The following is a 72,089-nucleotide window of genomic DNA, read 5'->3' on the forward strand; positions in this document are numbered from 1 at the left end:
AATTACCAGGGCAGAGGGAATAAAAGAGAAAAGTGAAGAAAAAAGAGTGAAATCCGCAAGGGCACAATCATCAAATCAGGAACACCGTTGCCCTAGGGATTTGAGCCACGCATATAAATACCAGGAAGCTTACGAAGAGAAGAGAGATTTTTGTAGTTAGAGAATTTCCTTGGTATTTTCGGCTCATTTTTCACTTACTCACTCACGCACTTGGTTCAATGGAGATCTGGGGTAGTTAGTTGACGGTTTTGTTTTGTTCAGTTGAAGGTGTAACACCACTCCGAGAAGGAGTGGAGAAACAATTTTAATTTCTCGCACGTACTTTTGTCTCGCCGATTTCCTTGCCGAAAATTCGACGATTGCTTTGTGACTCGTTTCAGCTTATGCTTAATCTAGTTCCAATTTCTGTTTTAGTTTGATCTTAATGTTTACTGCTCTGTTTACTGAGTTGGATGCTTTTCGCAATTGATTTATTGATCGGAGTTGGTTTTCTTAATTGATATTGAATCGGAGTTGAAATGATGTTGGAAATGGTGGATCTAGTTTGTTTGGTGATGATTCTGGTAGATCTAGCTTAGATTTATGTTAATCGTTTGAATCTAGAACACGTGTGTTCGGATCTGCATGGAAAACCCTGTTACTGCTTGTTTACTTAGCTCAATAGTTTAGATCTGATAGATGTTAGTTTAATTGTAGTGTTCATCGTTCGATCTGAAGTATGCTCTGTTTTCATGCTCTGTTTTGTTCATTTCGTGCTTGTTTGTTGGAGAAGATGAAATCATTCGGTAGTTGTAGTCGCGTTACTTTAGTTTGTTAGTTGCAGCTTTTGTCAGTAGCTAATTAGAGTAATCTGTTTTGCTGTTTACTTTTGCTTACCTTGTGTTTGGTTAATTTAGGAAACTCTTTTACTTGACCCATGAAGTTTGTGGATGCTCTCAAGTTACTTTCGGATACGAATCATGCATGCAATTATGCTTTACGTACTTTCAATTCTCCATATCTGGTAGTTCGAATAGACTAGATTTTATTTCCCAGGCCTAGTAGTTAAAACTCGACCCTCATGTTGCGGGCAGCAGCCAAACCCCTCCAAAAGTTTGCTCGATGCATTCCGACCTTTCCATCCTCGTGGATTCGATCCCGACTTCCCTATACTAACCAATAGTGTAGATGGTTGAGGTTTTGAGACGAGATTGTTGCAACAACGACTGCATTCGGAAAGTTCACGATCTCCTAGACCCTGTTCTCTAGCGAATCCTCTGGACCTAAGAATTAAGCATAAACACAAAACAACAACACATAAGCTCACTCCCTCAATGTGTCTCATAGATGGAATTCGACATATGATTGTCTGAATTCTACATAATTTTTGGCGTACATAGTTTGCATCTAGAGATTTTTGGCGCCGTTGCCGGGGATGGATGGCGTTATTTATGTTTGCATCTAGAGATTTTTGGCGTACATAGTTTTCGTTCGTTGTTTTTTTTTTCATTTTCTTTTCAGTTTATGAGTGAGAGCTCAAGGTCAGGACACTGGAGTAACTCATATGGTTGGAGGGAAGCTCAAGCTAGTTGGTAGATTAAGAAGACAGTCTCCCCTGTTACTATCCGATCTGGGTTGACAACAGGAGATCCAGTCCAGCTGAGTTCGGAAAGTGATGACTATCTAGTCTCACCCGTTAAAGAGGAAGTTGAGTCAACTGCAGACTCAGACGAAGGAACCGTCAGAATGGCGGCTGAACCAGACAACGATCCAGAGATCGGCTCGCTTAATGCTCATTTGAACGGCGAGCCGGCACAAGCAATAGTGATCACCCAAGCTCAGAGATTAATAGACATCAAGACCAACGTACTGGCGGTCATGTCACACCTCTATGGCCGTAAGATAGAATGTCCCTACGAGTTTCTACACGAGTTTTGCAAGCTCTGTAGCATTCAGAAGAGGCCACCTAGCTCGGCCGAGGAGGATTATAGGTTACGTGCTCTACCTTTCGCACTGAAGAGAGAGGTGAACACATGATTACTGAGGTTTCCGGCAAATTCTATAAGCTCGTGGGCGGATTTCAGGCTATTGTTCTTAGATTACTTCTTTCCATCGAACAAGACGAATGCAACCAAGAAAGAGATTCTGGTATGCCGACAAGATTATGATGAGGCGTTGAGTCAGTATTGGTCGCGTTTCAAGGGATTGCTCGATTCATGCCCTAACAACTGAATGTGTTAAGCAGAGGTATACAACATCTTCTATGAAGGGGCGAATCCGGAGTCCAAGGATTTACTAAACTCTTCGAGCGGGGAAATTTTTACCAAGAAACGAATAAGTGAGGCCCGAGAGATTTTGGGCAGGCTAATCGATGCTAAGAAGGCTTACGACTCTCCTCGCACATTCCTTAAGAGGGGGAGTGTAGAGGCGGTGAACGTGCAAGGTGAAGACCGAATAGATGCAAGGATAGATAAGCTGGAGAAAGCAATTCTGATTGCCTTAGGGAAGAACAATTCCCCACAACCAGAAGAGAAGGTTAAACAGCTGCCAGGTCCAGAGGAAGTGTACCAATGCTATGGTCAGCAGAACGAGGGCGATGGCCAAGCTCAAGCAAACGCCATGGGAAGTTGGAATCCAGGCAGACAAAGGGATGCTCCCTGGAGGGATCACCCAAACTTCAGATGGTCTGACAATGATCCGAATCTGCCACCCCAACAACAGAGCAACATCTATTCAAACCATCAGGAGCGACAACCGAATTGGGTAAACAGAAATCAGGAGGGAAACAATTGGAGCAATTGGCAACAAAATGACCATCCCAACTGGGCAAACAGGAATCAGAACAATCCAGCAAGTTCCTATGTGCCACTACACCAGAGGAATTACCAAGGTAACACTCAGAACTCTCAGCCCAACCATCAAGGTCAACAGGGGCAAAATCAATATCACAACACGGGAGGTCCAGGGAACTTCCGGCCGAATCAGGGACAAGGCTCAAACCACCCTCAAGGGACAAACACCAGCTAATAGAATTCCAGGCAGCCGAAAAGCATTGACGAGATGGTGAGCGATTTGGTGAACTCACAACAACACATTCAGAACAACATGCAGTCCAACAATGACGTGGTGCATAAGCTTCAAGATGCGCAGACTGAGCAGAAGGCAGCCATGGACATGTTAGCGAAACAACTCTCTCAGATCGCGACATGTTTAAGCGAGATGCGTGGGAACGAAGGATGAATTCCTGCCTCGGTTAAACCACCAGAAAGGGAGAACATCAGCTAATAGAATTCCAGGCAGCCGAAAAGCATTGACGAGATGGTGAGCGATTTGGTGAACTCACAACAACACATTCAGAACAACATGCAGTCCAACAATGACGTGGTGCATAAGCTTCAAGATGTGCAGACTGAGCAGAAGGCAGCCATGGACATGTTAGCGAAACAACTCTCTCAGATCGCGACATGTTTAAGCGAGATGCGTGGGAACGAAGGATGAATTCCTGCCTCGGTTAAACCACCAGAAAGGGAGAACATCAGCTAGATAACCCTGAGATCGGGGCGAGAGTATGATGGTCCAAGTGTGAAGAAAGATGGGAAGTCCACTCTAACTCCATTGGAAAAGGAAACCGGAACAGAGGAGACCAGAACATGGGAAGCTGAAACAGGGGAGGTCAGAACAGAGGACGATGACCAGAGTACGAACAGTGAGAAAGCAATACCCCGAGCAGCTGATCAACATTTCCCAGGTCTAAGAGTAGAGACGGCAGTGGAAGAAATCAGGAGAGACATGGGAGAATCTTCCAAGGGAAACGTTGGCAATAGTGAGAGGCAAGTGAAACCCTTTCCCCACAGAGGTGAACCTAGGAAGAAAATGGAAGACCCAGCGGACTTCATAGAATTTTCGGGAAGCTGGAAATTAACCTACCGTTTCTTCAAGCTCTAAAGTTGCCCATCTTTAGTAAGTTTATCAAGGAGTTCATCGCTGGGAAGACCAAACCCAGCGGTAAGATTGTGATCGGAAAACTGTGTCGGCAATGATTCAGAAGAGGAGAATGCCTTCTAAGCGTACTGACCCAGGTATGTTCACTCTCCTCATCTCAATTGGGAACATTAATGTTGAGCATGCCATGTGTGACCTAGGTGCTTCAATAAATGTTTTTTCGCTTTTACTTTATAAGAAACTGGAGGGAGTCAGAATGGTTGATACGAAGGTGGTGATTCATTTAGCTGATAGGTCATGCATCAGTCCTGAAGGTGTTTTAGAAAATGTGATAGTTAAGGTGCATGATTTTCTGTATCCTACTGATTTCCATGTTATTAAGATGAGTGAGTACCAGTCTGCTGAGTCTAGCGGAGTGCTTTTAGGAAGCCATTTCTACGCACCGCCAAGACAATCATTGATGTGTTTGATGGAACCATTTGTCTAGATTACCATGGGGAGAAGTTTACCTTTAACATTGATGAGGCTATGAAAAAGCCATTGGATATAGAGAATATGCATGTTGTGGGTGTGATTAACCCCCTGTTCCTAGAATATCTTGAGACAGAATTGATGCAGGAACAGGTGGAAAATTCAGAATTGAGTCACTCCATTGACAAGGAAGAGGCTAGCTGGTGTGAGGCAGTCAACACACTGGGAATGATGGATGAAGAGTTAGCAGAAGCAATTATGGGGTTTTGCAAAAGTCCTGAAGTTACCAGGTCTAAGGAATTAGTCTGTGTCGCTAATGGGGAACATTTACAAGCACCTGAAGGATTAATTACCAATGTGCCAAAGAAGAATTCATTACCCCAGGAGACAAGTGCGACAAAGAAGGATTTGAAGACATTACCCCCAGGCCTCAGATATGCTTATTTGGAAGAGAACGAGATGTTCCTGGTCATCGTCAACAGCAAAATCTGACTCGGAGGCAGGAAGAAGAGTTACTGGAAGTGCTCAGGAGGAATAAGACAACCATAGGATGGACTCTATCAGACCTAGTGGGGATCAGTCCCGATATCTGCATGCACCATATTCACCTGGAGGATAGAGCCAAACCTCACAGAGACCCACAGAGGAAGCTGAACCCGAATATGAGAGAGGAAGTTTTAAAGGAAGTACTCAAGCTACTTTCACTGGGTATCATATATTCTATTCCAGACAGCAAGTGGGTAAGCCCGGTCCATATGGTACCTAAGAAGTTAGGCATCCAAGTGGTTACAAATGAGAAGAACGAGTTGGTACCCACAAGATTAGTGACCGAGTGGCGGATGTGCATAGACTACCGGAAACTAAATTAGGCTACACGGAAGGACCATTTTCCATTACCATTCATAGATCAAATGCTGGAAAGATTGGCAGGCAAGAAGTTTTTCTGCTTTCTGGACGAATATAATGGATACCTTCAAATTTACGTTGATCCAGAAGACCAGGAAAAAACAACATTCACATGCCCGTTTGGGACGTACACATATAGAAGGATGCCCTTTGGATTGTGCAATGCGCCAGGAACTTTTCAGAGTTGCATGATGAGTATTTTCTCAGACCTGTTGGAGGAGTGTATCGAGATTTTGATGGATGACTTCACGGTCTACGGGAATTCTTTCGAAGCTTGCCTAGCCAATTTGGATCTAGTATTACAGAGATTCAGAGAGAAAAATCTGGTGTTGAATTTCGAAAAGTGCAACTTCATGGTACAAGAGGGAATTTTTCTGGGACACGTGGTCTCGGAAAAGGGGATTCAGGTGGATAAGGCAAAGGTGGATGTGATCTCAAAACTTCCGTACCCTACGAATCAGAAGGAAATAAGGGGATTTTTGGGTCATGCTGGATTCTACCGGAGGTTCATCAAGGACTTTGCAAAAATTGCACAACCACTTACCCGCCTCCTGCAGAATGACTTAGACTTCAACTTTGACGAGACATGTCAAAGGGCCTTCCAACTTCTGAAGGAAAGACTTGTATCAGCCCCTATCATTAGAGCTCTAGATTGGAATTACCCTTTCGAGGTAATGTGTGACGACAACGATTTCACGGTCGGAGCAGTCTTTGGTCAAAGAATTGAAGGGAAGAGCTAACTGATTTTCTATGCATCCAAGACCTTGAATCAGGCCCAGAAGAACTACGACACTACGGAAAAATAGATGCTAGTTATCGTGTATTCCTTTGAGAAATTTCGACCATACTTCCTGGGTTCGAAGGTAATCGTGTTTACCGATCATGCAGCGTTAAAGTATCTACTGGCAAAGAAAGAGTCTAAGCCACGATTGATCCGATGGGCGTTGCTACTCCAAGAGTTTGATTGGGAAGTTAAGGACAAGAAAGACACTGAGAACAAGGTAGTTGATCATCTTAGCAGAATTTTTCAAGGAGAAACTGAAGAGGCTATACCAGACGCGTTCCCAGAGGAACATCTATACTTCACAGGGGAAACCTCAAGCCTCATTTGTTGGGATAAGGTAATGGCCGCTGGGGTTTCTGACAAAGGAAAGTACCCGCTGAATGTGGAACCATGGTTCGCTGACCTAGCAAACTACTTAGTCACGGGGGAACTGCCCAGTACTTCAAGTATTATTTCTCGGGCCTAGAAGATGAAAATCAGAAGTGAGGCCAAGTATTATTTATGGGACGATCTGTATCTATGGAGAATGGGGTCTGACCAAGTAATCAAGAGATGCATCCCGGAATGGGAGCAGAGAGACGTACTAGACCACTGCCATGCATTGGCGTGCGGTGGGAATTTTGGTCCAAGGAAGACTGCTCGGAAGGTTTTAGACAGTGGATTCTATTGGCCGACATTGAACAAGGACGCTTACTACTACTGCCAGAATTATAATCAGTGTCAGCAGACCGGGGGAATTTCCACCCAAGATGAGATGCCCCAGATAACAGTGATCGTCTGTGAGGTTTTTGATGTCTGGGGGATGGACTTCATGGGTCCATTCCCATCCTCCTATGGTAACTCTTACATTCTGGTGGCAGTAGATTACGTATCGAAGTGGATAGAGGCCAAGACCACCACCACTATGCTAGCGAGAAAGGAGATCTCGAGGCCAAGCCAGCCCAAGGCCAGGAAGGATGCAGCCACACCGACACCACCGAGAGGAGCACCCCAGAAACTTGGACCCCGCAGGGGCGAGGGACAGAATTAATCAGACCCCCCCAAGTAACCAAGTAATTCATAGTTTCTGTTTTTAGTTTTAGTCTTTTTCAGCTTTAGTTTTTTTTAGTTTGCATGCTAGGTTGTTCATTTTTTTTAGTTTTTCAGCTCTCTCCCACCTAGGCCACGTCTTTGCCTAAGTGTGAGAAGTCTATATGCCTAGTATGTTTTGTTTTTTTGTGTTTTCTTGCGTATCTGCTCACACTTAGCCCATTGCTTGGCCTAAGTGTGAGAAGATTGTTTTGTACATGTTTTGTTTTGTTTTTTGCCTTCCTACACTTAGCCCAACGCTTGGTCTAAGTGTGAGAAGTTTGTGCCTTGTTGATTTCTGTTTTCTGTTTGTGTCGCCATTAACTGCCCTGCTTTCCACTTTATGAGGATTGCTTGGGGACAAGCATAAATGAAGTGGGAGGGGGGAAACAGTTAGTGCAGTTAGTGTCTTTTACATATTCTGTTAGGTCTAAGAGTTGTTAGTTTTTTTTAGATTCTGTGTTTTGCATAACTGGTATAATAAATAGCGAAGCCCCTTAGGGAGAGTAATTAAAGAGGAAATACAGGCTGATTTGCGAATCTTTCTTCCTTAATAAATCTAAGTCAATTGGAAGAAGTAAGGACGATAGAAAATGCCTGAATTTAAGCTTACTGTAAAGTCCTCTTAAAAGTGAGTTATAAGCCTAGAGTAGAACACTTTCTACTAAACACTAAAAAAAAAGAGAAAGAGGCTGCCAATGATGCTAGAGGAGAAATGACATAGATAGTAAGGGCTGAAGGCAATAGTAATAACCATTTTGAGCTTTATTCTTTCGAACCTGCTGAACCTGCCTCACTGGAAAGGCACCCTTTAGTGAACTCTTTGGGCCTGCACGAAAATTAATCCATTCGTTGGAACCTTTAGCCTTCATGCCATGTGAACAAAGGGGCAGGGATGAAGTAGCTAGATGGTAGGGGTATAAGACAGATTGAGAAACAAAGGAGAAAAGGAAAAAATATGTTAGAAATAATAAACGGGCAAGGAAAGTTGTAACTTGACCCGAGAAAAAATAGTTAGGATATGGGCAGAAAAAAAAGATATACATGTTACCAGGCCCAAGAAAACAAAAAGAAGTTGGAAAAATGGGCACGAACAGTTCTACTTGACCCAAGAAAAAAAAGAAAAAAACGGGCAAGAAATTTGTCCCTGAAGTTCACGTGTCCGCATTATGTTTTACTTATACTGTTGAACATAGATCCTTAGGATTCTCACCAATAAACACTGTAAACCCCTAGCCCCATTACAACCTAGTGAAAGACCTTAAGGAACTATTCTGTGGCATCAATCTTAAGGCATCAATGGTAAGGCAGAATGAAGAGCGAATGATCATTACGTCCCTGGTAAGGAATAAGTGACTGTGTGAACCTAACAGAGGCAAAAATTTAGGCTATCTTGACGAACTGACAGCTGGACTAGATAGAAGAAGGGAGGGGAAAGAATCTGAGGCTGTAATTGCTTGGATTGACCTAAACTTGTGGGGATGGCTGCTAAAGAAAAATACCAGTTTATGCGCTTCTGTGTTTTTTCTTTTGTTTTGTTTTCTGTGCGTTTTCTTTATCTGTGTCTAGGTCTAGGAGATTTTTTTTAGGATGGTTAATAGGGGAGGATGCATTGAAACTTGCCTTATTTCTTTTTTTCTTGTCTTTCATACTTGAAGAGGACAAGTATGGTTTAAGTGTGAGCAGTTTGATAAGGCTCGTTTCATGCATCTATTTTATATATAAATTCTGTGATTTCTACGGTGCTTACATGCATTTATAAGTCCAAGTGCGTGAAAAATCTGCCAGACCCAGGAATGAAAGACAATTACCAGGGCAGAGGGAATAAAGGAGAAAAGTGAAGAAAAAAGAGTGAAATCCGCAAGGGCACAATCGTCAAATCAGGAACACCGTTGCTCGAGGGATTTGAGCCACGCCTATAAATACCAGGAAGCTTAAGAAGAGAAGAGAGATTTTTTTAGTTAGAGACTTTCCTTGGTATTTTCGGCTCATTTTTTACTTACTCACTCACGCACTTGGTTCAATGGAGATATGGGGAAGTTAGTTGATGGTTTTGTTTTGTTCAGTTGAAGGTGTAACACCACTCCGAGAAGGAGTGGAGAAACAATTTTAATTTCTCGCACGTACTTTTGTCTCGCCGATTTCCTTGCCGAAAATTCGGTGATTGCTTTGTGACTCATTTCAGCTTATGCTTAATCTAGTTCCGATTTCTTAATGTTAATGTTTATTGCTCTGTTTACTGAGTTGGACACTTTTCGCAATTGATTTGTCGATCGGAGTTGAGATCGGTGTTGATCGGAGTTAGTTTTCTTAATTGATATTGAATCGGAGTTGAAATGATGTTGGAAATGGTGGATCTAGTTTGTTTGGTGATGATTCTGGTAGATCTAGCTTAGATTTATGTTAATCGTTTGAATCTAGAACACGTGTGTTCGGATCTGCATGGAAAACCCTGTTACTGCTTGTTTACTTAGCTCAATAGTTTAGATCTGATAGCTGTTAGGTTAATTGAAGTGTTCATAGTTCGATCTGAAGTACGCTCTATTTTCATGCTCTGTTTTGTTCATTTCGTGCTTGTTTGTTGGAGAAGATGAAATCATTCGGTAGTTGTAGTCGCGTTACTTTAGTTTGTTAGTTGCAGCTTTTGTCAGTAGCTATTTAGAGTAATCTGTTTTGCTGTTTACTTTTGCTTACCTTGTGTTTGGTTAATTTAGGAAACTCTTTTACTTGACCCAAGAAGTTTTTGAATGCTCTCAAGTTACTTTCGGATACGAATCATGCATGCAATTATGTTTTACGTACTTTCAATTCTCCAGATCTGGTAGTTAGAATAGACTAGATTTTATTTCCCAGGCCTAGTAGTTAAAACTCGACCCTCATGTTGCGTGGCAGCAGCCAAACCCCTCCAAAAGTTCTCTCGATGCATTCCGACCCTTCCATCCTCGTGGATTCGATCCCGACTTCCCTATACTAACCAATAGTGTAGAGGGTTGAGGTTTTGAGACGAGATTGTTGCAACAACGACTGCATTCGAAAAGTTCACGATCTCCTAGATCCTGTGCTCTAGCGAATCCTCTGGACCTAAGAATTAAGCACAAACACAAAACAACAGCACATAAGCTCGCTCCCTCAATGTGTCTAATAGATGGAATTCGACATATGATTGTCTGAATTCTACTTTGACACATAAAGATTCTTTATGTCATTTTTTTAGAACCTATCCCGTTCATGATTTATATCTTTCGCATAGTTGTTGGGAACATAGTGTGGCTTTACTTAAATTGTTTAAATATTTTAAAAATGCTACTGTTGAATTGTCGGGTATTTATTATTGCACTGTTGTTCGTGTTTTAGAGCATTGCATGTATATATCACTTGGTTTTAAAACTGCAATGAAAAATGCTTCCTCTTGACCTGAATTAATGTGTGTTTTATATTATATGATTGAAAAATGGCTTAAGTATTTCAGTGAGATTCCAACCGTGTTTTTGATTGCAAAGGTATTGGATCCAAAATAGAAATTAGTCGGTACCTCTAGCATTTTAGATTTTTATTATAACAATTTGAGTTCAATTGATCTTGGCCCCCTTCAAGCAATCCAATCTGATACCAGTGACGAATTTGGAGTAGACATCTCAGAAACCTTTCAAATAACCCTCCCGGACCAGTCCATTATCCAATAAACCTTCGAGTTTAACTTGCGCGCTCTCTACACCGAATATGAAACCAAGTATAACAATACCCACCAAGTCAGAAGACTCCCCCTCCTCCACAACATAACTATAGCTTTGCATTTCAAGCCGATTATGATGACCCCGACGCGCAATCCCAACTAGCCGACCTATACAGCTACAGCACCGGCGGAAGGTCCTCAGGTATGGTAAGTCAGAAGACTCCCCCTCCTCCACAACATAACTATAGCTTTGCATTTCAAGCCGATTATGATGACCCCGACGCGCAATCCCAACTAGCCGACCTATACAGCTACAGCACCGGCGGAAGGTCCTCAGGTATGGTAAGTGAATTAGATTTATATTTCGATTCACTGTTTTCCTTTGGTGATGAAGGTCCTACTCCTCCCGCCCAAATCGACGTCCTCGATTGGTGGGGAACCCACAAGAATGGCCAAGGAGATTTTTTCTATTCCGGCTTCCACTGTCGCCGTCGAGTCCGCTTTTAGTTTTGGCTTGCGTGTGTTTGATGAATCAAGAAGTAAGCTCTCGGTGAAAAATATGGAAGCCGTGATGTTTCTTGATGATTGGGCCAAAGCTGGCGTCCGAGAACAAGAAAATGATTGGGATGATCGTCAAGAGGGATCACAAGATGAATTCACCAGGGATGAATCGTAGGCCAACTGTCAACCACCGTCGGTCAAGCCAAATCGGTAAGTAAGGTAAGAGAACTACGCGGGCTTTGATTCCCTAATGCAAATGAGCATTGGAGATACGTAGGCACCTCAACTTAAATTTTAAATTTAAGTTGAGCTCAAGTCCTTTTTCCTTTATTTCTTTTTTTCCCATTTGTTCCTACTTTAAAAATATGCAAATACAATTACATAATTGTATTTGTATATACTCTAGTCGATGAAGTAGATTTCTCAATACTGCTAAATCCGAGAAACTTTTGACAATTCTACTATAATTGTTGATTGTTAGACTAAACTCAACATTTAAAGTTGAATTGCTAAATGTGTCCTTAATTTAGTTATGTAGAAAGATCTCCTTTGCCGATTAAGAGTATATATACTTATAAGTTTTTTTATAAGAACTTCTACGTCGTTTTTGTCATTTGTATTTAGCTTCGTTGTTGACTAGTAGTCTCGTTTGTATTTAAATTTTGTTTAAGACTTCAAGACCTCAAGGTTTTTTCGATTTGTAATTGTTGTAAACGTGTAATTTCAATAAAATTGCAACTTTAATCGTATTTTTTTGAATTTTATTTACGCACATTTCATACATAAACAAATAAAAATAATGCAAAAAAAATCAATCGAACTATTGAAAGGTGCTGAGCTGAAGCTACAGTAGTTAAATTAGAAATGTTTACAGTAAAATCAATCGACACAAATAAACGAATAAACGAAGAAATGTTTACAGTAAAATCAATCGACACAAATAAATGAAGAAATGTTTACAGTAAAATCAATTGACACAAAGCAAGGAACACTCAAAAATCATAAATTAGAAACAATACCACTCAATTCTGCAACATATACAAAATATCATAACCCTACGCGGCTACGCCAAGCAATCAAACTATTGAAAGGTGCTGAAACTACAGTAGCTATAGCTATAATAACCGCTGATTATTGGAGCCGTACAACTTTGAAAAGTGAAATGTAATTTAATCTTAAATTGAATAAATATTATACGATGGAGTAGTAATTTAATTGAAAAATGCAAAAAAAAAATATTGGACGAACCGCCGAACCTGCCGGGAACCACCACATTTTTGAACCAGAACCGGAACTGGAACCGCCGGGACCCTTGGCGGGCCGGTTCCGGTTCATGCATATGATGAACCGTGAACCGCCAATTCATGAACCGGAACCGGCGGTTCCGAACCGTTGTGCATGCCTAACGGTCGCTGGCACGCCGTCGCCGCCTCCGGCGGCGTCTCCTTCTTCCTCGTCTCTCCCTCTCTCCTCTCTCTTTCTCCCTTTTTCTCTCCCGCTCTCTGCGCCACCGTCGCCTCCTTCTCCCTCCATCACCTTTCCCCCCTCTCTCTCTCTCGGTTTTCCGCCGTCACTGCCGGCATGCACTCCCTCCACCGCCTCGCCTTTCTCCAACAGATAAGGTGGGTGAAATGTATTTATTCATTTATTTTGTTTTTCTCCTTTTGTTTTATTCATAAAGATTTCATCTTTGATTTCACAGTTTTGTTATTTCAAACTTGCAGTTTGTAAAGGGGTGAAAATCAATGACCGACTTTTAAGTGTGGGTTGTCATCGTCGGCAACGGGTGCCGAGCTCGCTGCCGGAAGTCTCTCCGACAGATTCATATCCTAATCTAAGATAAGTTCCTATTAACTTTTGAGAAATTGTCATTTCTATGCTCTTGGGTTGCTATAGATACTGTCTTACTATTTGGGTAGAGGCTAAATGTTCTTGCATATATCCAATATGTGGAAAAAGGAGGTGGTGTTGGTACTTCCCTTTGTGATGTGAAAAAGACTTTGCTGAATTGTCCTCTTTAGATCATTAGCAATGACGCCTGTCCCGGTGGAATTCCGACCTGCGTACCGAAAGTCCGCGCGGAACGTTCGCCATTGTGCAAGGGAGGTACGGATACGGACATCCACTGCGGACACCGGAGTTCCACGGCGTTCTGCGGATATCCGTCGCGACGTCCGCCATTGCATTGACTCACACGGACGTCCGCGCGGACGTCCTGGTTATTGCATTAATTTCTTTTTTAACAATTCTATAAATTCGTATCGTTGAACTTCATTTCATTCACACCACTTATATTAACGAGTATCTCTCTCTCTCTAAAATACTTTTCTTTCGAAGAACAATGGAGCACCACGATAGCGATTCCCCCGCCACGAGCGAGTCACAGACGCCTTATTTTCCCGTTGGCGGTAGTACGCCGATGTCCTCCGCGATGCCCCAAATGCCGGGGATGATGCCCCAATCTCAAACGGCGGCTGGGAAAATGCCCGGGTACTACAACATGTACCCGCAGTGGTATGGGATGATGCCCCAAATGTCCCAGATGCCCGGGGTGAGTCCCGGAATGGCCCAAATGCCGGGGATGATGCCCGAAATGCCGGGGATGATGCCCCAAATGCCTAGAATGATGCCCCAGATGCCCGAGATGATGATGTCGGGGATGATGCAGGGATCGCCTGGCAGGGCGGGGGGAGTAGGCAGGGGACGATGTAATCGCCGGTGGACGTCTATCGGCCTTATATAGGCGCCAGATAACCCGCCGAGTACTTCTCTCGAGACTCAGTTCACTGGCATCGAGACGTTCTCGCTTGAGGACTTGGGGCTATCTCCGATCCGGGATTCTCCCACCGACGCACCAACGACGACCGGGAGGAGTGGGAGGGCAGGGAGAGGGAGGGACAGGGAAGAGGGAGGGGCGGAGCCCGCTGAGGTGGGGGAGGGGTCCAGCGGGAAGAACAGGACCGTCTGGAGCATGGAGGAGTGCATCGCGATGGCGAAGGCATGGATCCGTACGTCGGGGCTAACCAGCACATCGACAGGATGTGCTGGCGCATTAGCCAAAGCTACCTCCAGTTCAAACCGCCAGGGGGGAAGCCTCACAACGGAGAGCAATGCCGGAAACAGTTGGAGTGGCTGAAAAGGCAGCTCAACTGATTTGCCGGCATTTACATAAACAACCTCCGCTCGGCAACCAGCGGCATGTCTGCCGAGGATGTGAAGCTCTTGTCTCACCATCAGTTCATCGACACTGCACATGGGTTCGGGGAATTCAAATATTGGGAGGTCTATCTTGTGGTGCATACTTCGGCTAAGTTCATGCGGGTGTTGAATCTGGCTGGCCGAAGCGGACGAAGATCAGTGCCTCCGGGGAGTACAGTAGCAGTGCTGGTTCCCACGAACTCGCCCCCGCCGAGGCAGAGTTCCCGACGCCCACATCGTCGGGCCGCCGCCGTAGCCCGGTTGGGCAAAAGTTCGGGCGCGGATGGCAAGGGGAAGCGCCAGCGGATTCGGCGAGGCCAAATCGGCAGCACCCACCCAAAAAGATCCCGAGAACCCCTCATTCACCTGCATCGCGGCACATGAAACCTTGTTACGTGCAATGGTTGAATGACGCCAATCGACCGACCGCCATTACAAGCGGTCGCTTAAGGATATCATCAACAGTATGCGACACGATTTGGGGTTCGGAGACATGTCGGAGAGTGACGACGAGGGGGGTGGCGGCGGCAAGGACGACGAGGGGACTGGCGGCGGGAATCCGAGGAGTGAGAAGATAGTTTTTTTTAACAATGTAAATTTTTTTAATAATTATGTATTTTTTTAATTAAGTAGGTTTATTTTTAAATAAAGTGGTTTCATTTTCCCCGTATTTGTGTCGAAATTTTAATTCCGTAAATTGTTTAATTTATGAATTTTTATTGTGGGAAGTCCGTCGGGATGTCCTTGGGGATGTCCGCCACTGTGCAAAGGGATGTCCGTATGATGGGGCATCCGCAGTGGGATGTCCGTATGATGTGGCAGGAGATGTTTTTGGGATGTCCGTAGGGATGTCCGCCGGGACATCCGCACCACTGCTAATGCTTTTATAATGTGAAAAATGAGCCTTGTTGGGAGAATTTTGTGGGGAATATTGTTGGTATGAGGTGGGGGTGAAAGTGATTGTTGGTATATATGTGTAAAGATAGCAAGTGGGCTAAGAGTATCCACAATAGGGAGGACACTTCCTAGGACAAGCCACTTTTTTTTTGTCCTCAGCCACTTCTGATTTGTCCACAGCTAAAAAAAAAGGTTTCCACAGCAATAGTGGACATTTTTATGCCACAGTTCACTTTATTTTATTTTTTGTATATTTTAATTCAATGAAGATTAAAATTACCAGACTATACATAATTAGAATAAACTTCTAATTAAATAAATTAAAATTGAAAACTAAATTTTCGTCGTATTAAAGTAAGGGAAAAATTATACAACGAAACTTTCATCTATGGAAAATCACACATGTTCTTCACACTGCGCCCCCTCTCATACGTGCCCAGACCTCTTCAATCAAATCGACCTGGAGTTGGGTATGTACTGTGCTCCTGCTCATATTAGTGAAACGTTGGAGCAGATATTCATTACTACGTGGTACACCCATCTGTATCGGTGCGGAGGCAACACCGTGACTTGTACTTACACCATCTTCTGGTGCCCAGCGCTCTGCAGCAAATCCTTCATCTTCTATTATCACATTGTGCAATATGATACATGCTAACATAATATTCGCGACATCATCTTCGTGCCAAACTCGTACCGGGCACCGTATGATGGCTCATCGCTCTTGGAGAACACCAAAAGATCGCTCAACATCCTTCCTAGTAGCCTCTTGTTTTCGCGCAAAATATTGTTTCTTCGCTCGAACCGGTTGGCGAACTCTCTTGACGAATACGGGCTAACGAGGGTATATCCCATCTGCCAAATAGTATCCCCTGCGGTGCTGCGTGCCGTTGGCTAAGAATCTGATTTCTGGACCCTCCCCCAGGCACTCCTCATTGAAGAGAGGCGATGTTTGCAGAACGTTGATGTCGTTGTTCGAACTTGCAACACCGAAATACGCATGCCAAATCCACAAACGGTAGTCAGCAACGGCTTCCAGAATCATCGAGGGATGTTTGCTTTTGAAACAAGTAGTGAACTAGCCTTTCCACACCACCGGGCAATTTTTCCACTCCCAATGCATGCAATCGATGCTGCCTATCATCCCTGGGAAACCGTGCACTGAACCGTGCATATCTAGCAGTCTCTGTCACTCATCAGAGGTTGGCTTTCGTAGGAACTCCGGACCAAAGATTTCTCGGATGTCCTTATAAAACTGTCGGACCACCTCTAGGCTAGTCGTCTCACCCATCTGTAGGTATTCGTCGAACATATCAGCTAGTCCAGCATAGGCAAGCTGCCTAATTGTAGCGGTGCATTTCTGAAAAATAGGCAACCCGATCCGGCCAGTGCAATCACTCCGGAGGGTGAAGCACTTGTACCGCGCTGCCAATGTCATCGCTATATGCGTGAAGAGCTGTTGCGACATTCTGAAATGTCGACGGAAAATCTCAGGTTGGTAACGGGGGTTATCGCCAAAGTAGTCTGCCATCAGCCGCTGGTGCGCTCTGGTATGTCTCGTGGGATTGTCCGACGATGATGAATCGCAAGAGGGAGCGCCGCCGCCGCCAATTCCGCTGCCTCTGCCGCATCCTCCTCGTCGGCTTCCCTCTGCACCTCTTAAATAATAGAATCCCACATGTCATTCCACAAATCATCCATTTTTAATAGCAATGGAATCCACAAATTTTAGAGAGACAAAGTAGGAATAAAGAGTTAGAATGGTGTGAAAATAATGAGGGGAATGAGATGTATTTATAGGCAATTAAAATAAATTTTAAAAGAAGAAAAAAATAAAAATAAATTCTCCACCGTCGCGGCGCATTCGCCACGCAGTAGACCGCAGCGCCTATCGCCGCGCCGCTCCCCACCCGCCGCGTCCTCGCCGAATACTCGGCGATGTCCTTTCCGCCCCCTCCCATTCGTCCACGCCGGGGCGGACGTTTCACTCACTATAGATCGCCGAAGCTGCGACGACTTCGGGGCAGCTGGCGCGCCGCCCCTATTATGGATACCCTAACATTTATCATTCCAAATATTCTCTTGTCAGAGAAAGGTGATTTTTCTGTGATTCATTAATTGCAGCATTAAATGCTGCTGCTGACATTTGATCCTTTCAGGATCTGCCCATTTTTTTTATGTATTTTACTTATTGTATTAATTTAATTATTTGGGTATTTATTTACTTATTTGTTTGATTTGGTGTAGGAAAAACCGATTCATGTTTGTGGCTCCCCTCATTGATGTACCTGCTTTCTTAGAACGCACGATGTATAAATTAAATTTTGGTGGACTTTTGTTGGATGTATCAGACAGTATAATTTTGGTTATGGGATCTTATTCATTTATTTAAATTTAGTATACACATATATGTATGTATATTTATGTGTTTTATTCACTTGCCTAACGTCTAAAAATAAACAATGACAATCTATCGTAGTCCGAATTTAATCACTCAAAAAGTCACTTTATATATATATATATATATATAGAGAGAGAGAGAGAGAGTTGTGATCAATGTCGAACCAATTTTAAAGACCGAACTAGAGACCAAATCTGGGCCATTAGATCTAGCTTTTTTGATGAGAAGTGCTGCTGTGTAAATTTTTCGGTCTTCATTACAAGCCCATTTTACTTCATTGTATATGTTTATTACTTCATTCCGTACGTAATACCTTGAAACTACAACATGTTTTTACTTTCTTCCAGTAGGTTTTGAAATGATTCAATATATGTTTCATTTGAATTCATTGACCTGAGTTTTTACTTTATTTACAATAAAAAATGTAATTTATTCAAGTGCGTTTATTACTTCATTCAGAAACGTTATTACTTCATTGGATAAGGTTTTTACTTCATTCCAGTAGGACTTTAAATGCTTCTACACATACTTCATTCCAATATTTTATTACATCATTCCATATTTTTATTACACCATATCAGCGTTGTGGCAGTGGTGATAGATATTGTATAGAGAAAGAACGGCACGCGACGGCAAAACCGCATTTACGTACTGGAATGAAGTAATAATCCTACTGGAATGAAGTAAAAACCTACTGGAATGAAGTAAAAACCTACTGGAATGAAGTTAAATCTTCGTAACATGTTAGTATGACTTATTTACCTTCGGATGAATTAAAATAGGCTCGTGATGAAGGCGAAAATAATTGATAAAGTTATATCTCTCATCCATAAAAAACTAGATCTAAAAACCCTAATTTGGTATGGTTCGGTGGTTCGGTCTTTAAGAGTGGATTTGTGAATAATGGGACTCTATATAGATATATATATATATATATATATATGTAATCAAGCCAATATCATTATTTCTAATAATAGCGTCTTAGCGGGTAGTTACAGCGGAGCAACAACAACTATCTAATTTACATATTTTTCACTTTATTAAATTTTTTGTAATTTTTTATTTCTTTTAATATTCTAATATCATCAACAGATACATACATTTCCTCGTCATTTTTACACACATCACTAGCATGAAAATCTTTAAAATGGTAATCGAGAGGCAAATCACCCTGATATTTATAGAGTGATTTGAGACACTTCAACTACACAAAAGTGATTGGAACTCTACAATACTTGGGAACTTTATAATACATGGGAACATTACATGTATTTAATGTGTTCTAGGAACTCCACCAAATAAATGTATTATGTTTATTTATTATTTACTTTGACACTCCTCCTCAAGTTGAGCAACAGTATCTCCAATACTCAACTTGCCAAGCATTTCTTTGAAGATCTTAGGACTAACGGCCTTGGTCAATATGCCCGCGAGTTGTTCCTCAGATCGAACGAACGGAAACTTAATAATGCCACTTTCGAGTTTTTCTTTGATGAGGTAACGATCGAATTCGATATGTTTGGTTTTGACATGTTGTACTGGGTTTTCTGAAATCCTGATTGCTGCTTTATTGTCATAGAAGAGTTTACTTTTCCGTGTAGGTGGAAAGCCAATTTCTGTTAACAATATTTTTAGCCACAAGATCTCCATTAAACCACTTCTAATTTCTCAAAATTCGGCTTCAGTACTTGATAGAGCCACAAATTTTTGTTTTTTACTTCTTCATGTAACTGAATTACATCCGACAAAGGTAAAGTACCCTCCAGTGGATTTCCTATCGACTGGATTACTCACCCGATCAGCATCGGTGTATCTATCAATTTCCAATTCTACTCTTTTCTCCAAAAATACCCCATAACCAACTGTTTCTTTTAAATATCTCACAATTCTAATGGCTACGTCCATATGATCTTCTTGGGGTTGGTGCATGAAATGACTGACCACTCCTACTGCATAAGTGATGTCGGGTCTAGTGTGAGATAGATAGATGAGCTTTCCTACTAATTGTTGATATCTTTCCCGGTCTGCGGGTTTAGCTCCTTCTACAATATTCAATCCATGGTTGGGTATCATTGTAGTCTCGGCGGGCTTGTAGTCCAACAGGCTTGTTTCTGCTAGTATATCAATCACATATTTCTTTTGTCTTAGAAAATATTAGTGCTTAGATCTTAACACCTCAATTCCAAGAAAGTACTTCAGTGCTCCCAAGTCCTTCATCTCAAATTCCTTAAACAGATTCTCTTTCAGATTCTGGATTTCCTCAATATCATCTCCAGTGATGATAATGTCATCAACTTGTCGTCTCTCCTTTTTGTGAAGAGTGTGTGGTCGGAATGACTTTGTTCGAATCCATGCTTGAACATTGCTTGACAAAATCTTCCAAACCAAATACGTGGAGACTGTTTCAGTGCATACAAGGTTTTCCTTAGTCGACAGACTTATCCTTTGCCAAACTCTTCAGAGAATCCTGGGGGAACTTCCATGTAAACCTCTTTATTTTCCTCTAATTCTCCATGGAGAAAAACATTAGTGACATCGAACTGGTGCAGAGGCCAATCTTTGCACGCAACTACAGAGAGAAGGGCTCGCACGACAGCTTAGCTACTGGGGAGAAGGTCTCTTCATAATCTACTTCATACACTTGTGTGTATCCCTTTGCCACAAGTCTTGCCTTGTAACTCTCGATTGAACCATCTGCTTTTCTTTTTATGGTGAATATCCAACAACATCCAACCGACCTCTTTCCTTTAGGCATCGTACATTTCTTCCATGTGCATTTTTAATGAGGGCATCTATCTCCTTCTTTGTAGCTTCCCTCCAGTGTTTATGCTTTCTAGCCTCTTCAAATGACTGTGGAATTTCCTCTTCCTCATATAGGGAAGCTTCGAAGGCTCGGGCCATTTCTGATAGGTGTCCTTGTGCAATATTAGTTACTGCATATCTGGCCTTTCTTCCCTTCCATTCTGGTGAATACCTTCGAGGAGGGATTCCTCTTGTACTCCGATGAGGTAGGACATATGTCTGTCTTGTATCCATATCTTCCCCTTCTTTGTTCCTATTAATGTTAGTGTTTACTGCAAGTATATCATCAAAAGTCGAACTATTTACCTCAGGAATCGAAGAAGGGGTTGATGATTGGGCAATGTCACTTTGTTCTTCATTCTGTACTACGGGATTTGATGGCCCGGTGGTGTTGCTAGCCTCTTCTGTTTGACCAACATCTGTGACAGGACTTGGTTGTGGTTCTTTCCCTGATTGGTTTTTCCCTTAGATCAGTGTCTGTTGGGGGCATGGGTAGCCAATTAAGTAGGCCATTGTATGGATTATTATCCGAAGTTTGAGTCTCCCCCTGACTACTAGATTAGCTATAAAAATATTTGCCTTCCACAAAATCACAATTTACGGTGGTGTGCATGCGACCAGTAGTTGGATCATAACATCGATATCCTTTCTGGTTTTTTCCATAGCCAAGAAAAACACATTTGAGGGCACAGGGGTCAAACACTCTAGGTTCAAGAGACAGAGATGAGGGAAGCTCAAAATGGGTGGAAAAAATGTCAACTAGAGTCTTAAAGTTCAGGATTCCTATGGGTAAGCGGTTCATAAGGTAAACTACAGTAGCTACAGCTTCGGGACAAAAAGACCTAGGGATTTTGGACTCAATTAAAAAAGCAAGGGTAATTTGAAGAATATATGGGTTTTTTTGCTTTGCTACCCCATTTTGTTCTGGTGTATAAGCACATGAAGTTTGATGAACCAAACCCTTTTCCCTAAAAAACTCTTGCATTTTGGTATTGAGAAATTCCCTCTGTTATTAGTCCTAAGGATTTGGATATTCTGCTTGTACTGAGTTTGGATAAGACTATAATATTAAGTGAATTTATCAAAGACTTCTGACTTATTTTTCAAAAAATATATTCAAGTCATGCGAGAGAAATCATCAATGAATAATATAAAGTAAAGAAAACCTTGTCCCTCGGTAAGCGGAGTAGGACCCCAAACATCAGAGTGTATCAATGAAAACGGTGATTTCATACGAGTATTGTTCAACTTGAACGAGTGTCTATGTGTTTTGGCCAACCGACAAGTTTCACAATGAACCAGGTGTTAACCTCCCCTTTTAGAACGAACGGGAAAGCCTTCAATCTGTAGTCATCCTCTGTCGCGCGTGCTGGTCTTCTCTGTGCCCTACAAATCTTATTAAACTCATGAAGGAATTCGTAATGGCCTTCATAGCTCTTTCCACAGTACGTGGGCAGGATTGCAATAACATGGGGCTTCACATCACAAGCTGTCTGCCCCGGGGTGACAACTATAGCTTGCGGCGGTTCTCCTTCGGTATGCGCATTCAGCGTCCCTATATCCGGATCATCCTCTCCTTGGGCAGCCATTCTCCTCGGGTTACCCTCCAACTGTAGTACCTGTTCTGGTATTCCTCCCTCTATGGTGTCTTGCTCTTCGTCGCTACTCGTACCTAGGTCAGACAGGGCTGTCGACAGGCCAGAACGAGTGGTCACAAGTATAGTTCCTCGCTGGAGGAACTTCGGTCTCCAATGGTCAGGAGCCGAACGGCTTCTCATAAACTAAAAGAAAAAGAAAGAGAAAAAATTATGAACAATATATATGCCAAAGTATCACACACAATACCAGCTAATAACGCAATTCATCCCCGGCAACGGCGCCATTTGAAAGACAGGTTTGTGTTAGGTGTCGTTTCGAGCAAAGGATGTATCCTACTGATCAGGATGGAAGTCCCAGCTAAGCCTGAACCTGGTATCAAAAATTCCTCAACCCACTTCTACTGACTAGTATAGTGGACGTAAGGGTCGAATCCCACAGAGATGATGCGTTTGGGTATCGTGGTGATATTCTGGAAGGTTTGGTTAGCTACCACGCTTTGGGTTGAGACTTAATCTAGGCTGGAATTTAAGATGGTACTCTACTGACTAAGAGGTGGGAGAGATGTTTGACATGCGGCTATGTACATGAGAGTGGGAAACATGATGTTTCATAAACATATGGAAAGTACGAGTTTACTATAAAAGGCTAAAGGGAATATCAGAGGAAAAAGAGGTAGTTAGGTGACTAGGCCTACAGATCTAAAAAGTAACCGCTGAAAAGTAAAGGACAAAAGTAAAAGTGGTTAAAAAGCAAAAGTGGTCCCAAAGTGGATGGAGATGTATTCTTCTTCAACATGAATCAATTCAGATCAGCAAATCCAGACTTATCACCATAGAAACACAGATTAACAACTTCATGAACACAGATCTACAATTAAAACTTCAAATCAAAAGATTGAACACCGAAACTACAACTAAACTTACTGGGTGACATGCAAGGTGACAGAAACTAAGTAAACTAGGCCTTCACAGTTAACCATTTCAGATCTAAAATCTAACAGCAAATTGAACTCATAAACTCAGATCTATCAATTCGAAAATGAAAACATGCTCGCAACAACTGGAAATTACCATAACAACTGGGTCTAAGCTATCTAGGCAGAAAAGAACGAAATCAAACAAGAACCGATGCACAGAAACAACTTCATAGCATAAAATCGTTTGGATCGCAACTAAGACTTCAAAGTAAGCAAGTATGAAAATGCAACAGATCCAACGTAAGAAAACAAAGTGCGATTAACTAAGAAAACAAGTAAGATTGTTTTGCCACTCCGAGCGATGAAACTGTTAACACTACGAAACACGTTCACTGGAATGAGAGGATGGGGAACTCCGGTGAACTAATGAGCTTCAGGTGACCATGGATAATGCTGAAGGATTGATCTACCGAAGAGAGATTTCTAACTAAGCGTAGGAGTTGATGAACTAATTGATGATGATTTTCTCTCCAAGTGACTTCCTTTTATAGGGAGGCCTCCCTTGACTTTAGGGTAGACTCTCTTCATTAAATGACTCTTTTGCCCCTTGCTTGCGGCTGATTTTCCCAGCTATCCTTCTTCTCCATCTCGAGCCTTTTTGGCATGCATCCTGGTCAGTATTGCACCCTATTGACGCCCTTTTCACCTGAATTATCCAAACATTCCCATACTGGCTAGAACACTTTCCCTACACACTTTAGCAACTGTTTTGCAGATATATTCCAATTATGCAAATTATACTGACCAGTAACCAAGGCCTAGAATACAACTTATCAAACTGCTCACACTTACACCCCTGAACGACTCTATCCTAACCTAGACCCTAAACTATGACGCAAAGAAAAACACTAAAACAAAGACAAACACACATAAAGAAAAACAAAAGAAAAAAACACTTAAACACATTAACGCATCAATCGGGCTATATTTTCAACCATCCCTCCCCTTGGGATCAGGTGCAATCCAGCCTTAGATAGCCTTGAACTTCCGCCGCCCCCCCTTTTCCTTCCCAGTCAGTATATCTGCTATTCAAGATCACCCATACTCGCGGCCAAACACCAGATTCGCTCAGTCACTCATTCCTCACTAGGAAATGTTAGGACTGTTTTCTCTCAATATGCTAAACCACGGATGCTTTGGACTCGGATTTCACGTGCAGCTCCTGAAGGTCTTAAAGGCTTGTAATGGGGCTATTGGTTTATAGTGTTTGGGGTGGTTGTCCCTAAGGCTAAGGTTCAAAAACTACTACTTTATTTCGATGTGGGGGAACTGTGTGCACTTGGGGCTCTTGGTTGTTGCTTCCTTCGGCCGGCGTTTCTGACCTTGACTTACAACTGGTTAGTAGCTCCTTGTGGCTTTTCCACCCTTATTCCTTCTCTTCTTTTGTGATCAAATATTTTCTTCGCATTTTCTTCGCATTTTCTCATTTTCTTGTGTGGCTTCGCCACCCTTATTCCTTCTTATCTTTTGTGGTCAAATATTTTCGACCATTTCTCCCTGTCTCTCTCTTTCTTGCTCCAGTTTGTTTCTTTCTTGTATGTCCTTCTGGCCAGTAGCCTCCTTGCCTCATGCCTTGCACACAATAGTCTAGTGGCTAGGGGTTATATCTGGGTATATACGGCGAGAAAGTGGGGTTCTACAGGGTGTTTTTTTGGGGGGGGGGCTCCTACTGCCTTCAGTGTTTGCTACACGCGGTCACTTCACCCTAGGCAACTTGTGGCAGCCACTCTTTTCTTTTCTGAATTAGTGGAATGTGGTTCCACTTTAGGCTTTTAACTCACATTTTAAGAGGGCTTTTGTGTTTGGCTCTGAGGATGGGCTTTTTTCTCATACTCGCATCATCTATACTGACTAGGAGATACTAAGGGGGGTGGTTTCCATTTTCCAACATGTCTTATCTCCTTCGATTCCCCTCACCGTCAGTTCGAGGCAGTTGAGTTTTAAGCCCAATCAACACGTATAACAGACCTAAAAACTGGACCTAGAAAGAAACTAACACAAACACTAAACACAGAAGACACATATGTACACATGTCATACTGGCCATTGCATCCCCCCTCCCACTTCACAAGTGTCTGCCCTCAGATAGAGCTGCGAAGTGGAAAAGGTAATGGCTAGTATGACTGACACACAGACATACCAAACAAGAAAACACATGCTTCTATTAAAAACTTATCACACTTAGACTATATAATAGGCTAAGTGGGAGAATTTAAAACCTAAACAGAACCCAACAAATACAAACACATATATACAAAAACTCCTCACACTTAGGCTACGTAGTAGGCTAAGTGTGAGCTAACATGCACTCAAAAACAAAACAAAGAAAACACGAACATATGCGTCAAAAAAATAGCAAACCCGTTACTTCTCACACTTAGACTATTGTATAGGCTAAGTGTTATGAAAGAGGTTTGCTCACATACTACGCAGATTATACTACCTAAAAAACACATAAAATACGAAATACGAAAAACTAAAACTTAAAAAGAAAAAATAACTTCTCAAGGGGGGGTGGTCACGCATTTCTCCTGCTTCTCCTCGGTGCAGGGATTGGTGCAGGTGGTTCTTCCAAATCCTCTTCCTCATTTCCGGATGGTTCCTCCTCTGATTCCTCTTGTTCCGCTTCTTCTTTCTGCTCTGCTTCTTCCGTCTCGGGTACTACCTCCTCTGATACTCGTGGTTCATTAGTTCGGCCTCCGTGGCCACTCGGTCCGGCTTCTCTCACCAGCTTTCCTTCCGCTAATTCCTTCAGAATTCCTTCCATCACGTTAGTTAGGCGAGCCAATTCCGCCCTAGCTTGTCGATTCTCTTCCGTCAATTCTTCCACTGCCTTCTCTAGCCTCTCCTGTCTCTGCTCTTGATCTTGTGTCCCCGGATGTGCTGCAGATCTCCCAGTCGGTATAGCTTCCTCACCCATCGCATAAAACCGTGGTACTCCTTGTCTCATGTACACAACATTCGTCCGAACAAAAAATGGGGTGTCAAACAACCCAGGGGGGTCTACCATGATCTGGGGAGATAAGCCTTCAGCCTCTGTGATGATGATGTTGTTTCTGACGAACACTCTCAAGATATGGCAGAGAGTGAGGTTTCTCGCTGGGTGAGTGGCAATTAGATGGCATTGGTACGCTGTCCAGAATCCTAGATGTAATTTCCTTCCGCGCTTCACGCACTACAGAAGGTATAACTCTGTCATTGATGTTCTTACCGCGGAGTTCGACTGCCCCAACAAATTGAAGTCCAAGTGAAGCTGGACTAGACGTAGGATTGGGTTATTGAAATGGATTGAGCGAGAGAGAGTGGATGCAAATTCCCCAGAGGCTGGGTAAGTTAACTCCTCCCATGCCTCCTGGGGCTCGAAGTCTACGTGTCTACGGGGAATTCCCCATTCCCTGCTCCACCACTCCGATCCTATCGCCTCCTCCAGACTGCACATCCCCAACCTTACTGTCCACTCAATCAGATTCATACTTATTTCCCCTCCAAACAAACGGAAACTTATAGAAACCTCATCCAAATATGTTTTGACCCTAAATCGGAATGTGGTAAAGAACTCCTTTGCTAACCTAACACTGATGTTCGGATTCCCATTCTCCAACAACCATTTGAATCCTAACGCATGCAAATAAGAGAGAAATTGCTCGCGGGCTCCCAACTCATCTAAAGAAGGAATATGAAGTACCTTCCCGCTCTTCACTTGCTTACTCCCTTCATCCTTGCCATCGAAGACCTTTTGTAGCTTCTTAGAGTCGAAGAACTTCATTTCCTCCACCAGATCGTCAGTAAGGTCTACTGACCAGCGCCGGTACCGCAGTCTCTCTACCGGGGGCTGCACTAGCTCCCGATGATCGCGAGGGAGTTGTTTCTCACTGTACTCCTCATTCTCCAAGAATATGTCGCTATCTGAGTCCGACTCTTTACCGATAGCGTATTCGCTATCACTCTGTTCCCTGCGGCTTGGTGGGGTTCTCTGAACGGCTTCAGTTATGACTACGCCTGTATTTGCTGTGCGCTGCCTCTTGACACTGGATTTCTTCTTCATAAGAGCTTTCCCTTTTCGCTTCCTTTCTTCCTGATATCTAGCTTCCTCTCCATCATCCTCGTCTTTCTCTTCTTCGGGTTCCTTCTCAGCTTGTGTTGAAATTTGATCCTGGGCAGTAGAACTGGTCTCCTTGTGGCCTACTGACCTGGATGCGAGGTCCAGACCCTCAGCCATCCCGTCAGCCTCTTCACCTTGACCACTCAGTGTTGGAGAGACCGTTTCGTTTTCCCTTGTAGTATCCTCTAAGTCAGTAGTAGGTAAAAACTTCTCCCCAGATTTTGTGGGAGTAGCCCTTTCCTCATCACTCAAGATCTCCACCGGATCTGCCTCTGTGTTTACCTTTGCTTTACTGGATGCCTACTTTCCGAGACATCTTTGTAATACCCTCTCTGGCTTCGGCCTCTCTGCCTTCGGATCGCGCTTCAACACCAACTTCCTCTTAACTGCCTTTGGTTTCGTCACCGGAGGTGCTACTGGTTCTGGTACCTCCGCTCTTGGTACTGACTCTTCCTCAATATGCTCATCACTCTCCCCTACCTCTGTCTAGGGAGTTTCCAACTCTGGCTCTTTCTCTCCTACTGCCCTAGATGTGAGGTCCAAATCCTCAACCATCGTGGCATTATCATCTTCCCTCTGATTTACTCCATCCAAAATTTCCTGAAATTCGTCATCAGTCATTAGGCCTTGTTTATTGGCCATCTCATTCAAATCTATCTCTTCCCTTGCTGCTTCTTGAGGAATGGGTTCCGCTGTTGGCGTTTTCTCTGGTTCATCACCTCCCTTCTGGCTCTTTTCCTCCTTTCTTCTTCTCGCTTCCCTTTCCTCTAAGTCAGAATCGTAGTAGGCGGAGATGGGGTCAACATCCATTGAGTGGCTTCGTTGGGGAGTTTAGGCTGATTCCGAGGGTTTGGTTGCCGAGGGAGGTTCCCCTTCTGGTGCAAATGTTGATGAAGTCGGAATGGAAGTGGGTGGTTGTACGGTGGGCTGTACGATCGGTTCTGCTGCAGTTTCTACCGAGGCTTCTCCAGTTGTGCTCGATTTTCCCCCGATTTGACTGAAACCGACCAGCGCCGCCGCCCAATCTCTATTAGGGTCCTGCTGTCGAAGGAATTCCGCCATTGCATCCAAGGAGACCATTGTTGGCGCCTGAGGAGTCGGCTCCGGTAGTTGCGGTTCTGGTTGTGGGCTCGGTGGCCGTTCTTCCCGCGGCGGTGGTGATTCTGGAGTTTCTTCCCTGCGGGTTGAAGTGGGTTTGATTTTCTTTGCCCATGCTTTCTTTCCCATGGCTTAGATCTGTGATTTTCTGTGTGTAAGGTAGGGGTTTGGTGTTTGTGGATGACGGTGGGAAATTTTGCAGAGAGAAATTGCAGGTGAGGGTTTTAAAATGAAATGGGAGAGACGGTATGGTTATGAGAGTAGAATGGGTAGTTGAGGGTTTGTAACCGGCTATAAGCGGTTTCCCGGTTGGCGTCGATTTGTGTGGGAGGCGGTTGAGCGCGCTGCTTCCTGATTGGACGTCGTCTGTCCTTTTCTGCACACGCGCCCTGCCAGCCACTGTCACCCTGCAAAAGCTGCAACAAAGTCCCAATTCAAATTTGGCCTTTTAATGATTTCCCCCTATATTTTCCTAGATTAGAAACAAAGTAAAAAGGACACTTAAATAAAATAGAAGTTTCACCAAAATGGGATTCTGATGGTCAATATATACTCCAAATTAATAGTTAAGGTCCGAAAATATTTTTGGGTTTTCTTAAAATTAACTAACAGTCAAAGATTAAATTAACTATTACGTATTTACACTATTTACATCTCCCTTAGGAAAATTGGAATTCTACTTTGCCAGCATATGTAAATTACGCTAAAGGAGCTAGTCTAGTGGAATTCCAATCCCTATCCTACCGGTCAGTATGAAACTTGAGTATGTGGTTGCAGTGGAATCTCATCCACCACAGCCATATCACTATTGTCCCTAAATACCTTTAGACTAAGCCCATTCACAATAAAAGGTTCAAAGTTAGGAAGACTCCTTGAAATCTCCACTGCTCCATTAGAACGGAGTGCAGTGATGACATAAGGCCCTGTCCACTTCGACTTGAGCTTTCCAGGCATGAGCTTCAGTCTCGACTGGAAAAGTAGTACTTTCTGCCCAACATGGAGATCCTTGGTCCTCAGATTCCTGTCGTGCCACAACTTGTTTCTCTCTTTGTACCACATAGCTGAGTCGAACGACTCCAATCTAAGTTCCTCCAGCTCCTGCAACTGCAGCTTCCTTTCCTCTTCACAGGCTGTAGTATACACATTTACTTGTTGTACTGCCCAGTATGCTCGGTGCTCAATCCCGACGGGTAAGTGGCATATCTTTCCGAAAACAATTCTATATGGGGACATTCCTATGGGAGTTTTATAGGCTGTCCGATATGCCCATAGAGCATCCTCTAACCTCACGGTCCAGTCTTTCCTAGAAGGATTGACGGTTTTTTCCAGAATCTTCTTTAACTCTCGGTTAGAGATCACGGCTTGACCGTTTGCTTGCGGATGGTAGGGGCTGGATAATCTGTGGTTCACACCGTACTTCTTCATCAAGGCTTCGATGGTGCGGTTACAGAAGTGGGTGCCTTAATCGGATACTATGGCCCTTGGTACTCCGAACCGACTAAAAATGTTACTTTTGAGGAACTTGGCAACCTCTCTTGCTTCACACGTGCTCGTGGCCTTGGCTTCTACCCACTTGGAGACGTAGTCAACTGCAACTAAGATATACAAGTTCCCATACGACGAGGGAAAATGCCCCATGAAATCCATCCCTCATATGTCGAACAACTCACAAACAATGATCGGGACCTGTGGCATTTCATCTCGTGCTGATATTCCACCGGTCAGTTGACAACGCTCACAACCTCTACAGAATTCGTAGGCATCTTTGTTGAGGGTTGGCCAATAAAATCCGCTATCCAGAATCTTTCTTGCCGTTTTCCTGGGACCGAAGTGTCCTCCACATGCCAAAGAGTGGCAATGCGTCAATACGTCCCTCTGCTCCCAGTCAGGAACGCATCTTCTAATCACTTGATCGGCTCCTACTTTCCAAAGGTACGGGTCGTCCCAAAGGTAGTATTTCGCTTCACTCTTGATCTTTATTCTTTGAGCTTTGGTAACGTTCGGCACTTCTAGAAGCTCTCCTAAAACTAAGTAGTTGGCTAGGTCCGCATACCATGGCTCCTGCCCTACTCGTTCCTTTCCTTTCTCTGTCACATCCTGGCCAGTAAGCTTCATCACTCATTCCCAGTCAATTTTTTCTAGCGGCGAAAATCACTTCACAAAAGTGTTCCTCAGGAAATCGATCTCGCACCTCCTCGTTATTCCCATCCTGCACTATCCTGCTCAAATGATCCGCAACTTTGTTTTCGACCCCTTTCTTGTCTTCTACCTCCCAATCGAACCCTTGTAACAGGAGTACCCATCGGATCAAACGGGGTTTGGATTCTTTCTTGGTAACCAGGTACTTAATGGCTGGTGGTCAGTATAAACGATGACCTTTGACCCCAACAAGTACTGCCGAAACTTCTCGAATGAATAAACCACGGCCAGCATCTCTTTCTCAGTGGTATCATAATTCCTTTGGGCTTGATTTAAAGTTTTAGACGCATAGAAAATTACATACCTTTTCTCGTCGATCTTCTGACCCAGAACAGCTCCCACCGCGTAATCACTGGCATCACACATCACTTCGAACAGATGATCCCAGTCAGGAGCCCGGATAATGGGTGCAGATATCAACCTCTCTTTGAGGAGGTTGAAAGCAGTCCTGTACTGTTCATCAAAATTGAATTCTACTTCGTTTTGAAGAAGTCTGGTAAGGGGTTGGGCAATTTTGGCGAAGTCTTTAATAAATCGGCCCCGCGTGCCCCAGAAAACCCCTTATTTCCTTCTGGTCAGTAGGGAACGGTAGTTTGGAAATGACGTCCACTTTGGCCTGATCCACCTGGATCCCTCTCTGACACCACGTGCCCTAGGACGATGCCCTCTGTGACCATGAAATGACACTTCTCAAAATTCAAGACTAGGCTCTTCGCTCGACACCTCTCCAAGACTACATCCAAATGACGAAGGCATGAGTCGAAAGAGTCTCCGTAGACTGTGAAGTCATCCATGAATATTTCTATACACTCCTCAATTAGATCGGAAAATATGCTCATCATGCATCGCTGAAATGTTCCCGGAGCATTGCAAAGTCCGAACGGCATGCGTCTGTACGCATAGGTTCCAAACAGGCAGGTGAAGGTGGTCTTATCTTGGTCTTCAGGGTTCACGTAGATTTGAAAATACCCGTTGAACCCATCCAAAAAACAAAAGTTCTTCTTCCCAGCCAGTCGCTCCAACATCTGGTCGATGAACGGTAGAGGGAAGTGGTCTTTCCTGGTCGCGGCGTTCAGCTTGCGGTAATCTATGCACATCCGCCAACCAGTGACTAGCCTTGTCGGTATCAGCTCATTCCTCTCATTTTGAACCACCTGAATCTCGGACTTCTTGGGAACCATGTGCACAAGGCTAACCCACTCGCTATCGGGCACCGAATAGATAATCCCTAATGACAGCAACTTCAGGATTTCCTTCAATATTTCCTCCCGCATGTTGGGATTCACCTTTCTCTGCGAATCTCGATGTGCCTTTGCCCCCTCTTCTAGCCTAATGTGATGCATACAGACGTCGGGGCTTATTCCTACCAAATCTGTGAGGCTCCATCCAATTGCTTTCTTGTTCCTGCCTAGGACGGTCAGTAGCCTTGCTTCTTGCTCCTTTGTCAGGCAGCTGCTTATGATCACCGGATATGAATTTTCCTCCCCGAGAAAGGCATACTTCAGGGTTGCTGGTAACTTCTTCAATTCAACTTGTGGGAGAAGTGTGTCTACTGGTAGCGGGTTCCTTGCAGCATCCCCTTCCTTTTCTACTTCTCCCTCTGAAAATTCATCTGTACTGACTGGTAGCTTAGCCCCTGCGGCTCCAACAAATTCTGATTTCTGGCAGAAGTCCTTAATAGCTCCTTTTATCTCTTGGCTACTGATCAGGTCACACCATGCACCTGCCTCTACATCAGCCTGCCCATATACATCCAATGCTTGTAGCTTTTCCTGCAATAATTCAGTCTCAAGAAAATCTTAGACTAGGGGGTCAATTACATCCACATAGCATAGATTTTCAGAATCTATAGGCTTTTTCATGGCCTCATTGATATCAAAGGTAAACTTTTCTCCATGAAAATCAATGCAAATTGTTCCCTCGGCCATATCTACAATCATCTTGGATGTCCTAAGAAATGGCCTTCCCAACAATATACCGCTAGACTCCCTAGTTTCAGAATCACCCATCTTGATCACGTAAAAGTCAGCAGGATAAGTAAAATCATATACTCTCACCAACACATTCTCTAACACACCCTCAGGACTTATACTTGACCTATAAGCCAGTTGGATTAATACCCTAGTGTTAGATAACGTTACTCCATTCAGCCGATTATAAACTGACAACGGCATAACATTTATAGAAGCTCCCAGATCACACATTGCATGCTCGATTTTTACATCTCCTATAGTTATGGGCAAAGTGAACATACCTGGGTCTGCACTCTTGGGCGGTAGCTTTTCTTGCACAATTGCTGACGCTATTCCTTCCACCATGATCTTCCCATCCTTCTGGGCTTTTCCGGCTATGAATTCTTTGATAAATTTTCCAAGCGGGGGTAGCACTCTTTGGAGGAATGGTATGGTGATATCCAGCTTCCCAAAAATTAACATGTAATCCACTGGGTTTTCCTTCTTCCTCTTGGTCACGAACCGGTAAGGGAATGGTTTTTTTTCTTTCGCCTCTTCAGTCGGTCCTTCAACAGCCTTCCCGGAGTTTTCCTTGGGTACATTCTGGGCTGGAGCCTCCTTCGTGGGTTCTGTTTCCTTAGGAGGGTCTCTCCTGGGCAGCACGCCTCTTGTTTCATTCTTTTCCAATGGTGCTTTATCCAAAAAGAATGGATCCTGCATCTAAGGTAGAGGTCTGTTGAGCTCTCCCTCCGAGACGACATCCTTCAGTATATTCATCCCACTAGGCTCTCCGTTGGACTTCTTCGGTTGGGTCCTTCATAGGTTGTACCGGACCGCTATGTGACCTTGCTCACATTTGCATTTTTAGGAACATGGACTGTAGATGGGAGTTTTCCTGAATTTCCCTTCATTTCACCCATTGAACTCGCCAGCTGAGCCAATTGCCTATTCATCATGTCTATGTTCGCCTTATGCTCCTTCTGGGCATTCTGCATCCCCTGCACTACTTCATTATTGGACTGCAACTCACCCTTGATACTTTGCTGCGAAGCGAGCAATTCTCCCATCATGTCCTCCATAGATCTCCTCGACCTGTTAGGATATTGGGACTGATTTGGTCCTTGGTAATGGTTATATTGGGGGTTTTGGTTGGGTTGGTAATTTTGGAAGTTTTGCTGGTTCTGGTTAGATGGGTAGTGGTTATACTGGTCAGGAGGGTTGTACTGGTCTTGATGATATTGATTCTGGTTCTGCCCTTGGAATTGGTTCTGGCTTTGGAACTGGTTTTGGTTCTGCTGATGTTGGGAACCTTGATTATGCTGACTCTGGTAATTTTGGAATTTTCTCTGGTGGGGTGGTACATAAACAGGGTTTGAGCTTTGGTTCTGTGGGTTCTGGTTATGGGTTTGTTGGTTCCTTCCTAACCAGTTGGCCTGGTGGTCGGGATTTGCTGGGCCACGGTTGGGATTCTGGTTCGGGTGGGGGTTGTATTGGTTCTGACCTTGACCTTGGTTTTGATTTTAGTTCCCGTCTCCCCGTCGAAAGTTCGGATGGTCCCTCCATGGTGCGTCCCGCTGCCTTCCCTGGATCCAATGCCCACTAGAATTGTAGTACCCGGCAGCATTAACTTGCTCCATATTGACGAAATCATTAGGCTGATCATAGCCCGGTCCTTGATTCCCCTGTTCCGCACCCTTGTAGTTTCCAGCTGGGGAAGTTGGTGGTGCGTTCTTCTCGATCGCGCTCAGGAGTGTCTTCTTCAATTCGTCCATCTTCAAATCCATCTTCTGTTCTATCTTATGCTCCTGGTCAGTAGACAAGGCACTCGCAATCCTTTCTCTGCTGTAATCATCTCTTGAATTGTCGTACTCCTTCTTTGCGCTCAAGAGTTTCCCTAGGACCCTCTTAGCTTCACTGACCCTTAACTGCATGAAACTTCTTTCTGACGAGGAGTTTGCCAGATCCTTTGTCGCCTTGTTCATCCCCTCATAAAAGGTGTGATGTATTTTTATATCCGCCATACGATGGTTCGGACATGCATGCAAGAAGCTTATATACTTTGCCCAATAATCACTCAAGGGTTCATCGTAACCTTGCTTCACACTGGTTATCTCTCTTCACCGCACTCGTCTTAGATGACGGAAAAAAATCCCCTAAGAACGCCGACTTGAAATCTACCCAACTCTCAATGGAATTGGGGGGCAGTCGCATGAACCAGGTGTTAGCCTCCCCTTTTAGAACGAACGGCAAAACCTTCAATCTGTAGTCATCCTCTGTCGCCCCTGCTGGTCTTCCCTGTGCCCTACAAATCTTACAGAACTCATGAAGGAATTCGTAAGGGCCTTCATAGCTCTTTGCACAATACGTGGGCAGGAGCCGAAAGGTTTCTCATAAACTGAAAGAAAAAGAAAGAGAAAAAATTATGAACAATATATACGCCAAAGTATCACACACAATAACAGCTAATAACGCCATTCATCCCCGGCAACGGTGCCATTTGAAAGAGCAGGTTTGTGTCAGGTGTCATTCCGAGCAAAGGATGTATCCTACTGATCAGGATGGAAGTCCCAGCTAAGCCTGAACCTGGTATCAAAAATTCCTCAACCCACTTCTACTGACTAGTATAGTGGACGTAAGGGTCGAATCCCACAGAGATGATGCGTTTGGGTATCGTGGTGATATTCTAGAAGGTTTGGTTAGCTACCACGCTTTGGGTTGAGACTTCATCTAGGCTGGAATTTAAGATGGTACTCTACTGACTAAGAGGTTGGAGAGATGTTTGACAGGCGGCTATGTACGTGAGAGTGGGGAACATGATGTTTCAGAAACATATGGAAAGTACGAGTTTACTATAAAAGGCAAAACGGAATATCAGAGGAAAAAGAGGTAATTAGGTGACTAGGCCTACAGATCTAAAAAGTAACTGCTGAAAAGTAAAGGACAAAAGTAAAAGTGGTTAATAAGCAAAAGTGGTCCCAAAGTGGATGGAGATGTATTCTTCTTCAACATGAATCAATTCAGATCAACAAATCCAGACTTATCACCATAGAAACACAGATTAACAACTTCATGAACACAGATCTAAAATTAAAACTTCAAATCAAAAGATTGAACACCGAAACTGCAACTAAACTTACTGGGTGACATGCAAGGTGGCAGAAACTACGTAAACTAGGCCTTCACACTTAACCATTTCAGATCTAAAATCTAACAGCAAACTAAACTCATAAACTCATATCTATCAATTCAGAAATGAAAACATGCTCGCAACAACTGGAAATTACCGTAACAACTGGATCTAAGCTATCTAGGCAGAAAAGAAAGAAATCAAACAAGAACCGATGCACAGAAACAACTTCATAGCATAAAATCATTTGGATCGCAACTAAGACTTCAAAGTAAGCAAGTATTTAAAATGCAACAGATCCAACGTAAGAAAACAAAGTGCGATTAACTAAGAAAACAAGTAAGATTATTTTGCCACTCCGGGCGATGAAACTGTTAACACTACGAAACACGCTGACTGGAACGAGAGGATGGGGAACTCCGGTGAACTGATGAGCTTCAGGTGACCATGGCTGTGGCGATGAATGAGAATATGAAGGATAATGCTGAAGGATTGATCTACCGAAGAGTGATTTCTAACTAAGCGTAGGAGTTGATGAACTAATTGATGATGATTCTCTCTCCAAGTGGCTTCCTTTTAAAGAGAGGCCTCCCTTGATTTTAGGGTAGACTCTCTTCATTAAATGACTCTTTTGCCCCTTGCTTGCGGCTGATTTTCCCAGCTATCATTCTTCTCCATCTCGAGCCTTTTTGGCATGCATCCTGGTCAGTATTGCACCCTACTGACGCCCTTTTTACCTAAATTATCCGAACATTCCCATACTGGCTAGAACACTTTCCCTGCACACTTTAGCAATTGTTTTGCAGATATATGAAAGGTCGAATTACGCACGCGTGTCGCAGGCGCGTGTTCTTCCTATTCAACAATACTTATACGTTCCCACTTCCCAAAATACTATTAATTAGTATGTGGTAAGTCGGATGTCGATCCCACGAGGAACGGTCGTATCCGTTATGTATTTCAACACTTAAGAGTTTGGCGATGCCGCCACGCTTTAATTTGGGGTTGGGAATTAAACTACGAAATATAAACAAGACTTAAACTAATGTGGGAACTAAGAGTGCAAATAAAATTCAATATGAAGAAAGCATATACACTGGAACGTAAACTGGGCAAGCTAATAAACTGGGCAGTTTGGCAGGAAAATAAAAGCAGAATAATGACAACACCTTGTGAAATAGCACTTTCGGGAAATAAAGGAACAGGGGAGAGAAACCAGATTTTGTCACGAAAAATACTAAGTAAAAGAAGCAAAAGGAACTAAGTAGAAGGCTGCTAACTAAATTCCAAGTGTTCACACCTAATTGAAAGCTAGAGAAACTAATTTACTAGGAAAGAGACACTTAAAAGGTGGAATCTAAAAGCCTACTTAACTAGCTAATTCGGAGACTTCCTAAAGTGACTAAGCTGACATAAAAAGCATGAGAGAGAGAGTTTAAAACTGATTTTGAAGGCTCCATGTCAAAGAGTGAAAAGGAATTGTACTAGTTGCTTGCTAATGGCTATTATCCAATGGTCAAAAGTAGTAGAAAACTAAACTAAACAAAGGATAAAAGGATTAACACTTTGTAATCAGATTTTGGGGTTCCTAAATACACTAAGGCACGAAAACATGAGTAAAGAAATGACTAAATGGCTGCTACACACTTAACTATGCTAGAGAAACACCAAATCAACAAGTTAGCTACCTAATTATGCCTTGAAAACACCAAATAAAAAGCTGAAAATTAACAACTTGGAGAAGATAAACAAATCTTAAGAACATTCAACAATGGAGGATAGAAATAACTAAAGAAATTACAGCAACTAAAACACACTAGCATACAAGAACCAAACTACTAAGCAAGGGGAAATCACCATACAAATTGCAACTTAAAACACATTGTTTTCTCTTCTTTTTTTTTACTGATTTTCGAAATTAAAGGGATGGGAAAAAAAAAGATTAACTAGCTGAACTAAACACTTAGGAAAGATCAAAGAAATAAGATGCAAAAGAAAAATCTAAACAAGCTAAGCAAGTAAAACCAAACTAGCAACAACCACTATTTTTTACTTCTTTTCTTCCATCAAAAGTTTCAAGTAGAATCAGCCCCTACAAGACCCTTTTAAAAGCATACAAACTTCAAATAAACAAACAAAGAAATCAACAAAGACAAAGGCTAGCTAAGGAACGAAAAAAAGTAAATCAATGCAAGGAATTTAAACTAAAAGCTCAAGAACACCAACAACCAAACATAAATGCTAAACACCTAGAGATTTAAATGCACCAAAAGCTTTTTAATATCAGCCCAACAACCTTAACTAGAGAGTTAAGATGTTGGAAAATGAGTACAATAAGGAACTAGGTCATTCAAAGCATTAAAACACTACACAACTACAAGCTTCACCCCATGGTGAGCAAAAGTGGCAATGGCTGCCTATGGTTCGAAATTTGCTTCAAGGATGAGAGAAAACTAAGCTTAGAGAGAGAAACTAAAACTAACTAAAGCTAGCTAAAGAGTGGTTTTTTTCCAAGTTGTTCCAAAAGGTAAGTTTTGTTGATTTTGTTACACTTCTTCCAACCAATCTGATGTGGAAGTCTTGTCCACTCCCAATGATGGTAGTTGGCTTCTTTTGCCTTCAAAAGTGTCGCTTGTGGGCATTGGTAGCACAAAGACTCGTCAACTTAGCTTTGAAATGCGACTTTGAGGAGCTGTCAACATTGCTCGGACACTGGCCAATCCATCAAACTGGGCAGTTTGTGTCTTGTGGATTCCTTCTATCTCAAACCATTGAATTTGCATCCAATTTTCCTCTACTTTGGCATGTAATCCAGAATCAATTCCATTAGCATGCTCGTCGGACCACTCCATTCATTTCCTGCCAAAACATACACCTTCTCATGCAAATATTCAACTAAAGAATGCAAAAAGTGATCCAATTCAAGTGACGAAAATTAGCCTATCAAACCTCCTCACACTTGGATCATACTTGTCCCAAGTATGTGGTTGGACTTTTCACTCAATTGCTAGTTTAAGTCACTTCCCTGTTCTCTCAACACACACTAAATTAAAACAACACAACATACAACACAAACAAGTACAAGACACAAACACAAAAGTAGACTCAAACGAAAACACACAAAACTACACACAAGAGTCAAGCTTATGAAACGCAAACAATACTCAACCTCCCCGAAATTCAAGCAAAAATGCAGCCCAACTGAATTTTTTTCCTCAAAATATGGTTCATGTTGTCAGTTTTGTCAAGATAGTTAAGCACTACACATAAGTTCAAGTTTCCTCAAGTCACCTCTCAAAGTGTAAAGTGTTTCACTCAAAGCTCACCACAAGCACTCAAAAAGATATCACTTAGTCAAAATAGCTCGAAAGGGGCTTTGAGAGGGTTGTAACGGGGCTTTCGGACCTTTTGAATTGCATTGGATGGATCCTAGGGGTCCTAAGCTCAATGCAGAGAGTGAAAATATGCATTTGAAATGTGTACACACTCACAGAAATCAAAACCAAAACATGACGAACTTATGAACTTCAAATGTGGCTTTGTCGCACGTCAACTTCCTTCTTGCTTTTTGTGCTTCTTTCTCCTCTTTTCTTCTTCTTTTTTTTTTCTGTCATGCACTTTTTTTCTTCCCTTTTCTTTTCTTGTTCTTCTCTTCTCTGTTTTTTTTTTCTTCTGCCTCATACTTCTTCATTTTCTTTCTTCTTTTTTTTTCTGTCATGCACTTTTTTTTTTCTTCTTTTTTTCTTCCCTTTTCTTTTCTTGTTCTTCTCTTCTCTGTTTTTTTTTTCTTCTGACTCATACTTCTTCTTTTTCTTTCTTTTTTTTTTTTTGTCATTTTCTTGATCTTTTTCTCAAAAGGTTCTCAATGTAACGACATTCTTCATCTTCAAACGGGATAAGATTCACCCTATTCGGCTTGACTAAGCTAGTGTGTAATATGCATAGTTGGGGTGTGGATGTAGGCTTTTATGTGGCTTAGGAGAGTATATTCTGGGCAATGAAATGAACAAGGCCTAGGCTTCAAATTGGATCACTAGGGATAGCTCATTAGGTAGGATTATCAACAAAATTGAGGCTCAAGTGGCTATCCTAATGCCCTCTAACATTTGCCAAAATGACCAAGCGATATCAAAGATTGTGCAAGTCACACACACTCAATAACACTCACAAAAAGATAGTAGAAAGTATTCTACTTTAGAAACAAATCTTGAGGTTAAAGCAAATGAGTAGTGCTCTACTTTTCCATCGTACAAACGTCATCCAACAACCCATTATTTGGAAAGAGAACTTTGCAAAACAACTGCATTCAAACTCGTTTTAAGGGAAAATATTTTGCAAAGTCTATGCATCAAAGCTTGACTAAAAACTCAAAAACCTTCATATTTCTTTTTTTCATTTTTAAACAAAAACTGACACTTGCCTAACAAACGGATAAAAACCTTCATTTTTTCAAAGAAGAAAAAAAAACTAACTCCAGCTTAAGAACTAATTTACACAACTAAAGTGACGAAAAACAACACATCCAACGACAAATAATCTCCCTCCTCACACTTAAACCTTGCTTGCCCTCAAGCGAATTTGGCTAAAATGTTAGGAAAGAAATCTGACTAAATTCAACAAAACAAAGAAAACGAAAAAGACACCAACTGAAAAACACATAAAAATCTCACCTCCTCACACTTGGGCTTTGCTTGCTCGAGAGCAAGTAGACCAAGGGTTTAGAAAGAGACCACTAACATCACAAAACAGTTACAAATGCCGGCAAGGCCACAAACACAAATCAAGGCTTTAATGCAAACACTCACGTCACACACCACACATATATACACAAGTAGAAGAGAGAGTTGGATAGAAATCACCTCCCCCGCCTTGTGCGGAGGGTACGGGCTGATGTGGCAGGGGGTGGTGGAGCTGGTGCTTCCTCCGGCTCGGGCACGGTCTCGGGTACAGGTGTGGAGGCTTGGGCAGATTCGGCGGTTACTGGAATGGGAACTTCCTCAGCTACTACTTCTGGAACCGAGGCCTCGGCAGTTGCCACTTCTGGAACCGAGACCTCGGGAGGTTGCTGGAGACGGGCCAGCAAGCTCACGTGGTCCATTAGCTTTCCGAGATCAGCCTTGAGGTCTTTTAGGCCCTGGGCATGTGCCTCTCGAGTCTCCTTTAATTCACGAGCTGCATGGTCATTGGCCTCTTTTAGCTTCGCCATTTTCTTCTCAATCTTCTTCAATCTTTTCTCCATCCCTCCACTTGAAACACCCTTAGAGATCATCACAGTGGGGGTGTCTCCTGGTGAATAGAAACGGGGAGTACCCCCTGTTATGCTTATAAGGCCCGCATCTTGAAGGAATTCCAAATCAAAAGGACGTGGGGCTGGAGTAAGAGGAGTCATGGATAGGGGGGAGGGCTTCCCAAACTTGAAATTTTCATGTACAAACTTTCCCAAGTACTGGCAGATTGTGAAATGTCGATGTGGGTTGCGACTAATGGCACGTATCTGGTAAGCCAACCAAAATCCAAGATGGATCCTCACCCCTCTCACAATACACCATAGGAAATATAGAACGGCACTCGGGACACGGGAATAAGCTGTGAACGTGCCTATGATATTGGTGAATAGGAATACATGGCACATTCGCAAAACGGGGTCAATGATGTTGTACCCAAAAGCTCTAGAATAGTGGTAAGGCTGTTTCAAGCCAGTCAAATACCCCCACGCAGCATTCGCATCACTCTGTACATGTCTCCCAGGCAGTCCCCGTTCCAATTTCTCTGCATCCCCGCTCACAATGTCATCAACTGTGTATAACCCCAATCTTACACTCCACACATTTAAGTTCATACGGTGGTATTCATCAAATAGTCGGAATTCAATGCACGTTGTGTTCAAATTTGTGGTGACGTCAAACTTGAATGAAGTAAAGAACTCATCACATAAGATCAGAGGCACCTTGTATGTATCCAAATCCATTAACCATGAGAGACCTGCCCTACCCATATAATCTGCAAATTCTTCATGGACTTGCAAAGTGTCAAGAGAGTCGAAATGTACCAAATATCCGGACAAGTATCTCTTGAGCCCACCTTGTCGGCGTTTGAGACTCGCAGCCAACTTAGGATCCGAAAATTGCTTCATCAATTCAGCGAGCTCCATGTCAAGCTCGACTCCGAATTTGGCATAACTAGTTGGCTGCTCTACTCTTTCTTCCTCAGATTCGGAAGATGAGGAGGCGCTGCTTGAGTCACTGGTCTCACCTCCACTTGCCGGTGGGGTCTGAATTGTCGGGCCAAGAGATCGTGGCCTAGAATCTGCTCTCCAGGTAGCTTGCTTTTTCTTCCTCGGTTCCATGGGCTGCTTTCCTTTTCTCTTTCGCTCCCTCTCGGCAGTTCCTTCATCAAGCTTTTCCTTGGAAACACCTGCGGGCAGACTTGAGCTATCATGGTGCATCGGGCTAGGTGGGAACATCCTATCATGTCCATCTACATTTTCCTCGGGCTCGCTCTCTGATTCAGTCGCGGTTTGGCAATCCGCTGGGAACTTGTTCATATCAAATGTGAGCACAATGTTTTGCTCATTTCTGCACTCTGCAGAACCCTCATTGGTAGCGCAAGAAGCATCAGCTAGATGCTTTGCTGACTGAGCTTTTGCAACAGGTGATTTTCTGGCAGCAGCTGGTCGGATAGCAGCGGAGCGACCCGTCACACCCGGGACAGTTGGCTCCGGCGCGACTGACTTGACTTTGGGCTTTGGTCTGAGTTGTTGTTTTTCTACCGGCTGTGCAGCTGTGGAAGGGGCGCTGGGTTTGCCCGACAGTGTAGCTGTAGTAGCAGCCCCTTTCTCCGGCGTCTTCTTCAATTTCCGGGGTGGCATGGTGGTGCTTCGGTGGCGGGAAATTGAAGAGGTGCTCTGAAAATTTGGGAAAAGAAGGAGAAATTACCGTAGAGGAGAACTTGTGGAAAAGGAGGTGAAAAGCGAGGGTGAATTTAGGGATTGGAGATTTTTCTTCTTTTTTTTTTAAGTGATAGATTGAGTAAGAAAAACAATCCCCAAAACTCTGTACTCTCCAAAAGTCACGTTTTTTTTTTTTTTTTTTTTTTTATAATAAAGGTAGGAAATGGGCTATACTTAAATGAAACAACCAAATGGGCCGTCTCTTTTTCTTTCAAAGTGATTCAAATGGGCCCATTTTTCCCAACTTAAATTTTTAGCACAGCCCCTAACATTTACATTAATACTAATACAGTACGAGTGAAAAAAAAAACTCACACATGAACTTACTGCAAATATTTCAACAACAAAGATAAATAATTTTTCAACTAAAATTTCGAGCACAGCCCCCAAAATTTTTTTTTTTTTTACTTTTACTTTTTTTTTTTTTAGTTTTTGTTGAAACGAAAGAAAAAAAAAATATATATATATATATATATATATATATATATATATTTACATGAAAAGTTTTATCACCCTAGTTTGAAACCCGAGGTATATACAATGGAATTTCTTCCACCGTATATGCTTCTGAAGGCTCCAAAAAGATTTTTAATCTATGACCATTCACAACAAAGGGTTGAGAAATAGAGTCAACTCCCTGAATTTCGATGGCTCCATTTGGATGAATTGCTCGGATGATGTAAGGACCCGTCCACTTGGATTTTAATTTTCCCGGCATGATTTTGAGCCTTGATTGGAATAGGAGAACTTTTTGCCCGACCCCAAATGACTTTCCCCTCAAATTTTTGTCATGCCATAACTTGGTCTTTTCTTTATACCACATCGCGGCATCATATGCTTCAAGGCGAAATTCCTCAAGCTCTTGGAGTTGGAGCTTCCTCTCCTCCTCACACTTGCCCGGTTCCATACTCATCTTTTGAATGGCCCAATAAGCGCGATGCTCAATCTCAACGGGAAGGTGGCACATTTTGCCAAAAATGAGGCGATATGGTGACATCCCGATTGGCGTCTTGTACGCCGTGCGGTAAGCCCATAGTGCGTCATCTAGTCTCGCACTCCAATCCTTCCTTGAAGGATTCACCGTCCTCTCTAACACATGCTTGATCTCCCGATTTGAGATCTCGGCTTGCCCATTGGATTGTGGATGATACGGGGTGGATAAGCGGTGATGCACACCATATTTCTTCATCAAAGCATCGATTGTGCGATTGCAAAAATGTGTACCTTGATCGCTTATGACGGCCTTTGGTACTCCATAACGGCTAAAAATGGTGGACTTAAGGAAAGAAGCTACCTCTCTTGAGTCATTAGTCCTTGTAGCCTTTGCTTCGACCCACTTGGAAACGTAGTCGACGGCCACTAAGATATATGAATTCCCGAATGAGCTCGGAAAGGGCCCCATGAAATCCATCCCCCACACATCAAAAATCTCACAAACAATAATGGGATTTTGGGGCATCTCATCTCTAGCCGAAAGTCCTCCCATAAATTGGCAACGAGGACATCTTTTGCAAAATTCATAAGCATCACGATGGAGCGTCGGCCAAAAGAATCCACTATCCAACACCTTCCTCGCTGTCCTCTTTGGTCCAAAGTGGCCCCCACATGCTAATGAATGACAATGCAATAGGATATCTTCTTGATCGGGCTCGGGAATGCACCGTCGAATCACTTGGTCGGCTCCCACTCGCCAAAGGTATGGATCATCCCAAAAGTAGTATTTGCTCTCGCTACGGATCTTCATTCTTTGAGCCTTGGTGATGATCAGTGAAGAAGGCAGATCTCCAGTGGTAAGATAATTTACGATGTCGGCGAACCACGGCTCTTTGTATCCTGCTGTGTTTTCCTCTGAGGCATCCAGACTGGCCAGTTTGACAAACTGGGCAGTATATAGGTGTTCCTCCGGAAATGCATCATCGACCGGATCATGAATTCCATCTTTCACTATTCGGCTCAAATGATCAGCCACTTTGTTTTCAGCCCCTTTTTTGTCTTTTACCTCCCAATCAAACTCTTGAAGTAATAATACCCAACGAATCAACCGCGGTTTGGCTTCCTTTTTTGACAAAAGGTATTTAAGAGCGGCGTGATTGACAAACTCATAGTTTAGGATGTTTAGATGGGTGATTAACACATGTTGTTGAATCTTTTGAGGTATAAAGTATATGTTTCACCCACTTTTCAGCTATTTTTTAGAGTTAACGAGTTTGTCGGAGTTTTGATGCAAGAACAGGTCTAAAACGGGCAAAACGGAGCGAACGGGCTGACCACAGAAAGTTCGCCCGACCGGGCGATTTTCATATAAAAAACGCCCGGTCGGGCATATTCCTACTTACAAATCGCCCGACCGGGCGATTTGTCGCTGTTGCCAACTTTGCCTCTTTCTCACTCCGGATATAAAAGGGTTCTCACTCATTTCCAAACCCTAACTCCCACACCACGAATCTTAGCAAGAAAGTAAGGTTTTGAGAGGATTTGAAGTCAAGGAGCTTCCCATTTCCAAGAGATTGGAGGAAGGAGACCCCCCACCATCAATTCCACCATAGGGAGTTCTAGTATCATTTCTATTATGTGTAGCTTTGTTTTCCTTGTTTTTGCTTTTATGTTAGCTTTGACTATGAGTAGCTAAGCTTTTAGTAGGGATTTGGTGAAGTTTGAATGGATTGTATGGATTGAATCTATGGTTGAATGCGTATCTATCTCTTTTGTTGGTTTTGTTGAACCTTGGTCTTTTAATATCTAATTGCTTAGCTACCAATTAGATAAATCTTGTACCTAATTGATGTTATTGAGAAATACAAGATTAGGATAGATGTGTAATCAACAACTCCGTGCATTATATGTAATCGAGAGATGCATAAGCTAGAGAGAGGGCTTGGGTCCGTTGTGCTTTGGAGTCAATCTCGAATTGTATGGACGAGACTCCTACACTAGAGATTGACCCACGTGTTAGATGCACCCGAGAGGGGGTCTAACCGATTATCCCGACTTTCCTAACCGCATTTGAGGCCCAATAGATGAGCATGACCCATAGATGAAATCCTTGATCCATTCTAACGGATCCATTTCCCTATACTTTCCCAATTTGTGTGAAAACCTATCTTTGTTTGTTTGTTTTTCTTAGTTAATTGTCTTACTAGCTTATTTGTTCTTTGATCTTAGTTAAGAAAACCGAAAACCCCTTTTATTAGTCTAGATAGTGTTCAAAGTTACATCATAGTATTCAAACCGGCTTTTAGTCTCCGTGGATCGATAATTTAGCTTACCACGTGCTACTTAACTCGTACACTTGCGGGTGACGCTTTTGAATACTAAATTAGCATGAGTCAAGTTTTTGGCGCCGTTGCCGGGGACTAAATTTGCTTTTGTGTTTGATATTGTGAAAAGATAGAGAATACTAGTTTAGACATTTTACTTGCTTTAATTATTTAGTTTAGTTTTCTAGTTTAGCTCTATTTTGACTTTGTTTCCTCTCTTGTGTTGTGTAGGTTTTTATGCTCACGCGCTCAATTCGTTTACCCCTTGAGCCGATTAATTTAGAGATAGAAGCCGCCAATAGAAGAAGAGGAGGACGAAGGAGAAGAGCAAGAGCTCAACATCAAGTTGAGCCAATGGAAAATCCACATGGGAACAATGAGGGAATTCCCCCTCCACCTCCACCTCCATTAAATCAAGACCTAATCATTCTCCAACTACAACAAGAAATGGCGGAGATGAGAAGGGAAAGAGAGGAGGAAAGGAGGCGAGAGGCTCCGGTTAGAGACGCATTTGGGAACGTCAATATCCCACATCCACCCTATGATACAAGGGTGAATGCCAACAATTTTGAGTTGAAGACAGGATTGATTCAATTTGTGGAGCAACGTGTTTTCTCGGGAAGGCCCACGGAGGATCCTAATAGGCACTTATCTAAATTCTTAGAGATTGCCAATACAACTAAGCTTAATGGGGTTCCCGACGATACAATCAAACTTAGGCTATTTCCATTCTCATTGTCGGGATATGCTAGAGATTGGTTTGATAACCTTGAGCCGGGCTCGGTTACAAGTTGGGACGACTTAGCCCAAAAGTTTTTGGATCGATTCTTCCCTCTAAGCTCCACTCTCAACCTCCAAGCAGAGATCTCCCACTTTAAAATGAAGGGCCAAGAGTCTATGTTCGAGGCTTGGGAGAGATTCAACGCCTTGCTAAAGAAATGCCCCAACCATGGGTTATCTCCGGGCCATCAAGTGAGCCTCTTCTACAATGGATGCTCGGAGTTTATCAAGAGTCAATTAGACTTTGGTTCGGGGGGTTCATTCTTGGACAAGGGGGTCGAGGAGTGCAAGAAGATGCTTCAAAGGCTTGCCTATACTAGCAAGGGTTGGAGCTCGGGCCGAGATAGTTCAATGCCGGTGGCTTCGGTTGTGGATTCGGATGCATTCAATCTTCTCAACCAACAAATGATGTTGTTGAATCAAAAGGTGGATGGCCTTAGTTTGGGAGTGGCACCTATGGGAGAGCCTTTACATACCGTGGAAGATGTCAATTATGTGCATCAAGGAGGGAATCAAAGGAACCTCTACAACTATAGCCCTAACAATGGGGGTGGTAATTACCAAGGCTATCGCTCACCCTTCAATGCACATCCAAACCTTTCTTATGGCAATCCAAACAATGCTATCCAACCACCTCCACCACCTCGTTTCCCTACACCTAGTGGGTCGACAAGTGGGGCCGCTAATGTGCCCACCAATTCTAAACCTTCAAGTGATGATGTCACTCATGAGCTTCTAAAAGCTCTAATGGAGAAGACCGATGGAATCATGACACAATCTTCTAAGAGAATTGATAAGGTTGAGACGGCGGTAGTGGAGGTCACCACGAGAATGGGGGCTTTGGAGCATCAAATGAGTCAAATTGCCCAAGCCGTGGGCCAACTTCATCAACCGGGGCAATTCCCAAGCAACACCATTCCTAACCCAAAGGATTGCAAGGCTATCAATTTGAGGAGTGGAACAAGCTATAAGAGCCCCCCTATGCCCGAAAAGGAAGCTATTGTGCAACCCGAAGAAGAAGAGACAATAGAAGTGGAGGCATCAACGAAGAGCCCACCAAAATATCAAGCCGAGACAATAGTTCCTCCTAAGCCCACGGAAGTTAAACTTCCTTTCCCTCAAATGATGCAAAAGAAAAAGAAGGATGAACAATTTTCAAGATTTTTGGATATCTTTAGGAAAGTTCAAATTAACATCCCTCTTGTTGAAGCACTTCAACAAATGCCAAGTTATGCAAAGTTCCTCAAGGATGTGGTATCACAAAAAAGGAAATGGGGGCACTATGAGACGGTCAACTTGACGGAGAGTTGCAGTGCAATTATTCAAAGGAAGTTGCCGGCCAAAATGCAAGATCCGGGAAGCTTCACTATTGAGTGCACTATTGGAAATTGCTTTGTGGGGAATGCCTTGTGCGATCTAGGGGCTAGCATTAATCTTATGCCATTGTCCTTCTTCAACAAGTTGAATATTGGTAAATTGAGATCGACTAGCATTACTTTGCAAATGGCGGATAGATCGGTGGCATATCCCTCGGGCATAGCAGAAGATATATTGGTGAGGGTGAATGAGTTCATATTCCCCGTTGACTTCGTGGTGTTGGACATGGAAGAGGATAGAATTGTACCTCTTATTTTGGGAAGACCGTTCCTTGCCACCGGGAAGGCCATGATCGATGTTTCAAAAGGGGAACTTACACTTCGCCTCAATGATGAGAGCGTGACATTTTTGATATATGAGGCCTTAAAGAGGCATGATGTGGAACCGGGAGGAAGCCTACAACATTGCAATGTTGTGACCGTGATGGATGAGTGTGTTGGAGGAGTGGCACCGGCCTCTTACTTGGATGATCAATTAGAGAGATGCATTTCTCATTCCATGTATTCTTCTCATTCTTTTGATATTTTGGATGCTAACCCCGAGTTGTTGGAATTTGTAGGTGCTTTGGACTCGGCTAAAGAAATCCCTAGATCACTTCGTCCACAATTTCTACCTCTTAGGAGTGGAAGTGAAGATAGCAATAAAGATGGGGAAAACAAGAAGCTTGAGTTGAAGCCACTTCCACTACACTTGCGATATGCCTTTCTTGGAGGGAATGACACTTTTCCGGTAATTGTATCATCTTCTCTCTCTAGTTTCGAGTTGGATAAATTGTTGAGAGTTCTTAGGAAGCATAAGAGAGCCATTGGGTGGTCCATATCGGACATTAAGGGAATAAGCCCAACCGTTTGCATGCATAGAATTCATTTAGACGAGGGGTATAAGCCTAAGGTACAAAACCAAAGGCGACTAAACCCTATTATGCAAGATGTGGTTAGAAAAGAAGTGTTGAAATGGTTAGATGCCGGTATGATATATGCTATATCCGACAGTGAGTGGGTGAGTCCTACTCAAGTGGTGTCTAAAAAGGGGGGCACCACTGTGGTGAAAGGGAAAAATGATGAGTTGATAGCTACTAGAGTGGTGTCCGGGTGGAGAGTTTGCATTGATTATCGCGCTTTAAATTTGGCCACTAGGAAAGATCACTTCCCCCTTCCATTTATTGATCAAATGTTGGATAGGTTAGCCGGACATGAGTATTATTGTTTTCTCGACGGTTATTCGGGATATAACCAAATTTTGATAGCTCCCGAGGATCAACATAAGACGGCTTTTGTGTGTCCTTATGGTGTCTATGCATTTAGGAGAATGTCTTTTGGGCTTTGTAATGCCCCGGCTACTTTTCAAAGATGTATGATGTCCATTTTTCATGATATGGTTGAGAATATTATGGAGGTTTTCATGGATGACTTCTCTGTTTTTGGTATGACATTTGATAGTTGCTTGGATAATCTAACCAAAGTTTTGCAGAGATGTGAGGAGACCAATCTAGTACTCAATTGGGAGAAATGTCATTTTATGGTCCGTGATGGGATCGTGTTGGGACACAAAATTTCAGCCGGAGGACTTGAAGTGGATAGAGCCAAGATAGTTGCCATTGAGCAATTGCCACATCCTTGTAGTGAGAAGGCCGTGAGGAGCTTCCTAGGCCATGCGGGGTTCTATAGGCGTTTCATCAAAGATTTTTCACATATTGCTAGACCCCTTTGCCATTTGCTAGCTAAAGATGTAAAATTTGATTTCACTCTTGAATGTGCGCAGGCATTTGAGAAGCTTAAGGCGGCGTTGGTGAGTGCCCCAATCTTGATCTCCCCCGATTGGTCTCAACCTTTCGAGATCATGTGTGATGCAAGTGATGTGGCGGTAGGCTCGGCATTGGGACAAAAGAGAGACAAGATATTCCGGGTGATATATTATGCTAGTAGGACATTGGATTCGGCTCAAGCTAACTACACCACTACCGAGAAGGAAATGCTTGCGGTGGTCTACTCTTTTGACAAGTTCCGCCCTTACCTTATTGGGGCCAAAACTATTGTCTTTACTGACCATGCCGCCATCCGCCATCTATTTGTTAAGCAAGATGCAAAACCCAGGCTTATAAGGTGGATCTTGCTCCTTCAAGAATTTGATTTGGAAATCCGAGATAGAAAAGGGTGTGAGAATGTGGTGGCGGATCATCTTTCAAGATTGGAGCATGCTAGTGAAGAGGAAAAATTGAAGTTGGTCATCAATGAAGAATTCCCGGATGAGCATTTGTTTTATGTGGCCAAGGGTCAAGTGGCATGGTATGCCAATATTGTGAACTATCTTGTTGCTAAGGTGATTCCCGAAGGACTTGAGGACTATCAAAAGAAGAAGTTCTTCCACGACGTGAAGTTCTATTTTTGGGACGAGCCTTGTCTTTTTAGAAGATGTGCCGACATGGTGATTAGAAGATGTGTCCCTCAAGAGGAGTGGGAGTCCGTTATTATGCATTGCCACACCGCACCTAGTGGGGGGCATTTTGGAGCTAACCGGACTGCTATGAAAGTGCTCCAAAGTGGTCTATTTTGGCCAACCATCACCAAAGACTGCCAGGACTACGTGAGAAGATGCAACGAGTGCCAGAGAATGGGGGGTGTTTCTAAGAAGAAGGAGATGCCATTGACGACAATTGTTGAAGTCGAGTTGTTTGATGTGTGGGGCATTGACTTCATGGGGCCCTTTCCTCCATCTAGTGGGTTCCAATACATTCTACTAGCCGTTGACTATGTATCAAGGTGGGTGGAAGCCATTCCTACCCAAACTAATGATTCAAAGGTGGTGATTAAATTCGTTCAAAAGAACATATTCACGCGATTCGGCGCACCTCGGGCTATCATAAGTGATGGAGGGTCTCATTTTCGCAATAGGTGGCTAGAGGCGGTCTTAGCAAGGCATGGAGTGAAGCATCGGGTGACAACTCCTTATCATCCACAAGCTAATGGTCAAACCGAGTTGGCCAATAGAGAGATCAAACAAATATTGCAAAAGAGTGTCAATGCTAACCGTAGAGATTGGGCTCTCAAGCTTGACGATGCTCTATGGGCGTATAGGACGGCTTACAAGACGCCAATCGGGATTTCACCTTATCAATTGGTCTTTGGGAAATCATGCCATCTCCCGGTTGAATTGAAGCACTCATCATATTGGGCGGTGAGGCAAATGAACATGGACTTCACCAAGGCCGGCAAGGAAAGGAAGCTTCACCTCAATTTACTTGATGAATTTAGGAATGAAGCTTATGCTAATTCCTCAATCTACAAGGAGAGGATGAAGACGTATCACGACAAGATGATTGAGAGGTGTGAATTCCACAAGGGGGATGCCGTGTTGCTTTTCAACCACAAGTTGAGACTCTTTCCGGGCAAGCTAAAATCTAGGTGGTCGGGACCCTTCACTATCAAGGAGGTCATGAGCAATGGCACAATGGAGCTCAAAGGACACGATGGAAGCACGTTCAAGGCAAATGGTCAAAATCTCAAGAGGTTCTTTACCAAGGAGCAACAAGACGAGGTCTTTGTGGTTGCCTTGATTGAGTAGTGGAGCTTGCAAAGCGTCGGGCAAATGACGTTAAACAATTGCGCTATGGGGGAGGCAACCCCTAGTAGGTAAAATTTATAGCTTTTGTGTTTTTGGTGTGTTTTTATTTTGTTCTTGTTTTTGGTGTGTTTTGTGTGTTTTAAGTGGAACAGGAGATAGGCTTTGATGGGTGAAAAGCGGACAAAAAACTGGAGAAATGGCGAAATGGACTCGGAATCCAGAAGGTTTGCCCGACCGGGCGTTTACAAAAATCAAGATCGCCCGACCGGGCGATGTACAAAATACGAATCGCCCGACCGGGCGTTTGATGAAATCGGGATTGTCCAGAAAGTTCGCCCGACCGGGCGATTTTCAAAATGCAAATCGCCCGACCGGGCGATTTCTTCGCGCGATTTAAAGACGCAAACCAGGTCAGTTTTTACACTTTCAAAACCCTACCCCCATTTCTCTCTCGTTCCTCTCTACTCTCTCTCGCCCCTCCACCTTCAAATCTTCCACTTACACTGATTTCACACACATACCATCCTCCCAATCCATCTAATTCAAGGGTTGAACCGATTAATCGGTTGATTTACTCAAGAACAAGCAAAAAGGAGAGAAATCCGTTTTCTATCACTCTAAGCCCGAAAGGTATGATTTTTTTTTCATTCTTCTCTTACTTATGCTCGGTGTTTAGATGATTATTGGTGAATCGAGGGTTGGAAACTAGCATGTCTTTCGTTTGTTTGGAGATTTCTTGACTAATTGCTAGTTAGAGGATGAATTTGGTTTGAATGGTTGCTTTGAGCATGAATTGTGCAATTTCCTTCATGGGTTTGTGGTTATTGAGTGTGGGGAACTAGCATGCTTTGATTTGTTGATGTCTACATAGATGCAATGTTAGATAAGTGATGCATGTTGGTGGAATGTTTGAGTTAAGCATGATTGAGGTTTATTGTTGTGGAAGAGACATTGTGTGACACAATGGGGGGTTGATTCTAGTCTTGATAAATGTATGAATGAGAAGTTCTTTTAGTATAGAGTATGTTTGGGGGGAGAGTGTCTACATTAATGCATCTTTGTGGTTTCTTGTCGAATTGATCTAATACTCTCAATTTTTAGGTAGTGAACGATGGCGCCCAACCACTCTGGAGTTAATTTGAATGTCGAAGAGAAGAAGAAATGGGCCGAACTCTCACAACTACCCTACCGGGTAGCTAGATATCCATGCCCTATCACAATCCGACGGTTGGGCATTGAGCAGTGCTTCAATGAGCTATGTGAAGAGGGGCAACTAAATGGGCTCTTCATGGCACAGAGGAACCCCTCCTATCAGAGGCTTACACTGGAGTTCTTGTCTACCCTTGAGGTAATCATGAACAGGAGGGAGATAGTTGCCATCAAGTTTCGTATGAGGAATGCTGAGTACACAGTGACGATGGCACAATTCAAGGAGATCTTTGGATTTTCAGGGGAGGTGTATAGAGAGCCGTTTAACTTCAGTCACAATGCGAATGACTTCTGGAAGGCCATCACTACCGTTGATGACAACTTCGCCACCAACAGGGCAAAGGGTTCTCTCATTAGGAACCCAGCCTTGCGCTTACTCCAGAAGGCGTGTGTATGTTACCCCTTCGCTCGTCATGAGCATGGGAGTGTGCAGAGAGACGAGCTCTTCCTGTTATGGACTATTTTGCACAAGGAGGCTCCCTTGAATTTGGGCCACTTCATGATCAAACATCTTGAGAGGGCTTCGAAGAAGAAAACCGGCACACTCTGTGTCGGTGCGGTTGTGTCAGCTATTGCACTCCATCTGGGAGTGTCGACGAGGGGCTTGGTCGCCGACATTGGTGACAACTTGATGGACTTCGGCTTTCTGAGAAGAACAAGGCTGGTCGGAGTGGACCAACGAGGGCAGATATATTTGATACAGAGGGCAGCAGATCATTACCCCCTCCCGGACACCGTCAACACCTATGTGAACGGTCCTTTCCACAAGGAAAACTGGAAGATGAAGGCTGCGGTCCACGAACAAGTCACGGCGGGAATCCGCGGAACTTGCAATTTAGGGATGTGAGCCCGAGCTCGAGTGTTGATGAAGCGCCCCACATGGGCTTTCCCGAGATCGAGATGGGGGACGAGCAGAATGAAGAAGAAAATGAGGAGAAAGGTGAGGATCAACCGACCTACCAAGGGGGAGATGAAGCCGGGACAAGCACTCAGAGGACACGAAGCCGACAAGAGCGACAAGAGGAGGACTACGGCTCGATCAATGAGAGGTTGACACGGATGGAGTTGCGTCAGCAGGAATATTGGGTCCAGAATGAAGCGCGATGGGACCAGTTCGAAACCAACTGGACCCAATTCACTGATTTCAACAATGCACAATGGGCCAACATCAATGCCCGATTCGATGAATTCCGTGGCCAGTGGCAGCATCCGCCTCCTCCTCCGCAGTGAAGGTCCATGGGAGATCCACTCTCTTTCAAACTTATCCTAGCTTTGCTTGGAATAAGTTTGGGGGGTGTCTAGTGGATTCCCTCTTTTACCTCTCTCCCTCTTTATTTGATGATGATACCCCGGCCTGTACCCCTATTCTTTTGATGATATTTGATGATGATATGTGGGCATGTAAACTTATGTGGTTTTGTTTCCTTGTTCCACTTGTGTTTGTGTCTTTGTTTTTCTTTTTAGGTTTGTTTTTGTTGTTTCCTTTTGTGTTGAATTATCTCCCTTGGCTAGGATGATAGTAGGGTTGAGAAAAATTGAAATTTGAACGAGTGTGAGACATGATGGAGGAGTTGCCAATGATGATTGTGTGCAAAAACTTTCGAAAACCTTGTTGATATGGCTAAAGAACATGTGATTTTTCATTTCAAATTGCCTAAAGTGAATTACATGGTGCCTTGTCTTTTGCCAAAATGACCTTGTGAGAATTGAGCCTATATTGTTCCTAAATGTGTGATTTATCTCAAACATGTCGTATGTTTCTAGAACTTGCTCGCGATTTCTTTGAGTCTACATAGTGATCATAGAGATAAGGGAGGACGTTAGGCCATCCTTGTTAGCCAAATTCTACTTTTACCCGTTATCATGTTAATAATCTTTGTTAGCCCACTTTGAGCCAATAACCTTTTCTTTGACAAACCATGGGGTTGGATTTCTTGTGTTCTATTTTTGAAAAATCAAAAGGAAATGAAAGTTTGAAAGGGGGAATTAGCAAATGAAATAGAAGCTTATTGAGGTAGAAAAACAAAAGAAAAAGAAAGAAAGAATAGTGATGTTACCATGCAAAGCATGGAGAAAAAGAAAGAAAAGAAATAGAAAAAAAAAGAGAGAGAAAAGAAAAGAAAATTGAAAGTGAGAAATAGTTAATAATTGGCATTTATTGGAAAGGGTGTGTGAAGGTTGAAAAAGAGGTGAAGAACAAAAGTGGAATGTTAGTAGATGAGAAGAGTCTAGGGAAGCCTAGAACTAGCTAGATTGGGGAAGAAAGTTGGTGAAGTTGAGCAAGATATTGGGAATTAAAGTCACTTTAGCCGAAAATTGCCTCACCTATCCAAAGAGCCTACATTACAACCTATTGAAAAGACCTTTCGGACCTTATATCTTTAATCACACCATAGTAGAGGAGAGTGTAAATTTCGAGCAAGCCTATGGTAAACTATCCATATGTTTGATGATTTGAGAGTTATGTCAAGAGTTTATATACTTTGAGAGTGAGTGAAATTTCTAAAATGCACATTGCATTTTCTCCTTGAGAGGGCAAATTGGCAAGGTTGAGCACATGATAGTAACTTGAAGCTATATTTCATAATACTTTACATGCATCCGAGGCCATTGATACTTGTCGTATTTTATTTCTATTGAGGCAATGATGACACTCCACATCCTTGCATGAGTTAGTATGTCTTGTTTCTTTCTTCTTGTTCGAGGACTAACAAATGTTTAAGTTTGGGGGAGTTGACAAACTCATAGTTTAGGATGTTTAGATGGGTGATTAACACATGTTGTTGAATCTTTTGAGGTATAAAGTATATGTTTCACCCACTTTTCAGCTATTTTTTAGAGTTAACGAGTTTGTCGGAGTTTTGATGCAAGAACAGGTCTAAAACGGGCAAAACGGAGCGAACGGGCTGACCACAGAAAGTTCGCCCGACCGGGCGATTTTCATATAAAAAACGCCCGGTCGGGCGCAAGCCGAAGAAAACAGAAAGTTCGCCCGACCGGGCGTTTTTCATCCAACAAAACGCCCGACCGGGCGTTTGAAGCCTCATCGCGATTTACCCAGATCGCCCGACCGGGCATATTCCGACTTACAGATCGCCCGACCGGGCGATTTGTCGCTGTTGCCAACTTTGCCTCTTTCTCACTCCGGATATAAAAGGGTTCTCACTCATTTCCAAACCCTAACTCCCACACCACGAATCTTAGCAAGAAAGTAAGGTTTTGAGAGGATTTGAAGTCAAGGAGCTTCCCATTTCCAAGAGATTGGAGGAAGGAGACCCCCCACCATCAATTCCACCATAGGGAGTTCTAGTATCATTTCTATTATGTGTAGCTTTGTTTTCCTTGTTTTTGCTTTTATGTTAGCTTTGACTATGAGTAGCTAAGCTTTTAGTAGGGATTTGGTGAAGTTTGAATGGATTGTATGGATTGAATCTATGGTTGAATGCGTATCTATCTCTTTTGTTGGTTTTGTTGAACCTTGGTCTTTTAATATCTAATTGCTTAGCTACCAATTAGATAAATCTTGTACCTAATTGATGTTATTGAGAAATACAAGATTAGGATAGATGTGTAATCAACAACTCCGTGCATTATATGTAATCGAGAGATGCATAAGCTAGAGAGAGGGCTTGGGTCCGTTGTGCTTTGGAGTCAATCTCGAATTGTATGGACGAGACTCCTACACTAGAGATTGACCCACGTGTTAGATGCACCCGAGAGGGGGTCTAACCGATTATCCCGACTTTCCTAACCGCATTTGAGGCCCAATAGATGAGCATGACCCATAGATGAAATCCTTGATCCATTCTAACGGATCCATTTCCCTATACTTTCCCAATTTGTGTGAAAACCTATCTTTGTTTGTTTGTTTTTCTTAGTTAATTGTCTTACTAGCTTATTTGTTCTTTGATCTTAGTTAAGAAAACCAAAAACCCCTTTTATTAGTCTAGATAGTGTTCAAAGTTACATCATAGTATTCAAACCGGCTTTTAGTCTCCGTGGATCGATAATTTAGCTTACCACGTGCTACTTAACTCGTACACTTGCGGGTGACGCTTTTGAATACTAAATTAGCATGAGTCAGTGATCGGTGTATACTATGATTTTAGACCCAAGGAGGTATGGTCTAAATTTCTCAAACGCATAGACCACTGCCAAGAGCTCTTTCTCGGTGGTATCATAATTACCTTGAGCTTGATTTAAGGTTTTTGAAGCATAGTATATCACGTGACTTTCCTTCCCTACACGTTGGCCAAGCACGGCACCAACGGCTTGATCACTTGCATCACACATGATCTCGAAAGGGATGCTCCAATCCGGGCCTCTAATCACGGGTGCCGAGACCAGCTTGTCTTTCAAAGCTTGAAATGCCCACTTACATTCATCATCAAACTCGAATTCCACATCATTTTGTAGGAGGCGTGTCAATGGTCGAGCTATCTTGGCAAAATCCTTGATAAATCTCCTATAAAAGCCGGCATGACCAAGGAAACCGCGTATCTCCTTTTGATTTGTGGGATACGGTAGTTGGGCAATGACATCCACCTTCGCCTTGTCGACTTCAATCCCTCTTCCGGATACAACATGGCCGAGAACTATCCCCTCCTCTACCATGAAATGGCACTTTTCAAAATTCAACACAAGGTTCTTCTTTTCACATCTTGCAAGCACCAAGTCGAGATTGCTCAAGCATTTCTCAAATGAATCCCCATATACCGTGAAGTCGTCCATAAAAATCTCAATGCACTCCTCAATAAGGTCGGAAAATATGCTCATCATGCACCTTTGAAAGGTTCCGGGTGCATTGCATAATCCAAATGGCATGCGTCGATATGCATAGGTGCCAAAGGGGCAAGTGAAGGTCGTCTTCTCTTGATCATCGGGGTTGACAAATATTTGGAAATAGCCGCTGTATCCATCAAGAAAGGAAAAGTACTTCTTCCCGGCCAATCTCTCAAGCATTTGGTCGATGAAACGAAGTGGGATATGATCCTTTCGTGTGGCTTCATTCAATCTCCGGTAGTCGATACACATGCGCCACCCCGTCACCAACCTAGTGGGGACCAACTCATTATTGGCATTCTCCACGACTTGAATTCCAGACTTTTTCGGAACCATGTGGATGGGGCTGACCCACTTGCTATCGGGGATAGGATAGATGATCCCTATTGACAATAGCTTGAGAACTTCCTTCAACACAACTTCCCTCATGTTCGGGTTCAACTTTCTTTGTGGATCACGGTGTGGCTTGGCATTTTCCTCCAAATTGATGTAGTGCATACAAACATCGGGACTAATACCCGTGATATCGGCCAATGTCCACCCAATCGCCTTTTTGTGCCCCTTCAGCAACTCGATCAACTTCTCTTCTTGGCCTTTCTCCAATCCATTATTGATGATAACAGGCAGAGTGTCATTATCTCCTAAGTAGACATACTTGAGGTTAGTAGGAAGCGGCTTCAATTCCAATTTTGGTGGACGAACTTCCGACGGTACCAATTCCTCTTCTGCCCTCAGACTGGGCAGGTTGCACCGACTGGGCAGTTCGTCTGGGTTGGGCAGGTTACTGGCAGATTTTGCACGCTCCAATTTGTTGCACCACTTCATGATGGCCGCCTCTATCTCCTCATCACTCGATCCTTGTGAACTAAATAACTCACTCATACCACTTGCCTCCAACTCGGCTTGCTCTTCACTAGTAGATGTAGGGTACCTATCCTGCAAAAACTCGGCCTCAAGGTAATCTTGGACCATCGGGTCAATGATATCAAGAGAATTTGCATTCTCAACATCCAAGGGTCTCTTCATAGCATCATCAATACCAAATGTATATTTTTCACCATGATAGTCCAAACAAATAGTACCCTCAAACACATTGATCATGCTCTTAGCAGTGCGCAAGAATGGTCTTCCTAACAACACACCATTAGATTCCCTAGATATCATATCATTCATTCTAATCACATAAAAGTCAGCGGGATATTGAAATTCATGCACTTTCACAATAACATTCTCAAGCACACCCTCGGGACATATGCAAGACCTATCGGCTAATTGAATCACAACCTTTGTCTCGGACATTTCAACTCCAACCAAACGATTATAAATGGACAAAGGCATAACATTTATAGAAGCACCAAGGTCACACATTGCATGTGGGATATGAACATCACCAATAGTAATGGGAAGTGAAAACATACCCGGGTCCTTGCATTTCGATGGAAGATGATTTTGGATGACGGCGGACACGTTCTCACCTACCACAATTTTCCCATCCACCTTTGATTTCCCGGAAATGCAATCCTTGATGAATTTGCTGACCGAGGGCAGCTTCAATGCCTCCATGAATGGTATGCTGACCTCCAACTTGTTGAAAATAGCCATAAAATCCATCGGATCCTCCTTCCTTGCCTTTTGTGCAAATCGCCCCGGAAAAGGGGGTTTGGCCTTAGCAATTGGTTGGAGCACCTCCTTCTCTACACCACTCAAATCTTTCTCTGGTCTTAAAGGTATGGGTGTAGGCCCATCGGGTGGAATGATGATGTTCACTTCGATCTCTTCATCGCTATCATCTACCCGTTCAAACTGGGCAGTTTCCTGACTTGGGCAGTGTGCTGCGCTGGGCAACCTGGCCCCCTGTTCCGATGATTCCCCCAGTCCGTTGTTTGAGTTATTGTTGAATGAAGCTTTCAACTCTTTCCCGGACCTGAGGGTAATCTGATTGAGGGTCTCCTTCCTTGGTGGTTGCACTTGAGCCGGAATTCCTCCACCATTCCCACGTATATCATTGATGGAAGTCGCCAATTGCGTCATTTGGCGTGCAAGATGATCAAGACTAATCTTTTGCTCCCGTTGCGCATCTTGTAGCTTGTGCACCACATCATTGTTGGCTTGCAAGTTATTTTGCATGAATTGTTGGGACGAGATCAAGTCTCCCATCATTTCTTCCAAGGATTTGGTCGGCTTTGGAGGATGATTTGGTTGATTTTGGCCATGGTTTTGTTGTTGAAAACCCGGCGGAGGTCCTCTTTGATGGGGCGGCCTCTAAGCATGATTTCCTCCTTGATTTGGCCCTTGTGGAGCTTGGTAATGCGCTTGTGGTGGTGGCCCTTGAATTTGTTGGCTCGGGTCGTTCCATTTAAAATTGGGATGATCACGCCATCCGGGATTATACGTAGGTGCATATGGATCTCTCTTTTGGCCTCGATGTTGCCAATCCCCCGCGGCATTCACTTGGGCCATAGGCTGCCCTTCCTCGACTCGACAATAGGGCGTGGTATGATCCTCTCTGCCACACACTCCACAAACAATTTCGGGTTTTGGTGCGTGCCCTACCTTTTCCACCACCGTTGTGAGAAGCTTCTCCAACTTGCCTATCTTAGCATCGAGCTTGACCTCAAGGTCAGCGGTGCTAGCACTCACAAAGGCTCCTTTTCTCATTGTTCTCAATTGTGGATCTTCATATTCTCGTGTCGCATCCACAAGGCGTTGGATGAGATTCCTCGCCTCACTAACTCTTTGCATCATGAAACCCCCTCCACTTGAAGAATTCACAAGGTGCTTGTTCTCATAAGTCATTCCTTGGTAGAAGTATTGTAGCAAATCTCCTTCCGAGAACTTGTGATTGGGGCAAGACTCCACCAATCTCTTGAAACGACTCCAATAAGCACTCAATGACTCGTCATAATCTTGTTGCACACTTGTGATCTCCTTCTTGATGGCATTGGTCTTTGTAGGAGGAAAGAAGTGCTCCAAGAATGTCTTCTTCATGTCGGCCCATGAAGTGATCGAATCGGGTGGTAATCCTCCAAACCAAGCATTCGCCTCTCCCGATAATGTGAAGGGAAGGGCAAATAAACGAAAAGTATCCTCTGAAACTCCTTGCGGTCTCTTTTGAATGCTACATAAGCGAGTGAACTCACTCAAGAAGCTGTAGGGGTCCTCCCCGGCCTTCCCGTAAAATTTCGGCAACACGTTGAGCAATGGAATCTTAAGCTCAATGTTTGGAGTTCCATCGGGCAACTTGATTGGGGTGTTTGGATCAACGGCCACATGACTAGTAAGGTCACATATCCTTGGATCTGGATCTATCATCTCCATACTGTCCACTGATGGTGTACCACTCTCGGCGTCAGTGCCCAACTCGGTTTCTTCGTCGGTATCCTCTGAACCCTCTGACTCGGCAAACTGGACAGTTTGCTGAACTGCACAAGTTGATGAACTGCCTGGGCCAGAAAACCCAGCTTCAACTTGTTTTCTCAAACGTGCTTCCTTGCGCAGCCTCTTCGCCGTCTTCTCGATCTCAATATCGAACAGCAGCCTTGGTGAAGAGGACCTGCTCATAAACTAAAAATAAAAAGAAAGAAAAAACAAAAACAACAAACAAAAAGAAAACAAGTCAAAGACTATATACAATAAGTGTAGAAAAACATAACGAGATAACAACACCGTTCCCCGGCAACGGCGCCATTTGAAAGGTCGAATTACGCACGCGTGTCGCAGGCGCGTGTTCTTCCTATTCAACAACACTTATACGTTCCCACTTCCCAAAATACTATTAATTAGTATGTGGTAAGTCGGATGTCGATCCCACGAGGAACGGTCGTATCCGTTATGTATTTCAACACTTAAGAGTTTGGCGATGCCACCACGCTTTAATTTGGGGTTGGGAATTAAACTACGAAATATAAACAAGACTTAAACTAATGTGGGAACTAAGAGTGCAAATAAAATTCAATATGAAGAAAGCATATACACTGGAACGTAAACTGGGCAAGCTAATAAACTGGGCAGTTTGGCAGGAAAATAAAAGCAGAATAATGACAACACCTTGTGAAATAGCACTTTCGGGAAATAAAGGAACAGGGGAGAGAAACCAGATTTTGTCACGAAAAATACTAAGTAAAAGAAGCAAAAGGAACTAAGTAGAAGGCTGCTAACTAAATTCCAAGTGTTCACACCTAATTGAAAGCTAGAGAAACTAATTTACTAGGAAAGAGACACTTAAAAGGTGGAATCTAAAAGCCTACTTAACTAGCTAATTTGGAGACTTCCTAAAGTGACTAAGCTGACATAAAAAGCATGAGAGAGAGAGTTTAAAACTGATTTTGAAGGCTCCATGTCAAAGAGTGAAAAGGAATTGTACTAGTTGCTTGCTAATGGCTATTATCCAATGGTCAAAAGTAGTAGAAAACTAAACTAAACAAAGGATAAAAGGATTAACACTTTGTAATCAGATTTTGGGGTTCCTAAATACACTAAGGCACGAAAACATGAGTAAAGAAATGACTAAATGGCTGCTACACACTTAACTATGCTAGAGAAACACCAAATCAACAAGTTAGCTACCTAATTATGCCTTGAAAACACCAAATAAAAAGCTGAAAATTAACAACTTGGAGAAGATAAACAAATCTTAAGAACATTCAACAATGGAGGATAGAAATAACTAAAGAAATTACAGCAACTAAAACACACTAGCATACAAGAACCAAACTACTAAGCAAGGGGAAATCACCATACAAATTGCAACTTAAAACACATTGTTTTCTCTTCTTTTTTTTTACTGATTTTCGAAATTAAAGGGATGGGAAAAAAAAAAGATTAACTAGCTGAACTAAACACTTAGGAAAGATCAAAGAAATAAGATGCAAAAGAAAAATCTAAACAAGCTAAGCAAGTAAAACCAAACTAGCAACAACCACTATTTTTTACTTCTTTTCTTCCATCAAAAGTTTCAAGTAGAATCAGCCCCTACAAGACCCTTTTAAAAGCATACAAACTTCAAATAAACAAACAAAGAAATCAACAAAGACAAAGGCTAGCTAAGGAACGAAAAAAAGTAAATCAATGCAAGGAATTTAAACTAAAAGCTCAAGAACACCAACAACCAAACATAAATGCTAAACACCTAGAGATTTAAATGCACCAAAAGCTTTTTAATATCAGCCCAACAACCTTAACTAGAGAGTTAAGATGTTGGAAAATGAGTACAATAAGGAACTAGGTCATTCAAAGCATTAAAACACTACACAACTACAAGCTTCACCCCATGGTGAGCAAAAGTGGCAATGGCTGCCTATGGTTCGAAATTTGCTTCAAGGATGAGAGAAAACTAAGCTTAGAGAGAGAAACTAAAACTAACTAAAGCTAGCTAAAGAGTGGTTTTTTTTCCAAGTTGTTCCAAAAGGTAAGTTTTGTTGATTTTGTTACACTTCTTCCAACCAATCTGATGTGGAAGTCTTCTCCACTCCCAATGATGGTAGTTGGCTTCTTTTGCCTTCAAAAGTGTCGCTTGTGGGCATTGGTAGCACAAAGACTCGTCAACTTAGCTTTGAAATGCGACTTTGAGGAGCTGTCAACATTGCTCGGACACTGGCTAATCCATCAAACTGGGCAGTTTGTGTCTTGTGGATTCCTTCTATCTCAAACCACTGAATTTGCATCCAATTTTCCTCTACTTTGGCATGTAATCCAGAATCCATTCCATTAGCATGCTCGTCGGACCACTCCATTCATTTCCTGCCAAAACATACACCTTCTCATGCAAATATTCAACTAAAGAATGCAAAAAGTGATCCAATTCAAGTGACGAAAATTAGCCTATCAATATATTCCAATTATGCACATTATACTGATCAGTAACCAAGGCCTAGAATACGACTTATCAGTAGGCGAAAATATCCTATGGATGGGTGCCCTAACCGAAGATGCCAAAGCCAAGCATGTCTGTCAGTCGGTCCGTGAGTCAGCATATCAACACTCTGTTGGGCTATCTCATCCACGTAGTACAGTCCTTGCCGCTCAGTGCCATGCCCAACTATCATTCCCGTGTTGATATCCTATAACATTCCAAATTGAGGTTGCATTAGTAACTTGCAGTTGAGTTCTTTCGTCACATGACTGATGGACAAGAGATTGTGAGATAAAGATGGAACATAAAGACAGTTCGACAGGCATAAAGTGGGCAAAATATTAATTATTCCTGCTCCTTGGACATTTGCTAGGTCCACACTGGCGGTTTGGACAAAGGTTTTGGTAGATTTGGAGATGGCAAAAAATTGGAGGCATTGAAAGACATCGTGTCTGTCGCCCCACAGTCAAAGATCCATTGGGCATCTTTTGGACCTGTGTTCGAGGTGGAGGAACATGCTAAAGCATCGAAGGAATTTGGGCACGGAATAGCGGGCTGGATGGGGTGAAATTTGTAATGTTTTAGCTATGTTGTGGCCGGAGATGTTTCTTCCCACCGTCAATTCATTACCTTCATACCATACCCTCGCCACTGAGACTGAGGCTACGGCCTTCTCCTCTGCCGCTGCCCTGTTTCTATCTTTGTCCCATTTTGCAGCCGACGGACCGACACTGCCCGCTGATGTTTCGACATAGGGGGCTCGGTCCCTGATTGTTGTAGCAACTGCTGCCCTTCCGCCGCTGTTCCGACTTGGGTTCCGAGCTTGTCTGGCTTACTTCATCTCCTCCCACCACCCCGGGAATCCATGAATGTGAAAGTATGTGTCTTTGGTATGTTTTTTGCCTCCACAATGGCTACATACCATCCGGCTTTTGTCTTCCTCCGTTCGGTAGTTTGGATTCCGCGGTGGTTGGTGTTCGTGGTTCTGTGATGTAGGTGCTCTGTTTCGGTTGATTACAGCGAGGCCGGTTCCTATTTCGGAATCCTTGGGTTCTGGATTCATCAGCTTCTCGTTGACGGATTCTCATCTCACCACCCCGTATGCTTTCCTGGCAGTTGGGATTGGATCCATGTTTGGGATCTCCGGCTTAATCTTGTCGTATCGGTCATCGAGGGCCCATATGAATTGGTATAGCTTATGCCTTTGGGTATTTTGGTTGTATTTCTCAATGTTGGATGGAGTGTCCATGGGATTTGGGTCACGGATGTCGACGAAGATCCATAGGTCCTGGAATTTTTGCCAGAGACCTTCAAGCTGTTGGAACATATATACTAAAAAGCATTTTTCGAGTTTATTATGAATTTGATAAATTGCTTGTATATTGTAAACTCTCCTCATTTACCAAGAATAATGAATGTTTTCTTCATGTTGTGTATTTTACTTTAATGGGTATTGACCGTCTCTAATTATATATTTAATTATATAATTAAAACGCCGGAAAGTAAAATCAGTCTAAGCCTTCTACACTGAAGGCTGGGTCGTGGAACAGGTTATCACAGTAGGCGACCCAGCGAAACCTTGTAGAAGTAAAACTTTTTTACAACCAAGATAAGCTTCGGCTACCTATCGCGAAAGGTTGCAGTGTCCATCTGAAAGTCGTCTTTACCTTGAGAATGACTAGTGACACTATTGTGGTATAACATTGAAAGGATCTAAAGCATAGACACGTCTTTATTGCTATCTACTGAAAGACGATGTCTTGGAGATTTAATATTTCTTAATCTTTGTAATAATATAGGACACACGTTATTTAATCATACGCTATTTTGACTTATCAAAAGGTGCGGATTTTTCGCAACCCAATATTCCTGATATCTTAGGTCGTAGTAATTAATAACTAGTATGGTGTCAATTTTATTATTACATTGAATCGTGTGCCTGCGTGGTTTGACTATATCCCCAAGAGGTGTTCGAGAGAAGTTCTATTGTTCGAAAACTCGGCCGGTTTGGATTTAGTCCAAGAATAATAGAAAAGCAAAATATATTTTAATATACATCTCGTACTAGACAAACTCTTGGAAATAAAAAGATATTAATTCATTTAAAGTCCATAGCAGACTACAAATTAATTAATGGATATAGAATGTCTTAAACACGAGAAATAATATATTAAAGAGGTTAACCCGGATTGCTTGTAATCACGGATTGGATGGGCAGTCAGTATTTCTTCGATAGTGGCACAGGAAATATTCCATTGGTCTTATATTGAATTATGGGTTATAATTTAATTAGTAAAGAAGGTCCAATAAGGGAGGCCCAATCCAAGGAGGTGTGACAAATACACACAACATAAGAAGTGAAACCCTAGCCTCCACACTTGGAATTTTCGGCCCTCTCTCTCTAATAGAGAAATTCGAAATTCTTCTCTGTGTGTTCTTGGCATTCTTGTCTTCTCCTTCATGATCCCTATAATTTCCAAGAGATTCCTCCCACAAGGAATTTAGATCTAGAGTTGGGTCATAAGTTAGAAGATCCTTGGTCTTGCAATCACAATCAAGCTTCAAGATCTACACGTGAAGAAGTAGCAAGCCCTTCAATTGTTTGGAGAATCATAATTGTAACTATTCAACATCATAATTTAATTCTAAATTATGTGATTAATTACACAATAATATGTCTCTACATGTTCAAGCATGAAATTGAATCGATCCACATAATCTCCTAAATAGATTCTTTTGTGGATTTATTTAATTTGCAATTTCCGCTGCGTCAATTCCCAACACAAACGACACGGTTCCTTGTTTCATTCCGTATGCTTACTTGTGTAGGTCAGAGATTTGGAATGAGTCGACTCCACTTCCGTATGTAGTGGCTAGACCTTCCCAAAGATCTCTGGTCGTTTCATACTGGGAGACATCATTCACGAGGTGGACTTCGATGTTGTGGATGATCCGGTTGAAGCAACAATGATCTCGTTTTTGCCATTTTGGATATCTTGGATCGGTCGTCGTAGGGGGGTTTGAAACTCCAGTGATATGAGATGTCAAACATTTCCCCCCGATAGCTTGTCCCATTAATTTCGCCCATAGAGGGTATTTATCCCCATTGAGCTTGGTTGTGACGTTGACGTCACCCGATTCTGGTTGGGGTCCGTCTTGGGGCTGTTGTTTTGGTGGTTTTTGAGACATACTTAGTCTCAGGAGTTCTGTAAATTGATCGGCAGAAAGTGTTCGGATTCAGATTCTGACATCTTGAATTTTTGGCTGTTTTGCAGGTTTTAATAGGTCAGGAAAGGTATCGAGACTATGATGATATTTTTCTAAGTCACAAGCCCGGATTAACCTGCTCTGATACCATCTTAAAGATGGTAATCGAGAGAGGCAAGATTCATAAGGCATTTCATATTTAGAGAGGATTTTTTAGTAGAGAATGTATTGTATTTCTTGTATGTTTGAGAGACAAATCACCATCATATTTATAGGGTGATTTGAGACTCTTCATCTACACAAAAGTGATTAGAACTCTACAATACTTGGGAACTCTATAATATATGGGAACATTACAAGTATTTAATGTGTTCTAGGAACTCCACCAAACAAATGTATTATGGCTATTTATTGTTTACTTTGACAGAAAATAGTTGGGTAAGTGATGTTGTTCTATGTGTTCAAGTTGGCCATTTTTATGGATGCTTCATTATTGATAGAGAGTCGAGACTGGGTGCAACTGCCGTGAACAGATTGCTTCAGAAAAATTGGGAATTAATTATATTTTAGTTTTTAGATTGCAATTTTTAGATTTGTATCGTAAAATTGAGTCGTGGCTGAAAATGGAGTTGATTGTATTGGAGGTTTCATGGTTAAAGTTAAAAATGGTGGCGCGTTAACTATAAATAGAGTTGTCTAAACATTCATTTTTTATAGGAAGAAATAAATTGGGCCTATTAGTTTTGCAACAAAATGAAAGGTGGCCAAAGTATTTCAATACTTGAAAATGGGTCACGCTAACATTCCTTTCTTAAACTCCATGGTGAAAAGTTTTAACTTAACTATGAGGAAACGGAGGGAGTACAAGTAGAAAATGAATTGGGTCGTGCATCGCACGGGTGTGACACTAGTGTGATTAAAGATGAGGAATTGGAATTTAAATTTTGTTGAAATTGAGGTTGGTGAAGATGGAAGGACAAATCCACTTTAAAATTTTAAATTTTATTAACAATTAGTGTTAGCTCGGCTTAAAATAAATTCATTCTATTAATTTGACATTGTGAGTAAATTTAATAAAATAAGAAATAAAATCATATACTATATGATTAAAATATATATATATATATATATATATATATATATATATATATATATATACTAACAATATGTTACATAATAGGAGTAATAAATAAAATTTAAAGAATTTAAAATTAAACCAACGTAGAAATAATTTGTAAATAAAACAATTATATAAGTCTCTAGAATAAAGAAAAATATCGTTCTTACAACATACACACTTCAATACCAAACACACTATCAACATGAAATCGAATAAAAAATTAATATAAAACTAAAAAATGTTAGTAGGACATTGATATCACCATAAAAAAATAAAATGATTAAATACAATATAAATAAATAAATAAAACTTACATTGTAAATATTAATAAATTTTAACATTAAAACTATAAAACAATACTTCCTCCGTCCAAAAATGTTGTCCATGTTTGACTAGGTGCGGGTTTTAAGAAATGTGAAGAAAAATGAGTGGAAAACGTTAGTGGAATACAAGCCCCACATTTATATATTAGTTTTATAATGGAATGTGAGTGTAATGATTTAGTGAAAAGTATGGTCCATTTACCAAAAATAGAGAAAAAGCAAAGTGGACAACATTTTACGGACGGATCGAAATGACAAAACTGGACAACATTTCACGGACGGAGGGAGTAGTTAGTAAGTTATGAAAAAATTTATTTGTAAATAACCTTAACGATACAATAATAAGAATAACAAAATAAAGAAAAAGAAATAATAAAACACAAACATAACCAAACACACATCATCAGCGCGCCACAACTCTTTCCCTTGTTTATTAACGATTGACTATCCCTCAACCTTATTTTCCCCCTTAATCCTCAAATTGTTGATTTTTGCATGTGTGAGAAAATAATGTGATATTTTATGTTCTACATCATCTTTGTTTCCGTTGCCATTTCGTTGATTTTGTGTGTTTTCTTTACATGAAAACTATGGAAGTGACAAAGTTGAGACAAATGTGCAAAGTATTATGCAATATATTATACTCCCTCCGTCCATGAAAAATAATCTCATTTTGTCATTTTGGGATGTCCACAAAAAATAGTCTCATTTAAAAAAATGGAAACTTTCTATCCTACTTTACCCTCTCTCTCTTACTTTTTCTCCCATCTCTTACTTTTTCTCCTATTTTATCTATTTTATCTTCATACTCTCTTACTCTACTAATTTCTTATTAAAACCCATGTTGTCCACAAATGAGACTATTTTTCGTGGATGGAGCAACTAGATAGTTAGCATTTGTGATATCTTAATTTGTAAAAATATACTATTATAGCTAAGACCAAAAAATTAAAAGAAAGCAAATAAAAAATAAAATAAACTAACATTAAAAGATACTCCCTCCGTCCCATTAAATATGCAACATTTGCTTTTCGGCACGAGATTTTATGTAGTGTTGTTTTGTGAGTTAATGAAGAGAGAGTAAAGTAAGAGAGAAGAAAAAGTAGAGAGAGTATTGTTTCCATTTTTAGAAACGTTTCATTTTTAATGGGACAGATCAAAAAGGAAAACGTTTCATTTCTAATGGGACAGAATGAGTAGTTAGCTAAGACGTTGGCTTTTAATGCAGTATTAAAATTTATCTAAGATTTACATTAAAAAGTTAATTTCGCAATGAAAGATTATGTATTTGTAGACAAAAATTAAAATTACCATCTTAAAAAGGAAAAATAAATGACAGCAATTTGGCCCGTTGTATTCCAAGTAACCCACAAATCTCGTAATAAACTTTGCATAACTTATGGGTATTAAATGCATTAATAGTATTTAATTATCCTAATTAAATTTTAGTCGTTACTATTAGTATCTTAATTTCTACAATTATTGATGTAGTAGTGTATTGTGGAGAATAATTTCAATAATAATACTCCCCCCGTTTCATAGTAATGGAGAAATTTCTTTCCGGCACGGAAATCAAGAAAAATTGTGTGAAGTTATGAAATGAAAAAGGTAGAGAGATGAATAACAATAAAGTAAGAGAGAGTAAAGTAAGTGAGAAGAAATGTGTTGACTTTTAACTAAAAAGAGAAATGAGTCCACTACTATGGAACGTACAAAAATAGCAAAACTGTTCTACTACTATAGAACGGAGGGAATATGAGGTTCGCTTCGGTCTTTATAATATTACTGTTACAATATTTTTTTAATGGCATTAACATTTCTCAGCTATCTAAATTGCCCTAAAAAACATTTCCCATTTACCTAAATTCCCCTCAAAATTCGTCTTTTATATATTGATAGATAGATGTGTATCACTATTGAAAAATATGTTCAGTGTATTTACTTCAATCTACTTTTCACTTAGGGTGTGTTTGGGAACATGGAATTGGAGCTACGGAATTGGAAATTCCAATTCCAATTCCATTGTTTGGTATCATAAAAATGTATAGAATTGGAATTGAATTATAATTCCAAAATTTTCAATTCCATGATTTGAATTCCATACACAATAAAGTAAGAGAGAGTAAAGTAAGTGAGAAGAAATGTGTTGACTTTTAACTAAAAAGGGGAAATGAGTCCACTACTATGGAACGTACAAAAATGACAAAACTGTTCTACTACTAAGAACGGAGGGAATATGAGGTTTGCTTCGGTCTTTATAATATTACTGTTACAATATTTTTTTAATGGCATCAACATTTCTCAGCTATCTAAATTGCCCTAAAAAAATTTCCCATTTAGCTAAATTCCCCTCAAAATTCGTCTTTTATATATTGATAGATAGATGTGTATCACTATTGAAAAATATGTTCAGTGTATTTACTTCAATCTACTTTTCACTTAGGGTGTGTTTGGGAACATGGAATTGGAGCTACGGAATTGGAAATTCCAATTCCAATTCCATTGTTTGGTATCATAAAAATGTATAGAATTGGAATTGAATTATAATTCCGAAATTTTCAATTCTATGATTTGAATTCCAAATTAAAAGTAGAAAATTGAAATTCCAAATAGTCATAAAATTAGACAGCTTCACTACACGCTACACACACTACACACACTACACAAATTTCACACATTACACACATTTCACACACTACAACATTTCACACACTACATAAATTTGACATTTCCCGCATTACACACATTTCACACACTATACAAATTTCACACACTACACACATTTCACACACTAAACAAATTTCACACGCTACACACACTACACAAATTTCACACACTACACACACTACACACATTTCACACTATACACACACTACACAAATTTTACACATTTCACACTATACACACACTACACAAAATACACACGCTAAATACACTATACACAAAATACACATACTACACACACTAACACACTAATTCCATTTCATAAGTTTCTTCATCAATATCCCCACTTCCTAAAATCTCTCCAACAAACAAATCAATCTCTACAAAAATTGTTATATCTTTCCGTCAACAATATCAATCGGTTTCTGCCTACAAAATTCTGAGAGAAAAATTCAAGTGAGAAGCCATCTTCACTGCAGTTTCTTCCATCCACCAAAAGATTGAGAGTTGAGCACCGAGTGAGTAGAAAGAAAACTGTGAATTCAAGATTGTGAAATCGCTCCCTTCCAATCAGAGGTAAACTCCCTTCGATTTCATGAATACGAAATCTTCGCGTATTAATTCTGTAGCCAATTCTGTGATATTACAATTTGAAACCGAGAGATCCTCCCGTTTGCTAACAAGTTTTCTTCTTTCCGAAGGTATATCCATTAACCTCCAAAATCCTCTTCTCTTCATTTCATGATATAGTTTCACACACTCCAAAATCCTCTTCTCTTCATTTCATGATATAGTTTCACACACTCACAGTAGTCCACGGAAACAGATTTGCTGAACTTCATGAAACTGTTGTTTGATAGTTCTTGTTAAAGCCTCGATCTTTAATGCTACTAGAAGTTGCCATTTTGTTTTCTCTTCAACCTTAATTCTGGAAGATGTTTCTGCATGCCCATTAATATTTTAGATTGAATAATTTGAGAACCTAATAAAAGTTAAGAATGGGAAAAGGGGAGAGAGAGCTTACCTGACGTAAACGGGCTGGTCAGTGGCGTCGACGGACAGCGGCTGATCGACGGGAGTGAGACAACGTGATAGCAGCGATGACGGCGGCTGTTGCTGGTACAGCAGCGAGCGAGAGAGATGTTAAAGTCGGCGACTTGATTTCAGTTTGGGAAGTTACAGATTGTGGTTTCTTCTCGTTGTGAGGGAGTGGAGGAGAGAGGAGTCGTGCTTTGTTTCTGAATTGAATTTTAGAATAGGAGAGATAAGAGTACAGAGGAGAGGAAGAGATGAGAATGGGAGAGTGAGCTTGGGGTTTCGGATCTGTAAATGGT

The 72,089-nt window shown here is 42.1% G+C and overlaps 2 protein-coding genes, 1 long non-coding RNA gene and 1 other non-coding gene across 4 annotated transcripts; 1 reads left to right on the plus strand and 3 right to left on the minus strand.

The window, feature by feature from the left end:
* Positions 1-19,974: 19,974 nt before the first annotated feature.
* Positions 19,975-20,721, minus strand: LOC121757579. Its single transcript, XM_042153104.1, has 2 exons — positions 20,559-20,721; positions 19,975-20,219 (listed from the first exon to the last, which is right to left on the minus strand). The coding sequence occupies exons 1-2, from the start codon at positions 20,719-20,721 to the stop codon at positions 19,975-19,977; spliced, it is 408 nt and encodes a 135-aa protein (XP_042009038.1).
* Positions 20,722-37,931: 17,210 nt separating this feature from the next.
* On the minus strand, positions 37,932-39,354 carry LOC121757394. The gene is made up of 2 exons (XR_006041252.1): positions 38,625-39,354; positions 37,932-38,534 (listed from the first exon to the last, which is right to left on the minus strand). It is a non-coding gene; the product is annotated as an uncharacterized LOC121757394 (long non-coding RNA).
* A 7,376-nt stretch (positions 39,355-46,730) lies between these two features.
* LOC121759781 lies at positions 46,731-46,837 on the minus strand. Its single transcript, XR_006041726.1, has one exon. It is a non-coding gene; the product is annotated as a small nucleolar RNA R71 (small nucleolar RNA).
* Positions 46,838-51,938: 5,101 nt separating this feature from the next.
* On the plus strand, positions 51,939-53,655 carry LOC121757580. The gene is made up of 2 exons (XM_042153105.1): positions 51,939-52,229; positions 52,701-53,655. The coding sequence occupies exon 2, from the start codon at positions 52,711-52,713 to the stop codon at positions 53,653-53,655; it is 945 nt and encodes a 314-aa protein (XP_042009039.1). The 5' UTR covers positions 51,939-52,229; positions 52,701-52,710.
* The last annotated feature ends 18,434 nt before the right edge of the window (positions 53,656-72,089 follow it).

This window comes from Salvia splendens, chromosome 12, assembly GCF_004379255.2.
Source record: "Salvia splendens isolate huo1 chromosome 12, SspV2, whole genome shotgun sequence".
NCBI lineage: Eukaryota > Viridiplantae > Streptophyta > Magnoliopsida > Lamiales > Lamiaceae > Salvia > Salvia splendens.

Excerpts from the sequence above, each read along its gene's own strand:
- LOC121757579 (XM_042153104.1), bottom strand. The coding sequence starts at position 20,721 with ATGGCCCGAGCCTTCGAAGCTTCCCTATATGAGGAAGAGGAAATTCCA. Across the intron at positions 20,220-20,558 it reads ACGATGCCTAAAGGAAAGAG|TCTCCACGTATTTGGTTTGG; the intron begins GTCGGTTGGATG and ends GCACTGAAACAG.
- LOC121757580 (XM_042153105.1), top strand. The coding sequence starts at position 52,711 with ATGGCGCCCAACCACTCTGGAGTTAATTTGAATGTCGAAGAGAAGAAG.